A 72,089-nucleotide genomic window follows, 5' to 3' on the forward strand; every position below is an offset into this window, starting at 1 on the left:
TTAAAAGAGCTAATATGGCTCACAACGTTGTCTACAACGCATGAACCTTGTTGCAAATACAGCGTTTGTTGGTCCACGGTGAGGCATTTTGCCCGCCAGATATCGGATTAGGGACCTTTGTTTCTTTTGTCTCCTTGTGTACACCCCGTCCCTCTGTTTAACACTAGGGTAACTCCCTCCTCTTTCGATCTCAAAGCTCAAGTCAGACAGAGTCAGAATTCAAGATCGCATGAGGGCATGTCAAAGCCAATACTAAAAACTTCATAATGTACAACACAAAGCACATTTGTGCACCACTGCTTATGGCATTACACACTTAATTTCCAAATGTTTACCAAAATAAACATTTGAGCACCACTCTCTATAACAATACACTACGAGACTGAGAAGTACATTCCACACCGTTCTCTCTCTCTTGCTTTCACATTCACATCCCACACGTTCTGTTCCTGGCAAGGCTGTTCTAGTCTGTGAAAACACTCCCACTCTGAAGCTTTAAGGAGACACGAAATGCAAGTACAAATTGAATCAAAACACGCAAATTCAATTAAACAATGGTAGTCAAAGGGCATCATGTGGCACAATACATGGCAGTGTCACTGGCACTACAGGAACATGTCATGTGTCATTTGGAGGTGAGGAGTGCTTCAGTGAGGAGGATGACCACAATGTCATTAGGGAGGATAGGCTACATTGACCGCCCACAGATGGTGAAAGTCAACAGGGTGAAATCAAAAGGAGGACAGTGGCAGAAGATGTCCCTGCCATGTTCATAAGTCCAGGGGATAGCCTAAACGGCCCATGTGGCACAGATGACTGCTACATAACAATTTCTCTATGGAAAGAAGTGCTGTTCACACCTTTTTGCTCTGTTGTGCGTGGTATCTCCTGTGAGGGAGGTGTAGTGGGTGTGGAAGCCAAAGGAGGCACACACACATCAGCGACCGGAGATATGGATCCCGTACCGACAGCAGAGATCTTCTGCACCAACACATGAGGCTGCACAGCAGCGTGGAGGATCTGCTGGTTTTGTAATACAGCAGCACGGTCACGGTGGTCGGCACCCATGGCAGCAAAATGGGAGTCCTGTTTCTGCTCCATGGACTTAAAGACTGTTCTTAGTGCCCCCAGCTGGTTGGCCACTTCATTGGTGCCACTTTGGCAGGGCATTTGTTCATGCCTCTGCCTCATGACAACAGCGAAGTCAGCCAGGAACTGCTGGAGGCCATGGAGCGGAGAGTAGGTGCCTCAATTGGGAGTGAAGTGTGATACAGCAACAAATGATGGACAGAATGCCGAGTAAATCAAACATTCACCCCAGTCAACAGATCTGGGTTAAATTCATTGTTCTTTTGCTCATTAGTCCACCCCAGTTTGGACCCAGCCATATGCAAATCAGTCATGACCCAGGTCCTCATGGGAACAGTCCAGCTCAAACTGTCAAGCCGGGTCCTCACTGGACCGGAAACAAGCATTCTAGGAATGGTGTCGGGGTTTCAATCGGGAGTGAGGCACCCACGGCCTCCCTATGGGCTGACTGACTGCCACACTCTCTATCCTCACCCACACCTGTTCAGGAAGGGACACCTTCCTGCAAAAAAAAAACAATCAGTAATGGTGTTTTGTTCTTTAGAAGTGTGCTGCAAAATGCAACAAACATAGAAAAAGCAAAAATTAGGAGAAATAAAAATAGTTCTCCTCCTTGTGGCAATCTAACGTCTGCTTTTGCATGGCATCAATTTTTGGCACTGCCCCAGATTTACAAGGATCTGTCATGTCAAGAAGCAATGGCTGTTGCAGTGGAATGCCCACAGCAACACCCATTGCACGTCCCTTCGACACAGAAAACTGTGTGAAAGGGTACTATATTTACAATGTGGCACTAACTTTGAGAAAATGCCTCTCAGTTCCTCATTGATGTGAAGGACACATGTTACGCAAGGGTATGGATTGCAATTCACACTGTATTCCCTATCAGATAAGTGGATCACAGCATTGTTCTCACTACCACTGTGTGCCTACTAAGAGTGGATGGACCTGTAATACTAGTCTGATTACGATCACTGAGTTTCAACCCATTTCATCACGATCAGAGCTGGTTATCTGCAGGGTGTCACATATCGTTTTAATCGGATCCACGTACTTGTATGTGTATGTGCCTACTCTGGCTGTTGCAATTTTGGTCCTGGCAGCCAATTTACTGCCAAGCCGTGATGGGGAACCCTGATCATATATTGACTCTCATTTGACACATGCATTACTATATCCAATGGACTAACATGGCAGGCTATTATAGAGTGATATGTGTCAGACAGCACCCCAGATTGTAGTAGTGCTAATAATGGTGACATGTATCTACCAAGAGGCATATTTGCATAGAAAAGGCACAACTCGGTGGTGTAAGAAATTTACCAGCGCCACCCTGCATAATTTCAGAAATTAAGGGATGGGCCATATTTAGAAGTATACAGCACACCCCATGTGTTTCCCCTTGCACTGCCACTGTATAAAGAACAGCTGATCGCCAGCACTGACATCCTTGTGCCATTGGTGCTAGGGTGCCTGCGTTGGCTCACAGCTGTCCTTTTTGCACCAGTGCAGGGGTGTGCACAGGGATGGCACATATCCCTGTAAATAAAGCCTAAGCATGCGCAACGATTTGTTGCAGTGACGCGGTGGGGCTTTTCACTGTAAATATAAACCAAAGTCCTCTGGTGCACATCACCTGCATTCACCCCGACCCCTAGTCATATTTAGTAGATAATAGGAGTTTATGTGGTCCCTACCATGGCAGCTGACAACTGTGGGCTCTGAGCCTGCATGCCAGGAAAGCTGCGCACAATGTACTTTAATCTAGCCAACTAAGGACGTGAATCTTAAAAAAATATATCCCTATGTGTATGTACCACCCACTGCCCACATATACCCCACCCCTCAGATGCATTGTTTCTCCTCTGAGATACCAATTTTATGCTATGGATTTGCAGATTATATTAATGTGCATTGCACCAGGGAAGACAGATGGCCGTATTTCATAGACATGTGGTGCAGCATACCGCCACAAACCGCCTTGCTTCGTCAAGGTGTGTAACTAGGAAATTGCAGCTTTGGGCTGTGATGACGAAAATACAATGCAAGCCGTGCTTTTCTCTATGCTGGTGCAGATTCATCCGGCTGGCACCAACGCAGGTACCCTTGCATCATGGTGCAAGGGTGCCTGCTTTAGCGGACATCTGCTGTTTGTGCAATGGCGCAGGCAGAAAGTACAGGAATGCACCATATTTTGTAGATATGGTGCATTTCTGCACTTTTCTTTTGACGTAGGGTGGCACAGCTAGAAGGCTTGTGGCCTACCCTAAGCCAACATATTATCAAAATGCCCATGAGCCTTCCATTGATGTCATGCTTTATAATAGATGATCCAGCATACTGCCGTTTAGCCTGCAGACACTGCTGCAGTGCGCTGGGACATAGCTGTCTGCACTGCATGAAATTACGTAGTTTCCCACATTGCCCCTTGTTGCTGTTGTAGTTCATCATAGCCAGCACTCTTCTGCCCTGCCACTCCAACCACAAACTACTCGCAGACGACAGCACACACCTGCTCCGTCAAGGGATCCAACTCCTACTGGGACACTTGACTACCACCTCCGGTCTGCAATGTTGCCTTGAGTTTGGTTGCCAATTTTGCCTTTGTCTTGTGCTTACAATCATGCCAGAGCTTCTTACAGTCAGTCACTGCCCTTTCGACGTCTGCAACACTATTCACATTGTCCACTATGGTCTGCCATGTGATCTTTTTCATCCCAAATAACACTTTGGAGCTAATGAAGAGCTGCTGTTGCTGCTCCGTCACCTCCATGATCAAAATGTGATTTTCCTCCTCACTAAACCTGCACTTTCTCTTCCTTCTCCCGTGAGACTCTGGCTGGAAATCCTGAATGGTAGTGGGGTTACTGGTGTTGTTGTCCAGGCATGTGCTCACTTCTGGCTGCTCCACTGCTGCTTTCAGTTTAGTGTAACTTTTTCACGTATTAGCGTTTTTCTATTTTTTTTTCCAACCAGGTGCACAAAAGTGACTCTAGAACATCTAGCATCTAGTTTTCTGGCCGCTAATTGGCCATCACTTTTCTGCATTAGCGTGCTTTTTTTACCAACTCGGTGCATACATCAGCATCAGTTTTTCAGACACTGGCCTCTTCCTAAAGCCCTGGAGCTGCATATCATAAATATGACACTAATATGGCTTTAGGAACTGTCATATCGTGGAAGTAAAATTCTTGACCCCTCGCTGGCAAAACAGGGGAGAACCATTTCTTGTAAATATACCCCAAGTTTCTAAGAAATGAGAATGGCACAATCATTGTCTGGTAGCCTGAAGCCTGAGGTTTCAAAAAAGTAAAGAAATGTCTGAAAGACTATGGCTGAAAATCCATCAATTTCCATTGATGAGAGCTTCAGCTTACCTGGTCAATAGTGAATTTGTTCTACACTTCTAACACACACTAACAACCTGTAAAACGTGCCTGTTTTGACAACATTATATAATTGAAATTGGCTTTTTTGTTTTTAACAAATGAAAGGAATTTTGTGGTTCCTATTTCTTCAAATCTTGGTGATTTTTCAAACCACTTGTCACCAAGAGTCTTTAGTTCTCCAATAATCCAGACAGGTAAACCAACATTCAAAGAGAACACCAGCTCTGGAAAAAGCTTTCTTTTTTTAAATAAAAAACATCTCCTACAGCCCTCAAATTGGTAGTTTAAACAACTTGTTCAGAAAAACAGCAATCCCAAAAATAAAAATATCGAGAAACAAGAATGCTGTGAAAAAAGTAGCAAAAAGAAAATCCATTCTCCAAAACACAATTCCTAACAAAAAATTCAATAGTAATCTATCCTTGTTGTAAATCAGCAATACCAGAAAAGAAAGTCCCCAAGAAAAAGTATGTTAAAAAAAAAAAAATCTATTTCCCAAAACAAAATGCCCAGAAAAGAATCTTGTAGCAATCCATTCACGAATCATGGGTTCTCCAGCAACAATGTGTTTTTTTAACCTGACAATTTACTAAAGTGTTTAAAAACCCAACGCCAAAATCTAAAAATTTTGCTTTTCTTTCAAATAGGTTTTGAAAAAGTAATAACCAATTTTCATTCAACTTTTTTAAACCTACTTTCAAATAAAGCCAACCGTCCCAATGTGGGCATACAAACACAGCCTGCATGGGGATGTTAAAGGGGTAAAATCAGCAAACAAAAACGAATGTATGTCGTTACAACGCACACTTTTACAACGCATGCACTTACAACGCATTTTTTACAACGCAAAATCCATTACAACGCATTCCATTACATAGCATGACACTACAACGCATTTTTAAAAACTACCTTTACAACGCATTCCATTACAACGCATACAACCTTTACAACGCATACCATTACAACGCATAATATTAAATTGCATTTAAGGTAAGTATTAGATAGTATAGGGGTAAAAATTACTTTTCTAACTCCAGGGGGTGCAACAGTAGGGTAAGTGTTGGATAGTATAGGGGTAAAAATTACTATTCTAACTCCAGGGAGTGCAACACCAGAGAAAGTGTTGGATAGTATAGGGGTAAAAATTACTATTCTAACTCCAGGGGGTGCAACAGTAGGGTAAGTGTTGGATAGTATAGGGGTAAAAATTACTATTCTAACTCCAGGGGGTGCAACAGTAGAGAAAGTGTTGGATAGTATAGGGGTAAAAATTACTATTCTAACTCCAGGGGGTGCAACAGTAGGGAAAATGTTGGATAGTATAGGGGTAAAAATTACTATTCTAACTCCAGGGAGTGCAACAGTAGGGTAAGTGTTGGATAGTATAGGGGTAAAAAATACTATTCTAACTCCAGGGGGTGCAACAGTAGGGAAAGTGTTGGATAGTATAGGGGTAAAAATTACTATTCTAACTCCAGGGGGTGCAACAGTAGGGTAAGTGTTGGATAGTATAGGGGTAAAAATTACTATTCTAACTCCAGGGGGTGCAACAGTAGGGTAAGTGTTGGATAGTATAGGGGTAAAAATTACTATTCTAACTCCAGGGGGTGCAACAGTAGGGTAAGTGTTGGATAGTGTAGTGTAATATTATGCGTTGTAATGGTATGCGTTGTAAAGGTAGTATGCGTTGTAATGGAATGCGTTGTAAAGGTAGTTTTTAAAAATGCGTTGTAGTGTCATGCTATGTAATGGAATGCGTTGTAATGGATTTTGCGTTGTAAAAAATGCGTTGTAAAGGTTGTTCCCCAAATTACACAAATGGCCCGAGTCCAGTGTTCAAATGTTATTTGTTATTCGATACAGGTATTATAATGGTGCGAGGCACGTTTTTATACACTAATTTTTATTTCATTTTGCACCTTTGCAATGATTTTACAAATACATACATTATTTCATTCATTCATTCAAGTCCTTGTGCCCGTGCACAGCACTTCTTGGATTTCAGTTTCATCTAAATAAAACGTTTGGTCTGGTACCTATTCATGGGACCTCTGAGTAGCGCTTGTGCTTGTCCATGATACCCTCTTGCCAGTTCCCGAAGACTTCCTTTGTGGGAGGGCTTAGCCTCTGGCAGTTGTAGGGTATGCCTATTTCTGTGGGTTCTTCGAGGTTGAATTTTAAAGGGTTTTTATACAATTTTTTATCTACCGTGTTAATGATTGATTACTTATGACATGTTACAACAGGTAGCTATTTCGGCATGTAACAGACGCCGGCTGTTACAAACCATTTGCCACAGCATGGGGTCCCCAATGCATGGACCTACCATATTTTTGTGGTCGAAGCAGATCCAGCACACTGCTTCAAGGTGTTTTATTCCTAGGTTTCTTTTCCTGCAGTTGATGCAAATGATAATTTTTTTCATGCTTACACGGTAGCTTCTCCTCCAGCAGCAGATCGTCCTTACGCGATGATTGACGTTACGTTGACGTCCTGGGAGCAAACTATTTGGTTTATTGGTACTCTTCCTCACCCTGTCTCTTTTGTTTGAATAGGCCCCTTAAGTATGGATGGGGCTGCTCGGTCAGTTTTGGTGGGTTTCCGACCACATCTGAACTATCTAAATGTTACTGTGGTTGAGCTTCATTTGCTATATGCACAAGTGAATCAACTCTATAAACGGGTCATACAATTTGATTCTTGTTCTTTCTTAGTGACTCCAGCTGGAGCTGCGCCTCTGGCTCCTGTGTATGGTCGAGGCTTTGTGATCAGTCCCGTCATGTTTAACTCTGTAATGGACAAACGTCCTCAGAATTGGGAAGACCTGCTCTTTTGAGAATCTCAAAAAATTGAAAGCTTGATGCTGTTTTTCCACATTCAAGTCCTGTAGAGAAACACAGAATCCTTACTATGTGTGGTTAGACGCAAGAGACCTCCGCAATCCAAATTGGGGAAGGCTCACGGAAGAATTCTTCCAACACAAACAATCGAGAAGCCTGAAAACGTACCTGGACATCCAGATCCCCAGCGATAGGTCATTATATATCCAATTTAGACTTGGTTTACTCCCAGTTCACGAATTTACTGCAAAGTGGCGTCCCCCCCATCAGACCATTGAGGAATGCCCCTCTTGCGGGACCTCAAAAGAAAGTATTGCACACCTCACTTTCGTTTGCCCCGCCTATGCTAGTGCTAGGACCAGCTGGCTTATACCAATCTGCAAACAACTAGGTACTCTTGACCATCGAGTTGCCTTCCGTATATTGAGAACCGACCCAAGAACTATTTATGTTTGTGGTATTGCTAAGTTTTTGGGCCGAGCTTGGCCAATTAGGCATAGGGCTATCCGCAGGGCGACTCACAATTGACCTAGGAAGTCTAATAGTATGTATATAGGACAGTTGTATTTTATATCCCGTTTTTTATCATGTTTAATCTTATACTCTGTATCATGCAAATGAAATTGTGTTTATACACAGGAAATAGCTTTGTTTTTTAAAAACCAGATTGTATTTTACCGTCCTACCTGGAATGTAATATTTCTCTTTTGCAGCAATGTTATTGGTGGGGAGGTTTATACCAACAAACATGTAAATACGTTCTTGCCTGTGACATTTGTCAACAGATTAAACCTTATACTGTTTTGTGTCTGCCACATACTCAACTTTTCACTTTTGTTAAGATTTCAGCAGTCCAGATTGCTGATGGCATTGTTAGGGACAAAGTGCTATTAGATGTATATGGTCCTACAGAGACACTACAAATTCCATATGCCTTTTGTGTTTCTTTTGGAGATGTTGTTTTACCTGGAATGCATTTGAGGTAAAAGGGGTGCAGGGGTGGGGAGGGAGGGTTGGGTGTTAGTTTGTAGAGGGTGAGAGGGGTTCAGGGTAAATTATAAGGGGTGGGGATTTGTGTTAGTTTTTAGGGGGTAGAGGGGTTCGTATTAGTTTTTAGGGATGGGGAGGTCATGATTATTTTTGGGGTTGGGAGGGGTCTGTGTTAGTTTTTAGGGGGTGGGAGGGGTTTGAGTTAGTTTTAAGGGATGGAGGTTTGTATTAGTTGTTAGGGGTTGAGCGATCATGATCTTTTTTCGGGGGTGGGTGGGGTTTGTTTATTTTTTTAGGGATGGGAGGGGTTGTAGTTAGTTTCAAGGCCGTGGGGGTTTCTGTTAGTTTTTAGGGGCTGGGGGGTTCCTTATAGTTTTTAGGGGTGTGAGGGGTTTGAGTTAGATTTTAGGGGATAGGAGGGGTTAGTGTTAGTTTTTAGGGGGTGGGAGGGGTTAGTATTAGTTATTAGGAGGTTGGGGGTTCATGGAAGTTTTTAGGATGTGGGAGGTGGGGGTATGGGATAGATTTTAGGGAGTGGGAGGGTTTCAGAGTAGATTTTAGGGGGTGGTTTACAATGCATTCCTTCATCACAAAAATTGGTGGTAAAAGAGTTTGCGGTAAAACAATTATTGTTGAGACACAGTCTTAGTACAACCCGCTTGGTTGAGGGTGTCATTGTTGAGGAACTCATTGTTTCACCATACAACCATTATGGACATCTTCACAAAACCAGTACACAAAGACCCTCTTTCAATCACACACAATGGGAACATTGCCCTACACCATCTAAAAGAAGTTCCATTACACAGAAATTCACATATTTTACTGGTTACAATCTATATCACCCAGCATCATATTATTTCAAATCGACTATTCCCACAATGAACAAATGTATGAAGGGTTAAGATTTTTAGCAAGACACTGTTGACTTATAGTCTATTTGGGGCACAAATGTTTGGCAAGGGAGTGACTCCTTGGAACGTGCTTGTTTAATACCATCTCAAATAATATTTTTAAATCAGACAGTTCAACAAGATACCAGTTTCGGTTTAGGCACTGCTGCAAGTTTGAATACTCCATCTATTCCATCTCTGGCTCAATATGAGTCATGCAAGATACATTCCAATTATACTATTGATGAATTAACTTGTTTGATACAAAACGACACATGTGATTCTTCTCTGATCAATCCGGAGGGTTGGCTGTTATGGCCTACACACAACAATGCTTGTCATTTATGTTTTATGAATGCTGGCAACTGGTTTAGCCAAAATTGACCTGATCCTCGTTACACCCACTTACATACAGTTGCCACTTATTTGGTTAGTCAATTGTGTCAACTGTGGTTGGAATATTCCACACTAGCGTCTGTGGAACACCATCTTTTCCTTTTGCAAGGTGACATTGATCTTTCAGATTTTCTTTTAGGTCCAAAATCCTCTCACACTAAACGTTTTGCTTATGCAGCCTATAATGATCACAAATGGAAGCATCACTAAGCTTACGCCAAACTGATCAGGATAATTTGGACAAAGTTCTTGCTGTAGTTGATAACAGCATAAACATGCTGCCTTCTTGTATATATACCTTAGACAATATTGTGTCATCTGTTATTGATATTGTTCAGAATGGAGTATCTACTTTGTATAATCGTCTAAAGCAGTTTCTTTCTATTATGAAATTGGTTGGACCTTAAAGACACTTAAGGATGAGTGCATTGGGATTACCTTAATACTTCCGCACTATTTTTACCATTTAATTTGAGAGATAAATTCAAAAAATACCTATGAAAGATGCAACTTACACTATGTTACACATTGAGAAAGTAAAACAGTTACAATTGCTGAAACAGAAATATATTCAGTGGTGTGGTTAATAAATTGTGTTATTTCATTGCCCATCTCACTTTTCCAGTTTACAGCTTCCACGAAACATTATCCTGCAGGTAGACACAAACTACTTGGGTATAGTTTCATACATGAATAGTGGTCCTTACCATTCACTTTCCATTGTCTGCGTGCAGAGAAGGAAGTTTTCCTTACAGAGGAGGATTGTGTTTCTACAGTCCCTTGTGTGTAAGAAAGTAAAAATGCACTGCACCTGCAACGTTTCAGCACCTAATTTGGCTTGTATTTTAAAAGGAACACTGGTCCTGCTATTCTTCCAACTCTCACTTTGCTTTCTAATGGAAGTTATCTATCTAACAATCAGAACTGCTGTGCTTTACAGGCAAGCATCCAGTACATATTAACAGTTTCACAACGAGTTACTTGTTACAGCAATGTCCTGTTCCCCCCCACACGGAAGTGTAAATAGTTTACTGTGGTCTTCCATTCCGACTTTGAAAAGAGATTTCAATTAACTAAGCAGTCTCAAAGGGCTGTTGTTTCAACAAGAAGGCACTATCACGTCAGCTCATGAGACCTTCAATTCGCAGGTGGCATTCAATGTTTGCTAAAGACAAAAATACCCTTACACTTTGGGTAAATAATTCACAAAATGTTTAATGCGTCTGATATAACAGGCCTAGCACACTTTTTTTAAGTTGTGGGATCCGGCCTAGTCACATCATTTCAGACTATATTTGGAGTAATACCTGCTTTTATTCATTCTATTTTTCCAGCATATTCGAAGGGTTTCCCTTGCTCCACCTGCTTTGTAGTGTATTGGTACTTTTATTGCTGTTCCACAATGGATGGATCAGTGGTACTACCCAGTCAGGTGCAGTTGCCGCTGTACTGTGATCGGATGCGGCAGCTTTTTGGTGTAATGCCATTGCAAGCTCTTGACATCGGCTATTTGCTGACATTCTGTTATACCTACTTCACCTGCGTGCAACATGTGTTCAATTGCATCCAATGCCCTTTCCAATGAGCCCTGGCTGTCTGTCCATCCACTACGTCACCCGCTGCCCTGGATTATGAACAGTTGATGGGTTTATTGATGTCCCATAGGTAGGGCTGTTCCATGGGTATGCGTCTTGTGTACGATCCTTCATTGGGGCCGGCAGCCGAAGCGAGCCCCCTGAGCAATATATCAGATGCAGGCTGTGCAACTACAGTGCAGAATCGTTGATACACCTAATATGTTGCTGCCCAGCCCTACTGCCACACCGATGCAAATTGCTAAAACCAATGTTTTTAAGGCATAGGCTCAGAAAATACGTAGATGCAGTGGCCTTGCTCCAGTCCTACCCAGAAACCTTGAATCATGCTTAATTAGGCAAATTCATGAGCATGACACGAAGGATCCTAATTGAAAACAGCACAGATGAAAAATGTGCTGTCACAAATGTTGATACTCCTGTTGTTACAGAAGGGGACAAACGGTGACACTCCACCTCCAGAAAAAGGTCTATGTGGTCCCCACAAGACCAGCAACGCACTAAGTGATTTTCTTTGTCAAGCACATATAAGGGCCTCAGACAATTTTTTAACGTCATTTTAACCCAAGTATTTTAGGGCTAAACCCATATTACACAAATGGTCCGAGACCAGTGTTCAAATGTTATTTTTTATTTGATACAGGTATTATAATTGTGTGAGACACGTTTTTAAACAGTAATTTTGATTTCATTTTGCAGCTTTGCAATGATTTTACGTAAATATGCAAATACATACATTAATTCATTCATTCATTCGAGTCCCTGTGCCAGTGCACAGTACTTCTTGGATTTCAGTTTCATCGAAATGAAACATTTGGTCTGGTATTTATTCATGGGATTGATGAGTAGTGCTTGTGCTTGTCCATGATTCCCTCTCGCCGGTTCCCGAAGACTTCCTTGGTGGGAGGGCTTAGCCTCCGGCAGTTGTAGGATAAACCTATTTCTGTGGGTTATTCAAGGTTGAATTTTAAAAGGTTTTTATACAATTTTTTAGCTACAGTTTTAATTATTGGTTACTTATGAGAAGGCATACAGGTCGCTATTTCGGCACATAACATGCGGCGGCGGTTTGCCACAGCATGGGATCCCCAATGCATTGACCTACCATATTTTCGTGGCCGAAGCAGATCCAGCGTACCGCTTCAAGGTGTTTTATTCCTGGGTTACTTTTCCTGCAGTTGATGCAAATGATAATTTTTTTCATGCTTAAAAGGTAGCTGCTCCTCCAGCAGCGTGTCATCCATATGCGATGATTGACGTTCTGTTGACGTCCTGGGCATACATTATCTGGCTTGGTGGTGCCCTTCCTCACCCTGTCTCTTTTGTTCATATGGGCCCCTTAAGTATTGATGGGCCTGCTTGACCAGTTTTGACTGGTTTCACACCACATCCGAATTATCTAAATGTTACTGTGGTTGAGCATCATTTGCTATATGCACAAGTAATTCAACTATATAGACGGGTCATACAATTTGTGTCTCATGCTTTCCTAGCAGCTCCAGCTGGAGCTGCGCCTCCAGCACATGTTCATGGCGGAGGCCTTGTGATCAGTCACTTCATGATTAACTCTGTGATGGGCAAACGTCGTCAGAATCGGGAAGACCTGTCTTTTTAGGTAGCTCAGAAAACTGAACAGCTTGATGCTGTTTTTCCACACACTAGTCCTATAGAGAAATATAGAATGCTTACTATTCATATGCCAAGTGGCCTGATTCTTCCTTTAGCGGACTGCAACACCTGGGGGACGTTGTTTGCCTCAGTGCATTTGTCGGTAAACAAAGGGGAAATTAAACCATTCTCCTTTTAACAACCTGCTTTCAAGTGGTGTTAATTTTTGATGCGTAAGCCTGTCTCAAATGATATGGTTTTTGCATCAAATAGCATGACTGGTTGCATGGGAACGCCCATGTATCACCCATATAATGCTCCCTTGATGCTAAGTAACACAGAGCAGCACTTCGCACTGCTTATGTTACTTTCAGGCAACTTTCCATCTCAAAACAAGTTTTGCACTGGAAAGAAAATACCCAGAGCTTCATGAGACCACCCTGGTCTAGTTGGCCAGCAACACTTTTGTGATGCAAACATGGCACAAAAAGTTTGTAAATCTGGCCTACAGTCTTGGAGAACCTAGACTGTTCCAGTGCAAATTGCTGGTCTACTTTTGCAAGCATGCTTCCTTCAAATTCAGTCATTCTTATTCTAAAGTTTGTACTGGCATTCCTCACTTGCATGCGACAAACCACATGTAAATAAGGCCCAACACTATTGGATATTTCTTCTCTTTCTCTTCATTGGGAATTTCCACCTCTGGGTGACGATGCCTGTCATCATTGCAATTTTGGTAGTGATGGGTATAATCTGCTTAGGTGTGTACTGTACTTAATCACAGGAAATTCTATTGGCAATAAATTACCTGGCAAATGGTTGTTTCGTGTCCAGAATTATAGGAAGCACCTGGCCCCCAAATGCTGGCCGAATAGTTCAAGGAGGTCTTGTGAAGCTCAGGGGATACAAAACAGCAGCAGCACCCACTTTAAAAACTAAAGCGTAAGCACGGATGGGCTGAAATAGATAATTTACATTTTAATGAAGTGAATGAACTCCAAGTTGTCACGCTTATTCTGAACTATTTTCTACTCATGATAAATAAACATATTTTGGAGATAAAAACAACATCACATGAATATTTTATAAATATTCCCTTAGACATATTTAAATTTGGAAATCGGTGACGAAAGCAGTTTGACTTCACAATTAGCAAATATTTTCATCCAGAAGCATCGAAATTGAGGACTCTAATGGTGGCCCCGGTGTTTTCGAAAGCCAGGCAGTCCCTCTAAACCACTTAAGAGACAGGCATCAATTGAGATGCTCATCCAATCAAACAAGGAGAACATCAAATGGTAGGTGTTAGACCTGGCTTGTCCAGTGGGTTTATACCCAGACTTATTGCTTTTTGGTCTTCTGTTTCTGACCTGTTTTTTTGGTTTTATGACTTTGGGCACTTTACCACTGCTGATCAGTGCTTAAGTGCATATGCTCTTACTGTAAATTGATATGATGGATTAGTGTTCCCATTATTGGTTATTTGGTTTACTACTAAGTCCCTAGTACAGTGCACTGTATGTGCCCAGGGCCTGTAAATCAATTGCTGCTAGTGGGCCTGCAGCACTGAGTGTGGTACACACACAAGCAGCCTTTCAAAGGCAGCTCAGACCTACCACTGCAGTGTCTGTTCGCAGTTTGGTACTGCCATGTTGACATGTCAGGTGCACCCACTTGCCAGGCCCTAACCTTCCCTTTTCTTACATGTGAGTCACCCCTAAGGTAGGCCCAAGTTACCCCTGTGGACAGGGTGCAGTGTATGGTAAAGGTAGGATATGTATTGAGATGTGTGACATGTCCTGATAGTGAAATACAGCACATTGTCTTTTTCACTATTGAAAGGCATCTGTCCCATAGGATAGAATGGGAGTTTATTTATAATATCTTTTAAATATAACTTCCCATTGGGAAAAGATGGAGCTTAGTATGCCTGAACTCAGAACATAAAAATGCATCTTTTAATAAACAGGGGGCCCGATTCACAGAACAAACTTAAGACTAAATCCTAAACTTAGTACCATTCTGGTATTCACAGAATGCACCTAGTACTTCTGGTATTCACAGAATGAACTTACTACTTTTGCTATTCACAGAATGAACTTAGTACTTTTGCTATTCACAGAATGGATTTACGACTCCTAAACTTACGTCCGCACTCGGGCCGGAAATTCCGGCCCGGAGGCGGAGTTTCCGGCCCGGAGGCGGGGCTTCCGGGCCGGAGGCGGGGCTTCCGGGCCGGAGGCGGAGCTTCCGGCCCGGAGGTGGAGATTTCAGCCATAGCTAAATCGGCCGGAATCCCCACCTCCGGCCCGGAAGCTCCGCCTCCGGCCCGGAAGCCCCGCCTCCGGCCCGGAAGCCCCGCCTCCGGCCCGGAAACTCCGCCTCCGGGCCGGAATTTCCGGCCCGAGTGCGGACGTAAGTTTAGGAGTCGTAAATCCATTCTGTGAATAGGAAAAGTACTAAGTTCATTCTGTGAATAGCAAAAGTAGTAAGTTCATTCTGTGAATACCAGAAGTACTAAGTGCATTCTGTGAATACCAGAATGGTACTAAGTTTAGGATTGAGTCTTAAGTTTGTTCTGTGAATCGGGCCCAGGATTTTTATATTGTGTGTTTGAAAATACCACTTTTAGAAAGTGGGTATTTTCTTGCTTAGCCATCCTGTGTGCCTCTGCTAATTTGTGGATTGACTGTCTGGCTTTTGAATGACAGTGGCTGGGCCACTGGGGGGGGGGGGGTTGACGTGAGTCCTGCCTTTCCTGATTGAGTCAGGGCTAGGCTAAATAGACCTGGGCTGCATTCAGAGTAGTGGGCAAGGTTTGCACTAGCACCGGAATAGGCCTGGTCTGCATTTAGAGTGGTGGGCAGAGACTTCCCTTGCAACTGAATAGGCCCTGTCGGCCTTGGACAATGCTGTCTCCACCACCTGCTGGGAAGCTGGACCAGAGAGGACAGAACTGGTTTTGTCTGAGCACAGAGCCACTCTGCACCAAGAGAACAAAATAATTTGCTGTATAAATATAGGGGCCCAGACCCCAGTATTTAAGATTACTGCTGAGCAAAGGAACCTGCCAGGAAGAAGAAACGGGAAAGCTGGAGGAGGAGTATTGCCCCTGTGCTGTGTACTGTTGGGGTCAGCCTTCGGTGGTTGCTTCTTTCTTGGGCAGTGAAAGGACTGGACTGTGCTTTCATCATCCTGCTTTTAGAGTTTTCTCCACAGGCTTGAAGTAGAGCATCCTCCTGTTTTTGAAGTCTCAAGGATATGAAGACTTCACCCCCAGCTCCCCTGAATTTCCTTGCTGGGAGTTCTGACCTGCCAGGAGGTGCCTGCTGCTGTTCTGGGCCTCTGGAGGTTGTTCCTGCTTTTGGGAGCTGGGAAAGCAATGCAATGATGAGAAGCACGATGCACCCGCACCTGTTTCCAACACATCACCAAAGAAACCAACGCACTGCCTGCCGACGGCTCAAGAAATCGCTGCATGCCACATCGAGATTAAAGCATCAATTTGGACACAGGCCCGGCTGAGTGGCTGCAAGACCAAATGCATCATGGGACCACGGCTGCAAGAACTGACACAACCCGATCCTCATGCATCGCATCTGGGCACCACACCTGAAAGAACGCTGGGGCCGCAGTAAGAAACCGATGCAGCACCTACCCACACAGTAAGAAACCGACTCATCATCTCCCCTTCAGTAAGGAACCGATGCCTCACTGCCCTCCATGGCTGTAAGGCACTGATGCATCACATCCCCTGAAGTAAGGAACCGACGCATCACCTTCCCTGGGCATAAGGGACTGACGCATCACCTTCCCTGCAACAGTTTTTGTTTGTGCGCGTGTCAGAACCAAGGTATTTTGTGTGGAAGTGTTGAATCTATAGTTTGCTTTGAAGCGAACTGTCTTTACTTTTTGAAAGTCATATTTGTATCACTTTATTGTGGATTTTTGTCATTTGGTCTTTTTTGGTTTAAACTGTTGTGGTGTCCATTTGAAGTGTTTTCACTGTATTACTGCATGCATGCACAAATGCTTTAAACACTGCCTGTGAGATAAGCCTGTCTGCTCATGCCAAGCTACCAAGGGGGTGAGCAGGGGTTATTTTAGAAGTGTATCCCCCTTACCCTGCCTTGGAGAAGTGTCCCTACTTAGACAACGGTGCAAATTATTGCTAAATAGAGACCCTCATTTCTAACAATAGGCATTAGGAAAGCACAACATTGTCCAGTGGTACAGATGTACAGATGTGCTACGATCACTGACAACCAAGTCACGCACTTCAAATTAAATATGTATTGTTCCTAATCTCCCCTTGGTGTTGCACAACATTGTTTGCGCCACAGTTCACACGCCTTAAAAGATGTATCATGCTGCTCAAGAACACGGGGTCAAGATCTTCACTGAGAGAAAATTAGGTCTAAAAGGGTAGCCTTTTGAGGTTGGTCAAATAGCAATAAATTGGATAATGAACAGATATGTTATTTATTGCACTTGGGAACTTCAGAAGTTCAGGAACAAGTAATAAGTACATAGGAAAGGATTCTTGCTATTACTATTATTATTATTATTAATATTATTATTATAAATAACATCAAAGTGGGCAAAGAGAATGGAGCGAGGAGCTCACTCAACTCACTGTGACAGAGTGGAAAGCTGCACTTAAGCAGTCTCATTCATGTTTTATGTGCCTGGGGCCTCATTTACAATGAACTGGCATAGGGCAGCACCGCAAGTCTTTTTGCTGCTCTGACCTACGCCAATTGGATAGGACAGGAGGGCACCATATTTACAAACCACTGTGAATTCCTGTACTTTCTGTCTCTGCTGGTGCACAATTTAGTGCCTAGCGCCAATGTAGGCACCCTTGCACCATAATGCAAGTGTGTCTGCATTGTTGGCAGGATTGCTTTTCTGCAGGAAGGGACACTTTCTTGCACAAAAACAATCCATGGAGACTTTTTTCCTCTTTCTATGTGTGCTACAGAATGCAGAACACATTTTCTTCAGCACAAATTAAAAGAGAAGAAAACGAGGAGAAATATAGATAATTCTACTCATTACGCCTCCTCTGGGGAAGCATAGACTTTTGACACATTGCCTGGTTTACAGATCCTTGTAAATTAGGGAAAATGTCAAAATCCATAGGTGTTGCGTGAGAAAACCCACGGCCACGCCAATGTAACGCGCCCCTGATGCAGTGTGAGGCAACTCAGCAACTTGCACAGCCTTTCACTATATTCATGAGGTCACAAAAAGCCACACAAAGTGGTTTTGCATGGCCTCGCAGTTATGGGTCTGCACCACCAGAGCATCATAAAAAGTGACACACCAAGGCTCAAGGGGCGTGTAAATAGGCCCTCTAGTGTTCATGTGCATTTGCAGATACTGTTTGACTCCTTTAACTTTTCATGACATTTTGCTGTTCCTAATTCTAAATTCATAGGCATATAATTTCCAACTAAAAATCACCTGCAGCCACAGCTGCTTCTTAATAGGAAGAACTGTGGCACATAATGGACACTTTCCTTTGCATCTATGTTAAAAAACGATTGTGTTTACAGCGCATGGGTTGCAATCTGGATAATTCTGAGGCATAGTGCTGTGTGTTTCTGAGGTGTGCTGTCCCCAGTGAATGCAGTAGCTCATAGGACCAGGCATAGCTGTCAATAGAGTAGCAGGTGCAATGGCTCCAGGGGCTAGTGCCTTGGAAGCCCACTTTGGCCCAATTAGTAAATTGTTTTAAACTATAAAACCAGGGTCTAAGGCTCCCCCACACAGGGCCGCATCATGAACACATTTTGCCCAGTATAAAGGCGTAGCACTGATCTGTGACAGGTCTATTAAATGAAACACAAGAGGTTTGTGTTCATCAATGGTCTGGCATCTTGCTGAAGGTCACACAAAATGGTTCAGCATTGAACGGAGCAGCAGACTTTCATTTTCTATGCTGATGAACAACCACTTGATCTCCTCTAGTTAACATAACATCTTTTGCATGCTGGCACATGTCTGCATAGGCATTCATTTTCGTCTTACAATCCAAGTCTTTCATGCAGGTTTCTTCCTCATTATTTGATCTTCTGTTGGCCTATTGAGGTAACTTGGTCATCATGGCTCTCTTGAATATCAAGGTTGCAGGCCTTTCACCTGTGGTCGAGTGAGGGATCAAACAGTAAGCCTGAAGGAGTCAAATTTATGACAATTTTAAGGTGTAGCTTTTCTAGTGCAACGTGCTGAACAGCTTTCTTAAGATTACTCATGAAACATTCGACAAGGTTATTAGCCTGTGGCCAAAGAGTTGTGCTCTTCTAATGCTTTCCATTAAGATGCCTGAGAATGTCTCTGAATTCTTGACTGTTGAAAAGTGGGCTGTTGTTCGATTTTAAGATCGTAGGAATACCCCATATTTCAAAGATGCTGTCACATTGACAACTCTTGAATGGAAGATGAGAGATCTCCTTTCAAGGGAAAACTGGAGTATTCATCAACGAACATCATCAGGTGATGTCCTTTGTCAAGCTGACTGAAGAAGTTAACTGCAATTCATTGCCATGCATGCTTTGGCAACTTTGACATGTTTAAGTTGTGTTGAGTGGTTTTTGAAGACAAGCGATTGCATAGATGACAGGCCTTCAATTCTCTTTCAACTCTCTCTTCTAGATTTAGAATCCAGACTCAGTCTCAGAGAGCGTGTTTGGTGGCAACAATTCCACAATGTCCTTCATGGGCCACTTCAATTATGACAATTCTCAAACCTTTTAAAATGATACCTTCCTGAGTAATGGACAGTTCATATATGACATTTTTAAACTTTTGGAATTCACTGTAACTGATAAGAGGTCAAGAGTGATGGTCCTAAGACTGATGTGTAAAAATGTCTTTCAGTATTAGCATGCCAGAATCTTTTTCAATTTGTTCAACGAAATGGTAGTTGGGGTGCTTGATTTCACTACGAAAATTATGTAGGCTTCAGCCGTTTTAGAGTAGGTGCCAAGGCATTGTAGAGGCACTCATGAGAATAGTCACCAGGGTTCTGATCTTTTCCTGGACAATGCACGATGGTGTAGTTGTATTCTTGCAATCGCATTTTTGCCTTTGGATTGACAAAGATAGTCTACAATGCTTGATGATCAGTTACAAGCGTGAAGGGCATCCTATACAAGAATACGTGGAAATGTTCACAAGCCCACACCACTGCTAAGCTTTCTTTCTCAGGTTGTGAACAAGCACGCTTGGTTTGGGGCAAACTTCAACTTGCCCTAATATGTCTTCAAGAATTTAAGTGTCCACTGTGCTGTGCAAGGATGGTGCCTATCACGACAGGGCTAACGCCAACAACAACCTCAGTATGAAGCTTGGGATCAAAGTAAGCCATTTCAGTAGAGTTTTTAATAGATTGTTTTATTTTCCGGGAACTTTTCTTGCAATCACTTGGCCAAAGAAAAAAACATTCTTCTTTATCAAGTCTCCTAATGGCACACTCACAGTGGCAAAGTCTTGTATGTATCTAGAGCAATAGCTGGCCATGCCAAGGAATAAACGTAAAATGGAAACATCTGTCAGACGACTGACAGTCAACAGCACTTGCACTTTAGCTGGATCGGGTGTCATGACCCCATTAGAAAAAATATGGCCAAAGAATTTTAACTTTGTCTTATGCAACTCACATTTCTCTGTGTTCAAAGTTAAACCAGCATCAGCAAGCAAATGACACACTTGCATAGGAACTTTGTTGTGCTCTTTTTGGGTTGCTCTAAAAAAATGTCATCACTATAATTGAATGCAAAAAGAACTGTTCATGGACAGAATGCAGAACAATGTCATACATTCACACCAGTACAGAGATCTGGGCCTAAATCCATCGTTTTTTGCTCACCATGCCATTGCAGTTTGGACCCAGCCATATGCAAATCAGTCTTGGCCCTGTGCCCCATGGGAACAGTCCAGCCCAAACTGCCAGGCCAGGTCCTCCCGTCCCACTCGGGGTGACAAATGCAAAAAGAACTGTTGATGGACAGCAGTGTGCATCACTATAATTGAAAGCATTCATGACAAGCTGTATGATACATCGAATAACACCTTGAAATATCAGCTGATGAGACACCAAAATGTAGTCTTTTGTAATGGAACAAACCAACATGTATAGAAAAGCTTGCAATGTACCGCCAATTTTCATTGAGTTCCAACGGATGATATAATTTATGCAGACCAAGGAGAGAACATACCTTCACACCATTCATTTTGTTATTAATGTCGGCAATGTGCGGACCTGGATGTCGTTCTCTTTCATTTGCTTTATTCTCTTGAGTAAGGATTCAAGCTCTTTTTCAAATGCGTTCTGTGAGTGAAAAGCGATTTGTCTGTGTATTTGAGCAATGGGACAGACGTCCCATTAATGTGCAATTGGACTTTGACAGTCTTGAGTTTTCCCAATGAATGAAACAACAAAGAGAATCAACGTACTATTTCCTGTTGAGCATTCATGTCATAGTTCACAGATGTCAGTCCCATATCAGTGGCTGTGCTAAAGTGGAGTAAACAGGCGCTTGATGCCCTGCATTGAAGTACATGAAAGGTTGCCCATACTTTTGTAATCTTGTGTTTCATCATTGCTACAAATGAGCCTTGACTTTTTATTGGGATCAATGCAGACCATGTATACACGTTAATAGTCAATGGCATAAGTTTGGGCACTGGAGAACGTTCAATTATATTTCTCCTCAGGCATAACATTTATTGACACACTACTTTCAATAATGAACTATATAGAACACTGTGTGATTTTAGTGTGATTTGCAGACAGTGTTTGAATGACTTTTGTGCTTTGTCAGGTCGACTTTTCTTGGACCATTATTTTTCCTCACAGGTGGCCGGTCCAACATGCACATGTTTCTCTGAGATAAATATCGACATGGCACAACCATCTTCTTCACTTTCACTTCACATTGAAACTAAAAAACTCTTTGACAAATATTTAGATGTTGATCAACTTTGTTTATTGTCGATTTGAGTCAGCTCATGTGGTAGCTTGGCCTTATGGGCATGTGTCAAACATAGCTTCTGGAACGTTTGGGCAGCCATTTTGTATTCATGCTGTGACACAAATACTTTTATCTTCGTATTACAAACTGTTACAAAATGGGTCTCTTTTCCATAGCCTTTGGTGGGACATTTACCTTTGTATGGAAATGAAAATCCACACCTAAAGCACAACTTCTGTTTTTGTGGACAATTTGCTCGGCATCTTTTGGTCTTGTGCTTTGTCTTACTTTTCACATTTATGACTGATTCACTCTGGGGACTTCCAGGCTCCATTGCAGCAGCTTCCCAATCAGCACGCTCCCCAGCTTTGGCAGCAATAGGAAGAGTTTCTCTCAGCAATCGTCATCTGAACAAATCTGACAAGCATCTGACAATTTCTCTGCTGCATATAGCTTCCTCATCATTAAATTCACTGAACTTACGATGTTTGATGAGCGTATCCAATCTCTCAATTTGTTGATACTCTCACCAGCTTCCTGTCCTTCTTGGCTGAAGATGTACCTTTCATAATTTACAATCAGCTTTGGAATGAACTTGAGATTCAAGGCTGCTGTGACTTGACTGTTTGTACTTTTGTCAACTTACGGCATTTTCTTTATGACTTCTTTTAAGCCTTCACCTCTCTTTGTGGCCTTCCCAATAAGTTTTCAGACAACAATGTGTAAAAGTCTTAGAGAAGCTGTCATTATCTTCAATTCTTTACATGGAACTGCAGCTTCACTTTGACTCCACATTTCAAATGTTGATTCAGCACTTTGACAGAGGCATACGTGGCACAAATAAGCAGTTTTCTGGACCACAACAAACTCCCCGGGAGAGCACTGCTGATCATTAGGTTACTTATCCCCATCTCATCTCCAGTTGCAGTGTCCTTCCCTGCCCGGGTACTCACAAAAGACTACTCCACACACGGAGCTTAGTTAAATACGTCTCTATTCCTCTGCATGTAATCACAAACTCAACATTCTAAACCTGCATTCATTTCACTACGCTCTAATGCTTATGTCACAGTTCCCCAGACTCCATCAGGAGCCAGAAGTGTTCCATCATTACAAACTCACATGATACTACACCGAGGTACAGAGAGAGCAACATGTATCCCCCACTGCAGGCAGCTCCTGCCAAAGACAGCAGGCAGGTAGGTGAGCACTGCAGCGGCACAACAATGTGCTCCTCCAGCTTTCTTGGGGAATGATCAAAATAAATGCTTTATAAAAATCAGGCAGTGAGTGGAAGAAGCATCCTCTGTTGGTCTTTCATCAGGTGGGTATGCTTTCCAATGGACCAAGAACTGAAGTTGCTTCCTAGAAAATTTGGAATAACAAATTTCCTAGACCTCGTAACCAGAAATGTCATTTACCAAAACAGGAGAGGGTCAAGAAAAAAGATTGTGAAAAGGATCCAAACTATATGCTTTCAGTTGAGAAGCGTGAAATACCAGATGAATTCTCCAATTCAACGGCAATTCCTGCTTGAAGGCCACAATATGAACATTTTTGAAAGGACCATAGAGTCTTGGATTCAATTTTTCTGGAAAAGACGATCAGGCAAACATTTAGAGGGTAACCAAACTTTATCCCCAATTTTGTAGGCACGAGAAGGGACACGATGAAAATCAGCAAAATGGTTCATTCTCTTGGAGTCATGGAAATTAAGAAGATTCTTGCATCTAAAAGCCTGAAGCTGCCGGACAAAACTGGTTGCAGCACAAACAAGATCAGAAGACTGAATGCCAGATAGGAAGGAACGAGGGTGAAGGCAGTGGAGACAAAACAAGGCGACTTGTGAGTGATGCTATGAACAAAGTTATTGTAGGAAAATTCATCTAATGCAAGGGATGAAGACCAGTCATTCTGAGTGGAATTGCAAAAACATTATAGATATTGTTCTAGACCTTGATAAAGACGCTCAGTCTAACCATTAGCTTGAGGATGGAACCCTGAAGGCAAGGCAACCTCAATCTGAAGAGATTTTCAAAAACCTTTTCAAAAACAGTAGATATACTTGGGCCCATGATTAGAAACAATGAGCTGACTTAACCTATGTAAATGAAAAATCTTGTGTAAAACTAATTGAATCTGACCTTGGGCAAAATGTAGTCTTTTCAAGGCTATGAAATGAGCTGTCTTAGAAAAAGAGTTGAAGGTTACCATGATAAGTTTGTTCCCTTCAGGATATCCAGAAGGTCTAGTGTGAGAAGTCTTGACCTAGGCACACACTGGAGAGGAGGTCACATACATTTTAGTATCTGCTCGAGCAGTGGGCCACCATAAAGAATGTAGTAGGAATTCTAGCATGTATATGATTCCATGGTGCCCAGAAACAGGAAAGTCATGACACGTTCTAAATACCTCAATTCTGAGATTTTCTGATGGAACAAAGCCCTGACTTTAAAGAAAATATTCCCACACTTCTGATCCCTTCCATTTAGCAAATTCCATTCTGTTTCTGAAATCTTGGAATATCCAGCTTGAATACTTTCTAAGAAAGATTGTATAGCTCCAACTATCTTTTGAGAAAGAAAAATATTTTGGTCAGGGCCAGCTCTAGTACTAGTGGTGCCCTGTGCGACAATGTTTGTTGGCGCCCCCCCCATGACCACCTTGCCTCGGATTCCCTCACTACCACCATTTGACAATGCCCCCCAAGTCTCCATGACCACTGTCTCTAAGATTCAATTCGTTTTACAGCACCCCTCATACCAGTTTAGGGTCTCAGAACACTTTACATCACACATATGTTGCACGGAGACAATCATGCGTGTGTAACTCAGTGTATAGCAAATGTTACCTAACACAGAGGACTAAAATATGTAGGAGTCACATTTCATCCATATCATTTAAATGTCCTTGGTCTGGAAAAGCACAAATACAAAATTTTAAAGGTAACATCATTGTTAGGGGTTTTCTTTAATAATAAGAATTTCTACCCAAATGAAACCTTTTTGCAATATTAGGAGAAGGAAAGACTGGGCAAAAAACATTTAGCTATAATATATTTCTTGCAGTTTGCATGAGTTCTTTGATGGCAGTTAATAGCTCACTGCTCTATATTAGGATTTTAACTTTTAAACTGCAAGCAACAAAAGAATCTTGCTGACAAAAGCGATAACCCCTTTACCTATTGATAGTGTATGCAGAATGGGACACATTTTTTGCAGCAGGCATATTGACCTTCTTTGCTATGATGAGTTAAAACTTTCACCAGACAAAGCTCTGTTTTCTCTCCAGGAACAACATTAATCACTGGAGTTATCGTGACATTTTTAATGATGCTTGAAAATTGCTGGGACAAGGAACGTGACATCTGGAGCTTTTCAAACAATAAACATGGTGCCGCCACCCCAATTCAGCGCCCGGTGCGGTGGCACAGATCGCACCGCCCTAGAGCCGGCCCTGATTTTGGTCACAGGTGAGTGAAGACTCTGGATACCTTCAGGAGAAACCATCTGCAAGGACATTCTGTGAGCCTGGAATATGGGTGGTAATAAAATCATATTGATTAAAGAAGAACACCTATTGTGCTTGACGGTTATTTCTACAAGGCACGTTTTTGAGAGATTTAAATTTCTGATGATCTGTTCCTATTTCAAAAAGTCCTAGAGCCCTCATCAGAAGATGTCTCCATTCAGAGTATGCTAGTTTCATAGCTAGAAGTTCTCTCGCTCAGACTGAATAGTTCCTTTCTTCGGCTGATAAAATGGTAGACAAGTAAAAACTGGGGAGTTCTAACCCATCATTCTCCTGGACCTGTAATAGAACAGCACCAGTAGCCCTATCAGAGGCATCTGTCTCAAAAACAAATCTCTGGACAGGATCAGGATGACTTAAAACAGGCGCTTAAGTGAAAGCTGACTTAAGTTTGTTAAAAACTTCATCAGCATGAGAGTCCCAATGAAAACCTCGACTGAGTATTTATTTCTTATGAACTCGATTAATAATGCTGGTTAAATGTTCAAAGTCGATAACAACATTTTGATAGAACTTGGCAAACATGGGAAATCATTATGTTTCTTTAACATAAGAAGGAAACGACCCTCTCAAAATAGCTGCTACTTTCCTGGGGTCTATTGAAAACCCCTGGTTGCTTAATTAAACACCCAACTACCCCACTTCAGATTGATCAATTCACACTTCTCCAACTTACAATAGAGTTGATTCTGCTGCAACCTCTTCACGACTTGATAAACATGAGAAAGGTGTTCCTTAGGATCTATTGAAAAAGTCTGAATGTTGGAATATCACTGGGCATAACTTGATATTTATAGTGGCCTAGAAGGGTTCTAAACACAGACTTCCACTCATTCACTTTCTTAACATGTAAAAGGTGATAGGTGCCATGAAGTTCCAATTTGCTGAAAATATGGGATCCTCTGACAGACCCCAAAGTGTCCTTGATCAGGGGTAGGGATTAACGATCTTTGATGGTTACCTTGTTCAGTCCCCTATAGTCTCCACATGGCCTCAACTCATTGTACTTCTTCGGGTACAACCAACATCAAGTCACCAGCAGGTGATGTAGATTTAGTTATGAGGCCATTGCGAAGATTTTCCTGCAGATATTGTCTGAGAACCTATTTTTCTGATATAGAAAGAGAATATATTCTTCTGAAAGGGATAGTTTCCCTCAGTTCAATGAGAATGCTACAATGAAATTCTCTGTATGGAGGTATATTTAGTTCTTTGGGTTTCACTAGGAGCTCTATATAGAGATAGTACTGACCAGGAATACCTTGGATGGAATGTATTGTTCCTGAGTGTAGGTGTATATTTTATTTAATTTCATTAAGTGCCCAATATTCAGATAGCAATGATGATGGCATAGCTAGAAGGTAAAAAGCCTGTGTGAGTTTCCTAACTTATATAAGGGTTATGATGGGTTAACCAAGGGATTATTAATAAAATTATTATATATATTTTTTTTTTGCATATTTATATAGCGCGAACTCGACCCTAAGGTATTGGAGCACTTTACATAGCACCGTATTTACATTACACATTCAGGCACGGGGAGATTAAGTGATTTGCCCAGAATCACAGGATGTGGATGCGACCTCGAGGCTCGAACTCTGGTTTCCAGTACCAAAGTCGGCAGCGTAGCCGAAGGACCACATCCTCTCCCCAATAATTGTATGATTGTCTGATGAAATGAGATCAAAAGACATGAAGTCCTGATGAGCTCCGAACCTCAGCGTAAAGGCACTTGTCATTTTTATAATGGGTCCAGAGGCTGATGGTGTACCATCATGGTGTGAAATTGCTCAGAAAACTCCTTGACAACACATGGTGGGGTTTTCTCCTAGTCCCAGGATTCATCCTGGTATAACTCACTAGCTCTGTAGTCCAGTAAAGTATATGCGCAGATCAGATCTCCCTCAGGTAAACCAATCTGAACAGGTAAGAGAAAGAGAGTAACAGGAATCTTCTGAAAAAACGATGAAAGGGACTTGATAAAACCTTGTCCTCTATCTTTCACAAGGGACAGAGTCTGGCATTTTCAGAAGACCTCTACGGTCAAAGCGGGCAGGTTCAAAATAAACGTTTAGAAGATCCACAGTGCATACAAAGTTCATCCTTTTGGCAATGGGCTTTTTCCAACTCTGATAGAGAACCGAGGGTGGTACCATTCTACATTGGTTCAGGAACGACTTCCGTTCTAAAAGGTGGCATCAAGGAACTTACTCCAATAGGGCTTATTCACCCCTTTGTTTCTCTGATTTGCATTCATGTAGGTAGAGTTCCATCATTAAACCAGGTCCACTAACCCTGAGAGAGTAATCGGGTGAGAGGAGTGTACACGTTCGTCCTTGATTTCCACTTTCAAGCCTCTACAAAAAAGGGTCATTAAGATTTTCTACACAAGTGGTGCCTGGTGCAAGCAGGAGAAAATAGGTAACCTAGGCCAAAACATCCTTTCTATCTGGCGCTCAAACATTCTCTTGAAAGAGACTATAAAGGTGGCATCATTTGAGATGCTGGAATCTTCTGTGACCATTAAATGGTTTCCCATGCGTGTGCTGGTCCCAACAGGGTGCTGATCCTGGTATCCAACCTTGTTCTGATCTTGAGAAAATTGGGCTGGATGAAAAACAAGGGAAACTTTTAATGAGCCCAAATACTCTCTCATCTTATTTGGATCCCCAGAAAAGCATGGAGTAGGTGAAAAGTCAATCAATCAATCAATCATTGGTATTTATAGAGCGCGCTACTCACCCGGAGGGTCTCAAGGCTCTGGGGGGGGGGAGGGGTGCTGCTACAACTCGAAGAGCCAGGTCTTGAGTAATCTCCTGAACGTGAGATGGTCCTTGGTCAGTCGAAGGTGGGTGGGGAGGGAGCTCTATGTCTTGGCAGCCAGGTAGGAGAAGGATCTTCCTCCTGTGGTGGTTCTGCGGATCCGTGGGATAGTGCCGAGGGCGAGGCTGGCGGATCGGAGCTGGCGGGTGGGTGTGTAGAACGTGAGGCGGTCATTGAGGTAGGTGGGGCCCGTGTCGTGGAGGCCCTTGTGTGCGTGGGTGAGGAGTCTGAATGTGATTCTCTTGCTGACCGGGAGCCAGGTGGGCGGAGATGTGGCTGTGACGAGGGATGTCCAGGATGAGACGTGCTGAAGCGTTCTGTATGTGTTGCAGTTTCTTCTGTAGTTTGGCTGTGGATCCCGCGTAGAGGGCGTTCCCGTAGTCCAAACGGCTGGTGACGAGGGCCTGGGTGACCGTCTTCTTGGTTTTAGTGGGGATCCATCGGAAGATCTTGCGGAGCATGCGCAGGGTGTTAAAACAGGAGGACGTGACGGCGTTGACTTGCTTGGTCATCGTGAGGGAGGAGTCCAGGATGAAGCCCAGGTTGCGTGCGTGGTCTGTAGGCTTGGGGGCGGTGCCCAGTTCCAGGGGCCACCAGGAGTCATCCCATGTGGAGGGGGATGATCCGAGGATGAGGACTTCCGTCTTGTCCGAGTTCAGTTTCAGGCGGCTGAGTTTCATCGATTCCGCAACTTCTTTTATTCCTTCTTGGAGGTTAGCTCTGGCGGTGGCGGGGTCGTTGGTGAGGGAGAGGATCAGTTGGGTGTCGTCAGCGTAGGAGATGATGTTAAGGTTGTGTTGGCGTGCGATGGCTGCGAGGGGGCTCATGTAGACGTTGAAGAGGGTGGGGCTGAGTGAGGACCCTTGCGGGACGCCACAGATGATCTTGGTGGGCGATGATTGGAAGGGGGAGAGGCGGACTCTCTGTGTTCTGTCTGAGAGGAAGGAGGTGATCCAGTCTAGAGCTCCCTCTCGAATTCCGGCGTTGTGGAGGTGAGTGGTTAGGTTGCGGTGGCAGACTGTATTGAATGCGGCCGAGAGGTCGAGGAGGATGAGGGCGGCAGTTTCCCCGTTGTCAAGCAGGGCCCTGATGTCGTCGGTGGCCGCGATGAGGGCGGTTTTGGTGCTGTGGTTCGCTCGGAAGCCAGACTGTGAAGGGTCGAGGGAGCCGTTGGTTTTGAGGAATGCAGTCAGCTGTTTGTTGACGGTCTTCTCAATGACTTTCACGGGGAAGGGGAGGAGCGAGATGGGGCGAAAGTTCTTGAAGTCGGTGGGGTCTGCGGTGGGTTTCTTCAGGAGGTTAAAAGTCCATTGGAACCTCAGAGGCTTTAATGGTAAGATCTTTTCATAGAGCAAGATTTGCATCATGCATATGTTGAAGCTCTTGCGTTCATTGTTAGATCATCTGTACCAGGACTTGGTCCACCTGGACTGTCCGCACTTGATCCACCTCCCCAGCACTAGGATCACAAATTTGGCATCACAAACTATCACAGCTGTGACACTTTGCTGAATTTCTCAAGCCACTACTGGATCCTGACTTCAATGTATTTACTGTCTTCGAACCTGATTTAGATATTGGCGGACAGTGTAGTCCTTCAAAATGGTGACAGATATCCCGTCTGCCGAACTATAAATCCTATGGGATTTATATTTCAGTTGACTGGATATCCATCACCATTGTGATCGAGTAACCCATCCACCAAGATATAAATCAGGCCCTTAGTCTTCCGGCAGTAAGGGCAACCCCTACCAGTGCCATGTTGCAGCAGACACTGGACAGTGCCTAGGCAGAAAGTGCCTCCCAGAAGTAGCCCCAAAAGAGGAGGAAAAAGTCCAAAAGCAAACAACCTCCACAATGGTAGTGAGACTCCAGCCACAGATTGAAGGTCAGACTATGCAATCAGGTGGAGGAAAATGTCAACATCAAGTTGCTGATCGCGAGCGTGGAAAATAAACCTCCCGGCGAGATTCTCAAAGCGGGAAGGTCAGGTTTCTCATTGCGAGTGGTCGCGTATGCTCGCAACCGCTCGCGATGAGAAACTACCAGTCCACGTTGAGAAAGCTGCCGCTCGAGTACAAATCTACTCGAGCGGCAGAAAATGACCGCTTGCACTGTGCAAGATGTGGTTTTCAATGATTACACAGTGGGGACATGCATCCGGCACTGTGCAATCATTGCGAACAGCATTTTGCACAGTGCACTACGCAGTTTGCGTAGCTACGCGTAGCTTGCGTAGTGCAAAGTGCACTTCGCATAGCTACGTGTAGCGCTACTACTCAAACTACGCCCAGGGTTAGTTTAGGCATCTCGCCTGTGGAATAACCTGCCATTTTCCCTTCGCTATATACTTAACTTAGGCTGTGAAGGAGCGAGCTTACCACATACGACAGCCTTGTGAGCACCACGCCACTTTCTTAGGTTAACAGTTGAATTTAATAAATTGATAACAATATTGTTGGTTATTCAAGACATTTGAAGCTGTCAGTCAACTTGTAAAGGAAGTTATATCACTTTTTAATACAAAATTATTTTTCTTTTCAATGTAAATCTTTTATTCAATGTTAAGGACAGGTTAAAAAAAAACCAACCATAATGATAACTAAGGATATAAACAGATACATTAAGTAAGAGCAGGCATAACAATATGTATTACTGAGACTTGGGGGGTGAATATGATATACATCTGATTGTAATGCCATGAATACTAATATTTTATCAGTAATTTATAATGCTAAGAATGTTAAATCGGATAAACTAGTGTATAACAATAGGAATGTAGGGGAAAATATAAGTTATTGGAAAAAAAAAATAGGAAGAAAGATGGAAAGAAGGAGGAAAGAATGATGAGAGAAACAAAGCATACAATATAGAATGTGAACTTAGTTCGTTAAAAAAAGGAAATAATAATACATACCCATTGACACTTTTTGCTGTTGATTGGGCCCATGAGCAATGGTTAGTTCTCTGCCTAGTTTCAGCTGACAGCTGCTTGTGTTCAAAATGGGTTCCTCTTATTTAGTACGCCCAGACTTTTTTTCCTTTTTGATACCCAGGTTTTGGACTTTTTACTGTGGGTGAGTCTCACTACTTGTCTCACCCATGGTAATCACATGGTAAATGGACAGCATGTGTTTACCCTCAGAACCCGCCTTTTAAGTTAAGGCCTCTGTGATGCAGCTAGAGTAAGGGGCCCTTTGCTGCATGTATGTGAATACCATAGTTTGCAGCCCTGTAACTGTGCACAGGTATTCTGGTGAAGAGAGGAATCTGCAAGGTTAGATGTTGATCTGGGATAGGTCCTGTGAATATTAATGGGCACTCATAGTTAAAGTCAGTAGGATTTATTGTTTTATCGGCAATGGCACTGTTTTATACACAGTGGGTGGGTCTGCTTTAGAGTGCAGTTTTGCTTCCCTTAGGCCTACAAAGTCCAGAAAGGTATCAAACTGGGATGAAACATGTATGACAAGTTTGAATATGCAAGTCTGAAGCACCTACATGTACACCTCATGGGCCATCCAAAGTTTTCATATTTCTCTGACTCAGTTCAGAATCAGATTTCAGGCCTTTTGTCACCCTGCTGGGTCCAGTTAATTACTCTGCTCTCCAACAGAGGGAACAAATGCCACCCCACACAAAAGGAGTAATTGACAGTGCTTTCCTCATTTCCTAAGGAGGAAGGGATGGGGAAGACAATCTGCAACCGGTAATTAGCTGTCACTCTTTACCATGGTTGGGATAGCCCAGGCCCAATGAAAAAGGAAGGAAGTCCCAAAAACTGGAACCAAAACAGGACGGGCTTCCCTTTTACGTTTTGGTCTGAAAGTCCCTGGTAGTAATGTTAGCAAGGGGTGGAGTTGAGGCCCCAGAGGAGATGTGAACAGCAAACTCTTGACTGTGCCATGTTGAAGTATCCCAGCATGCTGTGCAGGAGGATTGGAACAGGGGTTGAGTTAGATCTGGAACCATAGGATTTGCCAGTTCTGCCTGGCTCCACCCCATTTAAAAACTCTTCACAAGAGAGCGCAAGAGAGTTGGACATAGAACTGAGCAACAGCAGCAGCACTACTGAGAACTAGAAGTACAAGTTCCCTGATGAACTAAGGACTCTGCTCACAGCTGACCCCAGATCAAGTTGGTCTCCAGGTCCAGTGAGGCTGGATCTCGCACACCCTCCTAAGGAACAGTGGGGAGGAAGATCTGGACTTATGTTCCCCAGCAGGTCGAGAGGAGCATCAGAGACAAAGACCAGGAGAAAAGCTGAGGCAGGAAGCCCATGGAAACTGCTACCTGCAAAGTGTGCTGGTTTTGATGCCAGGAGGCCTGCTGAAAATGTTCTTGGTGGCTAGAGTTTCCCATCAAGAGGAAGATGAGTACAGGATCATCGAAATCAACCCAAAATATCCTGCATAATGGCCTTTTTAAGCTGCATGACTTTTGACCCCTGAAAAAGGAGCGTGTAGTGCTCGACCACCAGTAAAGAAAATTACACCCAGGATGGGCCAGTGCCTGGGGGTTGGCGCAAGTTCATAGATTTTTCATGAATTCAGGAGGGGGCATGCTTTGGGCCCTCTTCCCAGAGCTACTGGAAGCCCATAGACCCCACACCCAGGCCATCATAATTTGTTAAGGAGCATGAGACCCTATTCCCAGGCCCTCGATGAGAAGGATGAGGGAGTACCGTTGCGCCCCCAACCAAAAAAGGTAAAGGGCATGAGACCCCATCCCTGAGCCCCGGACACAGTGTGGAGGAAGTGCCATCACACCCCTTCAATGGTGATGGGCACTCCCCTGATCCCCATGTCAGTGTCTGGGGGGAGCGAAGTGGCCACCGCAAGCCAAGTGACCTACCCACATCGAGTGGGCGGGGGAAAAAACTGCTGACTCCCATGCCGGAGAGGACAGTGCCTGTTGCCTGGAGAGCCTGCTGGGCTCCACGCACAGCTCCAGCGAACTGGAGAATGGGGGTGCTCTGGTAGCACCGGGCACCACTTTATAGAAGAGAAAGAAAAAAAAGACATGCAGCACAATGCAATGTACATAGACAATGTGCTGCTCCTCGAGGGACAGCCCCATAATGCCCTGCAGGGCTTCGCAGCATCTTTTATTTTTGGTGCCTCTTTTCGGCTTTGTGGTGCCCCATGAGAGCTGGTCACCACCAACACTGTTTTGGAGGCTGTAGGAGGCACAACAGCCTCCCCCCCAGTGAATTACAAACGTGACCCTAGGTTAGATGGGTCAGTAAATGTAAGACCCTACAGGATTGTCACTATCACTTTTAAAGCATTCCTAAAGCTGGATTATTTGACCTAGTAGTGCATTGCTCTCTAGAGGTTGGCTTTATGGCTGCTTTTTGTGTGGCCTGAAGGTGTCTAAAAAGAGTCACACGTCTTATATTGATTTACAATGCTTTATTCCCAATATATGGCTGACAGATGTTTGTGATAAACATTGACATGCTTTATTGGTATTACTGATTGCATATAAACATGGTTACTGATTTAGGTGACATAATGGTGTTTTTTTTTAAATGTGGATTTTTTCGTCTTTTAATGTGGTGAAACTTGGACAAAGAAAGATCACTGATTGGAATATCAGTCATTGAGAGTTGTTGTTGCATGCCAGGGAATGGTGCTTACCAGCCCACATCACCTCCCCAGAATAGGCAATAATCTGCCCGTCTTCGTTCCCTGAGAGTCAAGTGCCAAGTGCTACAATGCGTGCTTGTTTCCAGTAAGAGGAAGTTGTGGACCTATTAATTGTGCACGCCACCCATCCTGCACAACTAATAACCGATGTTCTTAATATGTCTGTGTGTGAGTGGGTGTGTGGGTGTGTGCTGGTGTGTGTGTGCGTGCGGTTGATCATAAACAGCATTCTAATTGGTCAAAACTGTGTTCATTATACAAGCAGAATCTACAAACACAGTCTTTTTTTTATAACATCAGCGATGCCATGCATGACAATATGTTTCTTATTCCCAGTATTTCATAACCACAAGAGGTGCATTTTTAATTTAAAGGGGCACAGGCCATATTTATTTTGCTCATAACCCTACATATGGTTTTATTAGCTTCCCCTGAAGTTCCCTAATTGCGGCAGGTAGCAGCAAAGATGATGGATTTACAGAAAGCTTTAATGATGATGCTTCGCTTCAAGCCTCATTGAGCGCGCACCACGCATTTCAAAATAAACAATGAGCAACTTAGCGTCGGGTGTTGTTCTTGAGAGGTATATGAAAGTGTCTCTGGAGGAGGGCGCTAGGCAGGCACAGTGTGCTCCGGTGTTGAAGGTAATGATCCAATCAATAAGATGGAGAACAAGAGCCTGAGTGGCATATGGCACCGGTGATGACTCATCATCACTTGACAATAAATAAACTCCTGTCCCTCACACTTGAGATGTACAGACTCCAATCATTAAACCACCGGGCAGACCCTTAAGGGGCTACTGCAGGTTCCATAAATAGAATTCAACAGCCGTGAGGAGAGTGCCCTCTCTTCGCCTTTCAGCTGCACAATTTCGAATTATCTGCCTGGTGGTGGTGTGTGTGTGTGTGCCTGCGTGCGTGCGTGCGCGCACACGCGTGCGTGTCTGTACCTGCTCTAGTTGCGTATTCCGTTTTATTGATTGGCAACCGATTATTTGTTAAAAGTAGTTGCTTCAAGTCGCCCCATTTCTTTTTAAACGACGCGATAATTGAGATTTCCTGTTTATTAAGCAAATCAAAAGAACATTCCTAAATCGTACGTCTTAAATTGACAAACAAATGTTTAAAAAGGGCACTGGGGACATCCTGTGCCTACATTATTGACAACAAGGGAGATAGTGCCTGTATTGTATGTCTCAAAGGAACGAAACTAAGGGGCATATTATAATATGAAATTATCGCCGCTTTTGCGTCCGTTTTCGGGCGAAAAGCGGCGATAATTTCATCGCCTTATCAGCAAAGACACGCTATCGCGTGTCTTGCTGACTTAGCGCCCGTTTGCAGCACGCTTCTGATCGCATCGCTAATGAAATTCAAAGGAGGCGTGCCTGACAAGACTCCCTTGGGAAAATATCTCAAAGGCAGCTTCGCGATATTAACAAGGGAGTGTAGCGATTTTTAAAATCACGTTAAGTATGCCTTAACGCAGGAATTTAACGTCTGTTAAATTCCTGACTAAGGCTTACTTAACATGGGGGGTGGATTGTGTGGCTAAGACCACAGGCCCTATCATCTAGGATATCGCCGTTTTCCACCATGGAAAACGGCGATATCCCAACTATCTCTGGAATTTTTATCTCCTCAGCGATGCGCGCTGTTAATAACGCGCAAACCGGGCGATAAATTCCAGAGATAGCCGGCGATAAATATGCAAGCGCTAAGCGCGCTTTGCGATATTTATCGCCGGCCCTTGTTAATATGCCCCCAACATTTTCATAGCTCTAATGCGACAGAAGATATTTTTTCAGCATACAGATAACTATTCAACCCCGCTGATATTACCGGGACTACATCAATAAGGTTTAATTAAAAAAAGGGGGATTTAAAGAAGATAAAAATGGTTCCATTCTGTGGCTGCTTCGTTGATGGCATTTTGTATTTGTGGAGCTGGGAGAAATAATGTAAAAGTAAATTAAAACTCCTAGTGAACGTCCCAGCAGATGGAAATGTGCCTGAGGAAAGGCGCTAAACACGCTACCCAACTTAGGGGCATATTATCAAGGACGGAGTTAAAAATTATCGCCGGTTTAGCGGCAGAAAACTGCCGCTAAACCGGCGATAATGGGCTTGATAATATGCTCTATGGAATTCCCATAGAAACCCATGTTCTGGTGTGAACATGGGCTTCTATGGGAATTCTCCAGGGCATATTATCAAGCCCATTATCGACAGTTTAGCGGCAGTTTTCTGCCGCTAAACCGGCAATAATTTTAATGCCGTCCTTGATAATATGCCCCCTGGGGGCATATTATCAAGCCAGGCCATAAAATTATCGCCGCGTTAGCGTCAGAAAACTGCTGCTAAAACGGCGATAATGGGCTTGATAATATGCTCTATGGAATTCCAATTGAAGCCCAAGTTAGATGTGAAGGACATCTAACCTGGGCTTCAATTAGAATTCCATAGAGCAAATTATCAAGCCCATTATCACTGTTTTAGCGGCAGTTTTCTGCCGCTAAAGCGGCGATAATTTTATCACCTGGCTTGGTAATATGCTCCTAAGGGGCATGTAATCAAGCCAGGCGATAGAGCTAAAGCGGCGATAATGTTATCGCCTGATTGATAATATGCCCCCAAAGAAGTGTAGCCTTTCATAGGTGAAGTGCTAGCAATATATATTGTAGCCATGGCATTAGCTCAGCAGGTGTGCTACTTACCTTGAAATAAGTTGGTAGATAAATATATCATTTGCTCTTGGTTTGAAAGAAACTAAGGACAAGCAGTGATTTCGGGAGCATAAAACACATTACATCTAGTTCCAGGCTCCTGAAAGCAGAATTTTCCAAAGTTTACCAACTCATTCCTTTTTTTAAACATCACAATCTTCCCTAAGTGAAAAGTTTGTCAAAGGTTTAAAAATAAATGGAAGAACGCCTAAGCTCCACTTTCCAGTAGAAAGAGACTGTTCTCACTACATCTCAGGCCTGAAAGTGGTAGTGGGTGGATAACAGCTGTTCATCAACCATGTTGTGCAATTCCCACCACAAGAAGAACTGTCCTAGAAACAGGGCGACTTCTGACAGCAGGGAATCGCCAGTGTGCAGTTGCCAAGGTATGGCTTTCCAGCTACTCTTTCTTTGGGCAAAAACTAGCCGAGAGGACTGTTCTGTAAGTTAAATTCCCTAGTGATTGAAAACGAAGGCGGGACACGGACTCGGGCACGCAGCAGAGTATGGCGGTCGTGCCGGTCCCCCGTGTGTGGACGAGGGGCGGGGTGGGCGGCACGCAGGAAGTGACGCATGCAGACCCACCCAAGCCTAGATTGGGATTGTTCCAGAGGGGTTGACACGGAAGCGCAAACAAGTGCTTCCGGGTCATTTTGGGCAAATCAGCAGGGACGTAATGACTTTAAAAGGGGGCTGTGGAGCGGCGGAGCGGCCTTTCAAGTGCTGACAACTACCAGCATGAATTAAGCACTGTATTCTAGGATTCGAAGCACTTGCACCAGCGCCGAGTCAGGAGTGATTTTTAGAAAGCACACATTATATATGTGATCAGGATCCAGCCAGTTTAACTCTGGCATAAATCTCCGGTCAGCTCCTGTCTTGAAAGTTTCGGGGTGATTCGTCAAGTGAGGGCAGAGAAAAAAGGGGGGTCCCGAAACAAGTTTTCTATATGTTAATTTCCATAGGAAGTTTTTGTCGCAGCTACAGCCTGACCTGCTAAACGAAATTACATCAAATTTGGAAAAGAGGTAGCTCTTTGTCCAGAGTGCACTCTTTGCTTTAAATGGCGTCAATCCTTTCTGTAGTTCCTGAGCAATTCCAAAATAAAAAAATATATATAATTGGTGACGGCGGTGGCTCTGCGAACCCTCCAGAGCATGAGCTTGATTCTGATTGGCTGCCAACACTTCAAACCAAGAAGTGTTGGCAACCATCTTGTGACTCAGTAGAACTGAGTCACAAGAAAAAAGGACAAAAAACACGAAAAGGGGGTAGGGAAGAAACCCCCTAACCCCCTAGGCCTGCTCAGGAGGTCCCACATGGTCCAAAAAAGCACCATCCCAGGGCATGATTAATATTATGCGGGGGGCACGTGGCCCCTGGGACCTCCACCTCCCCGGAGCTTATAAAACTCTGCGTGGGGTGCTCCTGCATTTGTATAATATGGGTTAGAGGCCTCAGAGGCCCCCCAAGCCCTGGGGACCACCACCTCCCGGGGATGTACAACATTAAAAGTAGTGTGGGTGAGGGCTTCTGCCCCTCCCCCACACTGCCCCAGGGCCACCACCTCCGAGGGGCTTTGAGTAAATAAAATATGGGGGTCCGTATTGGTCCCCCCGCCCTGGGGACCACCACCTTCCTGGGGCTTTTAATCAGTTGGAAGGGGACGGCATGGAGCCCTCCTTGGCCTTGGGACCACCACTCCCCAGGGCTGGCTCCAGCAATGTCCCGGGGTGCCCACCCAGGGACATTGCAGTCTGTTATGACAGGACAGGAGCACTACTCCCGCCCTGTCATAGCAAACACTGCTTTGCTTCATGGAAGCGAGAGCTGTAAACTTGCTCTCGTTTCCACGAAGCAAAGCAGAATTGCTTTTGGACAAAGGGAGCTGCATGTTAGCAGCTCCCTTTGTCCAAAAGCAATGCCGGATCCCGCCGGAGGCGGCGAGCCGGCAAGGACCTTGGGGGCATTAGGGCTCCCCCCACGGTTCCCAACGTGAGGGCATGCCCCGAGGGGTTGGGGTCCTCGGGGCGAAAAAATACCCAGAGGGGGGGCAAGTGGAGTTTTTTTTGTAAATGGCTGGGCCTCGGGATGGGGTCCCCGGGGCAAAGTTCGAGTAATGACACTGGGGGGCATTTTTTTTCTCTCGTGTCTGGAGTCACGAACCCATCGTGGCTCTGAGCGCGGCCCCCCTTGTAATGTCTCAATGGGTTCGCCAATCCCCCCAAAAAATAAAAATAGTGTGTATGTTTTAAAAAAAATTAAGATTTACTGTTGGTTTACAAAAGAGCTCTTGTTTTCATTCTGACTTTGTTGCAGCTGCATGTAAGTGTGGACACACAGCTTAATGTTGTTGAGAAACACTCAGTTTCCTTCATCTGTGAAGTGAATCCATCACTTCTGTAGATGTCATCCATATCAAAACATACATTGTTGTTAAAGATGGAGTCCATCCTATGGTCTCTGAGGTAAGCAGAAACAGCTTTATTGACATTTTTTCTAGCTTTCTCAAAATGTGGACAGAATTGATTTGACCACTTCCATTTCTCTCTTTGCCATATATAACAGAATGCAAAGACAGTTTGAGGCAAAAGCAACATAAATTCTGCAAAGGTATCTTTCATTAGCATTCCAGACCTACCCCAGTCAATGTGTCTAGGTCATTGCCACCACAGTGAACAATCCTGAGGTCAGGGGGTTGGATATGCAAAAAGGTTATAACAAAAGGCAACAGTTGGTGCCACTTTAATTCTCTCTGTGCACTCCATTTAATATCCGCATTTTGCAAACCTAGGTTTTTGTCAATCCCTCTGTGTTCAGCAAACCTTTTGCACCAGAAAACATAGGTGTGCCCTACAATCCACACTGTGAGCATCTTGAAGGGATGTCTGGAAGGAATGAAAAGATGTATGTAGCTGAGGTAGTCAGTTGGTAGAATGAGAGGTATCTAAAATGGGGGAGAAGATGTTTTTGAAAAAGTTGATAAGTTATTGTTCATCAACATTGTGCACTCAAAAATAGGATGCATGTTAGTTTGCTGAGGAATCATGTTGCTGATTGGTTATTAGAAATTGTTTGAAAGTTACAGTAGATAGGATAAGGTAACATTTTGCAAAAGTCAACCAAACCTGGTGTTTGCATTTGGAAGCTTGTGTGCTGAACTGGAAACTAATGTGAACTTGTGATCTGCCAGTACAGTTGAATGGTTCATAAACTGTTACTATGGAAACTGGGATTAAGCAGAATGGGGGAAATCTTGAAACTTAACTGTGGATTTAAAATGTGAAATAGAAACTTAAATATAAGTGATATGTTACTAAATTAAGAGTTTCCAAGTCAGTATGTGCAGATGTAGTGTGTTGTTAAACAACTATACTAATATTATTAGAAATAGGTTTTTGAACTCCAGTAAGAGTTTGCGGCTCCATCATGATGCTACACTGCAGCACTGAGGTGGAGTCATGACGCCAGAAAATTACAGAACCAGTTTGGGCATTATTTGAAGACAGTTAGAAAGGGTTAATATGTCTAACCATTGGAAATGTGTTTCACAATTTGAAATAATGTAGGAAGCAATGTGATTGGTTACTTACATTTATCTGTATGTATAAAGAGAGGGGGAGTTTGCAATTACTGGTTTCACTTTGCTGAGAGTACTGCATCATTTATTGTGTGGAAAATAAAATCTTTTAAGAGTCTCTCATATTTGATACTATGCAATACTATTTCAAAGGTGAGTAAAACAATTTTAATATGTGTTTATGTATTATGCAGCACTGCTTTTTTCTTTGTAGTGATATTTTTTGATAAAAAAAAAATACATTTCAAAGTGTGGAAATTGTAAGAGAAAATGTACAGATGTCTATTGTACTTCGTTTAATTGTAATGAAATGATAACTGAAATAGTTTGTGCATAGTGACATGTGTACATTGGCAGATGGATTAGTGATTATGGTAGTTTGTATGAGTGTGTAGAAAGATGCAGATGTATTACGCCACATATAAGTCCATTATGGTCTGGTAGAGGTATATCTCTACTTGCACAGGTATTCTGACATGTGTTATGTGTATGAAGATGGTAGAGGTATGAAAAACTGGTATCCATCCATTTGTATGTTTCTTTTATATATGATGTCACTAGGAAAATGTACGGACATATGCATGCATGCTTTCTGGAATAAGGTGAGAATTTCAACAGACACATTGAAAAAGTTGCTGCTTTGAATTTGGCTGGGTCCAACACTCTCAGTAGTTGCTGAATAGTGAAGCTGCAGCATATAAGTGTAGTTTAAACATGTTGGTAGCTGGATTAGTGATTAGGTTAGCTTGTATTGGTCTATGGAAATGTGCAATTTAAGTATGACACATACTTTTAGGTGTCTCTTGGGAAGTCTCTTTGGGAAGTGCAGTCTGTCAAGTTTAAGGGACTTTTTAGTCTTTTGAATGAGGTATGTGTCTGCTTGCACATGTATTCTCACACTTGTTATGCCTAAAAAGATGGTAGAGGTATAAAACTCTGGTATACATGTATCTGTATGTTTCTCTTATATATGATGCCACTAGGAGAAGGTACAGACACATGCATGCTTGCTTTCTGGATTATTGTGAGAATGATATCTCTAGACTCAAGCACTAGCTATGCACTGATGTAAAGAGGCACACATCACTCTTTGAGTCATGAATTCAGATGGGCGCTCCTATTCAGTTATGCAATCAAGGAGGCACTACCTATACACACTTCTAATCACTCAGCCATTAACCATAGATTTGTGCAATCACCCAGGCACTACTATTCCACTCAAACATTCACTCAGGCACTACACATGCACTCATCTATTCACGCAGCCACTACTGATGCACTCATACAATGGCCCAAGTATTACCCTTACACTCATATTTTCTCCCCGGTATTTCCCATACACTCATAGAATCACCCAGTTATTACCGCTGCATTCATAGAATCACTCAGTCAGTACCCATGCACTTTCCATTCTTTCATTCAGTACCCATACACACATGCCTTAAACCATGCATTAGCCTTGCACTCATAGTTTCTCTAAGGTATTTCCCATGCACTGATCTAATCACCCAGGCAGTGCTCCTGCTCTCATGGAATCACCCAGGCACTACGCTTGCACTGAGCTATTCACTACACACCCATTCATACATTCTCTCAGGCACTACCCACTACCCATCTATTTGCATGTTTCTTTTATATATGATGCCACTAGGAAAAGGTACAGACATATTCATGCATGTTTTCTGGAATATGGTGAGACTTTTAACAGACACATTGAAAAGGTTGCTGCTTTGTATTTGGCTAGGCCCAACACTATCAGATATAACACAAAAGTGAGGTGTAACACATGTTGATAGAAGGATTAGTGATTAGGCTCCCTCGTATTAGTGTATACAAATGTACACGTAGAGACGCATGTTTCCATGTTTTCTAGAATATAGTGAGGCTTATAACCATAACATTGCAAAGATTAGTTCTCTTGCCTCTTTCTGCTTTTCTCTTGCCTCTATCTGCTGTTCTCTTGCCTCTTTCTGTATTTCTGTTGTTTCTTTCTACACGTCTCTAGCTTTTTTCTGCAGTACTCTTGCCTGTTTCTGGACCTCTGTTTGTTCTTTCTGCACCTCTCTTGCCTATTTCTGTACCCCTCTTGCCCGTTTCTACACCCCAAAAAAACCAAAAGGGGAAGTGAAGAGGTTCTGCTCATAGGAGCAGTGGAGGTGGATACGTCCTCTTCAAGTCAATAGGTACTAAACATAGAGATCCACCCTCAGATAGTTCTAGAGTCGTGTCTTCCCTGACGAAGCGTGCTTCCTACAGTGGTGAGAAAAACACACAGTTTTGTTTAAATACCCCTCACACACCAAAAGAGCCCTTGGTGTCATGCTTCATCATAGGGGTCTTCGCGCCCCGCTATGGGATGGGGTGTGCTGAGACCTACAACTACGCGGGATCACTAGTTCAACGGAGCAGCGGGATGGCTTGATGCAGTGAGGCAATGTCCTGGGAGTAAGTGTGACTACTGACACCCGTCCCACCCGTTTAAAAGGCTCATGGGGCATTGTTACCCTAGGGAACAAATCAAAAAGTAGTATACCAATTTAGGTATTTTATACTGTGCATGACTATTTAGCATGCTCATTACGTAGTAATTACTACATATACATACACTACTTTTCATACACCTTATAGCCATCGCTCCTTAATATATGGTGAGTGTAGATGGGATCATCTTGGTCCTGAAGAAGAAGCCAGGGGAGGGCTTTGAAACATGTAGACAGACATAGGAGGGTTAGCTCATTACAGGCAGTAAACCTCCCACCTTATTATCCCACTTTTAATAATACCAGCTCAAAGGAACATTAAAGTTTTTTAGTCCAAAGAGCCAGGTATCTTTTAATTCACTCTCTCATTCACTCCTGACCCTTCCACTCACGCTCCTACATGAGACATAGTTTTGTCTTTTCATAAATAGTGCTCCTGCGTAGTCGTAGGTCGCAGCACACCACGTCCTGTAGCAGGAAGACCCCTATGATGAACCATGACACCAAGGGCCCTTTTGGTGTGTAAGGGGTATTTTAACAAAACTGTGTGTTTTTCCCACCACTGTAGGAAACATACTTAGTCAAGGAAGACACGACTCTAGAATTATCTGAGGGTGGATCTCTATGTTTAGTACCTGTTTCTACACCCCTTCAGCATCTTCTTGCACCCCTCTTTCTGTACCGCTCTTGCCTATCACAGCACCCTATTCCCTCTCCTTGCACCTCTCTTCCTCTTTCTTCATCTCTTTTGCCTCTTTCTGCACCTCTGTTGCTTCTTTCTGCATTTCTTACATTTTTCAGTAGCTAGGTTCCTGTTTGTGTATTTCATTTAGCTGATTCTAAACCTTTTGTCTGTCTCTTTCTTTCTCTGTGAGCCCCTTTTCTTCTCTCTCTGCAGTTGTCTTGCTTTTTTTTACACTTTTGTCTTTTTATTACTAATAAATGCTATAGCAATGTAATTAAAATGATTTGCTTGTTATTTTCAATATTAAGATGCTATTCATTTTAAATTGTAAATTGGTGTAACAAACTAATCAAACTATTCCATGTTTTTTAGAAAAATATTTTGATTGCATTATAAATTGAAGATGGCAAGAAAACAGGAAAAGAGAAGAGAACAAATAAAACTGAAGTACTTAAAGAAAACAAAAAAGAGTGGGCAAGAAAAAGACCAACATGTTATTGAGGATAAAGTCTCTTGTGTTTAGAGAACTAAACAATTTGTTAAAATTTGTAGAGAGATTAAAGCAAATTAAAAGAAAAACAACATTCTTACAACACAGCAGAAGCAAGTAAAGAGATGCAATGGAAAAAAAAACATTCACTTTGGGGAAAAGAACTTATGCCACAAATAGACAGAAAAACTTTAAAGACATACGTGTACGTTTGTTCCGAAATAGAGTAATTAAAAATGTATTAAAAGATTGTAAAAAGTATAAAAGATGATCAGCAGCGTATAAGAAGAAGCAACACATTGAAAGTATAGTAGATACTGCTTTTGAATTGAAACAAAAATTATTTCTATTGGTATTGAAGAGAATGAAAACACTGAATTAAACAATGCACTTCTTGAAGGATAAAAGCAAAAGAAAAAGACTGGTTAATATAAGTAACTTTTGTATAACTTTTACTGGTAAATGGAAGCATACTTCTAGTACTGAGTCATTCTTAATGAAGAATGCTATTTTCAACAAAAAATATTAGTTCATGCTGTTGATACTTATGGTCGATGCTATGAGATGAAAGAAGGTTGTCCAATTGTAAAAGAAAAGATGGTTCCTAGGAATGTAGAAGAAGAAATAGCTGAAGAAGTTCAAAGAAGGCGCACACAAGCTCCAGTATATAAGTGGGATTGCAGTAGTATTTGCAGTATTCTACAGGAATCTATTGATATATTACGATTTTTTTAATGACAAAATGCAAAAAAAGTCTTAAACAGATGTTACATGGACTAGATCCATGTAGAGTAAGAAAATATACTAAATTGCTTGGCCATTCTCCGGCTTGTCTTTCAAGAAAAGTGTGTAAAAGTAAATTTCATCATTCAAGAATGTTAGCAGTATACCACTCAGAAATGCGAAAGTTAGTAAGGAGACTCTACCATGTAACTAGTCCTGCATTATGTTTAAGTGAAATGAACAAAGCTCTTTTGCACGGTTCAGTATCAGATGTTAAAAAAGTTGTGATGAAATACAGTTTTGTTTTTTTGGTTCAGAAGAGGAGTGTAGAGTATGTGAGAGCTTGAAAACTGTAGGTGTTTAAGAACAGCTGGAAGATATTAGTATTGACAAGTTTGCTGAAGAAATTAGTTTAAGATAGTTTTATCTGTAAAACCAATCTATGTTTGTATTTGTTGTCGACGTACTTACTATAGAAGTCAAACTAGGAGTGTTGATGTATATTGAAAAAGTGAAAAAGAAAACAATGATAAGTGGCAGCAATTTGGTGCTTATTTGAAATTAAATGAAAATAAGATTTCTAAAGCACGCTAATACCCATGGTTGTCTAGGAGCTGAAGCTCCATGAGGGGAGTAAACCTGGCAATGGCCCCGGACGGTGGCAAAATACTGAGTAAAGGGGGATGTGTTTGATCTAATTATTGAAAAGCAAGGTTTTTAGTGCTTTTCAAAAAAAGAGCAGATTACCTGAGGTTTTTAGGGTAAGTGGCATGGTATTCCAGAGTTTAGCAGTGGTGACTGCAAAACTCTTTCCTCCCCAGGTGGTCCTCCTGAACTTGGGGACGGCCAGTTTTGCATGGGAGGCCGATCTTAAGTTTCTGGTCGGGATATAACGATGGAAGAGTTGCCTAATGGAGGCTGGACCTTTGGAGTGGAGAGCTTGAAAGGCTAAGCAAAACATAACCCTTTTCTTAACTGGGAGCCAGTGAAGTGATGGAAGAAACTTGGATACCGACTGATATTTTGGGATCCCTAACCACAGCCTGGCCGCCGCGTTCAGGACCAATTGTGTTTTGTCTAAAGCTTTTTGTGGGCCTTCAGGAAGAGCCCATTGCAATAGTCAATTTTGGAAAAGACTAGGGGTGTAATCACAGCTTTCCGCAGGTTCAAAGCGATGCAAGGGAAGATCCTCCTTAGTGATATGAAGATGAAAAAACAGGATGAGGTAATAGCATTAGCATGTCTCACAAAGAACGTTTTCTATCGATCTGAATGTCCAGATTTTTTCACCTTTAACACCGGAGTGGGTATTGAACCCAGTTCCTGAGGCCATGGATTATTGCCAAACAATAGCACCTCCATTTCGTCGGAGTTCAGCTTCAAACAGTTGGTGGACATCCATTTTCCAATCTGCAACATGCAGTTGTGGAAACAGCTAGCTGTGTTGTCGATGTTTTCCATGACTGACACCATGATCTGGGTGTCGTCAACATAGGAGACAACTGAAAAGCCAAGGCTTTTGTTTAATAGGGCCAGAGGTGTAAGGTACAGATTAAAAAGAGTGGGGCTCAATGAAGACCCTTGTGATACCCCACAGGGAAGGATGAAAGGAGTGCATCTGTGGCCATTACATTCCACGAACTGTGTTCTATCAGAGAGGAAAGAGCTGAGGAGGCTAAGTGCAGTATCTCTTACCCCTATCTCTAGCAGCCGGTTGATCAACAATTGATGGTTTATGGTGTCGAACCCTGTCGACAGATCAAGTTGAATCAAGGCAGTTTTCCCACCTAGGTCTAAGGTTGCTCTGACATACTCTGAGGCTGTAATCAGAGGAGTGTCCATACTATGTTGACCTCTAAAGCCAAACTGAGAGGAATCCAGTAGATCGTGTTCCTGGTTATGGAGATTTTCGTGTTCATGGTTTTCACTATCAGTTTGGCAGGAAAGGGGAGTCGAGATATTGGCCTATGGTTGTTAGGGCTGTCCGTGTCCAAGTTAGCCATTTTTAAAAGAGGGAGAATTGACGCGACTTTCCAGTTTTTGGGGAAGTAGCCTGATCAAAGCATGAGATTAAAAATTCCTAGGAGGTGGCCAGGAACTATGTTAGATCGCAGTTGGTGAACTCTGGGCGAGCAAGGGTCCAATTGTGAACCTGACTTGATTTGCCTGAACAGATTAGTAACTTGATCTAGCTTAAGGGCAGAAAAAGCATGGAAAGTGTGGTTATTGGATTGGGAAAGTATTATCACATCGGGCTTTAGAAAAGCTTTTCCTCCTTTGGGATCATTTACCCCGGCTGTCTGTGGGATGTCAGAAGTACTTAGTCCCCCAGAGTCAGCACTTGTGGTTAAGAATTGAAGATCACTTCAACCTTGGTTTTAAAGAAAGAGGCTAGATTGTTGCAAAAGGAGGCATCTATATTCAGGTTACTGGCTGAGGAAGGAGTACTGAGCTTGACCACAATTGAGAATAACTCCTTGGGAGTGTTGAGGGCTGAGTAAATCTTATTTATATAAAAAATGGATTTAGTTTTGGTCAGGAGTTTTTTGTACTGTTGCAGTTTCTCTTTATACGTGACGTTGTCCTCCCTGCCGTCGTTTAGTCTCCATTTTCTTCTAGCCTTCCACATAGTTGTTTGGCCAATCTAAGCTCTTCATTGAACCAGCGTTCAGATGGAGAGGTTCTCTTATTGTTTCCTCGTTTAGCTGGAGCTAAGCTATCAATAGAGTCGCTGATCCATTTGTGGTAATCCACCGTCGCTTGATCCAGGTTAGGCGCTATTTTTTCTATTTCTATTTCTAGATTTGGTGAAGCGCAACAGCTACCCCGGCAAAGGGGTGTCCCGGCGCTAAGAACAGATGCACAGATTGAGGGGAGAGGGGGAAAAGGGGAGACTAGGGAGCGGGGAAGAGATGAGTCTTAATTGCTTTGCGGAATGCTGGGAGAGAGTCGATGGAACGAATACTGAGGGGGAGATCGTTCCACAATTTGGGGCCAAGAACGCTGAAGGAACGGCCTCCAGTTCGGCAGAGCCGGGTCCTAGGGATAGTCAGGAGGAGTTGGTTGGAAGAACGCAAATCACGGCCAGGAACGTAAGGTTGGACAAGGTTACGAAGCAGCGGGGGATTTCTTAGTTTAACGATCTTAAAGATCGTAACTAAGGCCTTGAATTGAATTCGACGGTCCACGGGCAGCCAGTGGAGTTTGCGAATAGTAGCTCTGGCTGAACATCTGCGTGGAAGGCCGATCAGCATTCTGGCTGCCGCATTTTGGATACGTTGGAACCTAGCAGTTTCCGCTTTGTTAGCTCCCAAAAGGAGGACGTTAGCGTAGTCCAGGCGCGATAGAATGGTGGCCTGGACGATAAGCTGGCGGGCCTTAGAATCGAAGAGCCCGAGTATGGGCCTGAGGTTCCTTAGAAGGCCTATGCAGGTGGCTGCCACCTTTTTAGTGTGGGTCTGGTAGCCAAGGTTGGCATCCACCCAGACTCCCAGATTTTTGACGCATTTTTTGGGGAGTGGGGTGGCGCCTAGGGATGACGCCCACCAGTGCTCGTTCCATAGGCTGGTGTTACGGCCTAGGAGGAGCACCTCGGTTTTACCGGCGTTGAGTTGGAGGTAATTGTCCGTCATCCAACGGGCCACAGCAGTCATACCCTCTTTAAACTTGGATGCCACGGGGGACGGGCTTTCCGAAAGGGTGACAACCAACTGGGTGTCGTCGGCGTATGAGACCAGCGTGAGCCCCCACTCTCTAGCCACGTCTGAGACAATGGAGTCTTTCAGGGCCCTAGAAAACGTGCCATCTGAAATTAAGTGCCAAGGCCGATAACTCATCCTGGTTGTGCACTTGGGCTCTTTCAGATTGTGATCACCTGAGTTGAGATAGAACATTACCGTCACGTGATCAGACCATGTTAGTGGTAAAGACTGGGGGTCCATAAAAAGTGGACTGTCCAAAAAAATGTTATCTATGGTATGACCTGCGGACTGCGTGGGATCGTGGACTAGTTGTGATAGCTCGAGAAGAGAGAGGGAGGTAGTAAGGACTATGGTATCTGGATCCTCCATATTCTCAAGGTGAAAATTCAAATCACCAAGAATAGTGAAATCGGAGGCATTAGCTTTTATTTCCAAAAGGGATTTATCCATCTCAAGGAAGGCTTTTCTAGGGCCAGGGGATAGATCCATTTAAGGAGTAGTGACTGTTAAGGTTGATTTTAAAGCTCAGGGCTTCGCATCCAGGGGGTCTACTCTGACCTTAAAGTCAACTTTAGAGATGATTGCTAGTCCACCGCCTCTATTCCCAATGAGGTCTAATCTGGTTACTGTGTAACCGGGGAGGGGTGGCAGAGACCACGTCTGGGCCAGATGCGGCATCAGCCCATGCCTCTGTTATGAAAGCTAAGTCAATAGTCACACTATCTATGAGGTCAGCCATTTCCATCGCATGTTTGCTGAGAGACTGGGCCTTTAACAACCTGCAATACAATCTTCCTGTCGTGCGTTTTTTTTGCGGGATGCCTGTGACATGTTTAAGGGGTTTTGTTGTTAAAAGCCTAAGCCTTAAGGAACAGTCTGGGCAAGACAAGCAGAGAGAAGTATCCCCAAGGGATGGGGGGCAGAACAATACTGTATCAGTGTTCCAGAAGAGTAATTCTTCTCTGCTGTAGTTTCGACCATTGTGGTGCTGAGAAACAGTCCAGTTGATTTGTAAGCATTCGCGGGGGCCAAAACTGGCAGGGGGGCTAACGCTTGTTCAGTAGTTGCTGAGAAATGTAAACATTTCTCAGATATCTATATATCTCAAGTCTGCAATCTGATTGGCTGCCAACAGTTTCAACCAGGAAGCGTTGGCAGCCATCTTGTGACTCAGTTGAACCAAGTCACAAGAAAAAAGGTTAAAAATCAAGAAGAGGGGGTAGGGTAGAAACCCCCTGGCCCCCTAGGCCTGCAAAGGGGGTCCCAGAGGGACCCCCAGGGCCACACATATTTTTTTTTACGGGGCATTCACGTTGGGTCTGCAAATCCTGCCAATTTTTTTTTTTAATGGTGCGTGGTCTTCCGTGCTTAATTTTATTTACACCCTCAAGTGGGCCAGGTCCCTGGGGCAATTGCAGGTGAGATGTGGGTACTCACGAGGGTCCCCCCAAGCCCTGGGTACCGCCACCTCCCCGGGCCTTATAGAAGTTATGCAGCCCCCTCAGCCTGTCACGTCCCAGGGGCTTTATTTCTAATTATAGGGCATGGGGGGGGCTCCTGCCCCCCACGCAGCTTTGGGGACCGCCACATCCACCTCCACAGCACTCTGTTTGTAATATGCAGGTGGACTTGCGACTTCCCTGGGGCTACAGAGAAGATGGGAGAGGGACTTGGCGGCCACCCTCCAGGAGCCCTTCCTGGTTTTGGGGACCGCCACCCCCCGGACCATCCCCAGCAATGTCCCAGGGTGCCCACTCCTAGAGCATTGTCGTTTGCTTTGGCATGGCGTGAAACCCATCAGTGGTATCTTTTATTAATTACCAGTTGGCTTCCAAAGTTGTAATACTGTGCCTGGACTGGTAAATAGCTTTTGTAATTTTTCATCTCAGCATGGATGGTACTGTGCTATACCTGGGCTTAAATGCTTCTGTAAAAATGACAAAAGGCTTTGGCCCTTTCTAGCTCTACAGGATGATACTGTGGTAAGCCTATGCTTAAAACTGTGCTAGAAAAACAGACATTTGAGGCAAGCATATGTCACTGATCTTGTGAAGTGCTCCCTATAAAGGAGCTGCTCTCCATCTAATCTTGGAAACAACCCAGTGTTCCTTGCTTCCTGTTTTGCATATTTTATTCGGCACTCTTAGCCCAAAAGGGTGTTGTCTTGACTTGTACTGATTGCTCCCTTGTGCAAGGCAACAGCCCCGTTCAAGCAAAAGTAATGGTAGGAGTGATGGTAAACCTCCAGATGGGGCCATTTCTGATTCTGTCTCTCTATTATAGAACGCAACATTCCATTGCACACTCACTGGCTAGAAAGGAGACTCTCACTTAAACCCACTGCCCCCTCACCATGTTCATTTGATATTATTTGATATTTGATATTGGTAAATAAAGATTTTGATATTATGGAATTTTAGCATATTTGTGGCTACACAAGCACTATGCCATGTGTCATGTGGACACTTGGGCTTGTCAGACACTCTCTCATAGCATAGGAGCCAGTCATCCTTTGATCCCTGTATGTCCCTTCCAGTATGTGCATGCTTGTTAGCTACGTTGTCTGATGTCTGTCTTACATTGCACAATCATATGCCTGGTGTAGTTCTTTGGCTTGCTTGGTATTCCACTCAGCAGGGAAAGATGTGTGTGACTATCCTTTATGGCAACACAATGATTGGGAAAATCAAAGGCCCCTCCAACTTCACTCTCCATGCGGTGACAGCACTAATATCTAGCCCTTTATACCACCCCTGTTTTGATCATGCTACTAGTTCTGCAGGGGCTCTACGAGGTCCAAAATTTAACTCAATTGTTCCACAAGCTGTAAAAGCAGCTGCCGTGGCTGAAACAGGCGGGGAAGGGGCTTAAACTGTGTTGCACCCATGCATTCTTCTGCTGCTTCTAATCAACTCCCCTGAGGGCACATGGAGACCATCAGAGCAAGTTCACACCATGGAGGGGACGGTGAGGACATTAGAAAAGGAGTGAGAAGCATAAGTTCTAGAATTGACTGATATACAAGAATCATCCCCCAGAACAAAAAGATGGGAAAATAAGAGATAAAATGGAGAGAAATGGTGTGCTTGCATAATGATGAGAAGTGTCAATAAAAAATAGCATTAAGGAAATGATAGCAAGGGAAAAGAGAAGATAATGTAGATAGATGTGTATTCCAGCCTTGTTGAAGAGCTGCATATTTCAGCTGAAAGTTTTGTAGTCATTATTTTTTTGATAAATGTTATATGTTTTGTTATGTTATAGTAGAGTTATTTTTTTTGCCATTAAGGTGGCTTTACAGTATGTAGTAAAAAGTTACCTTCTGTATTTTTCTTTAAACTTTCTTTATTGTTCTGCTTATGTATATTTGTTGTATACTTTGTTGTGAGGATTTTTTTACGGCCACCAATTCACTGGGAAAGTGATAAGCACTTAAGGGGTAGCTCATCAGCCTCTTAGACTGAAATTATCTGCATGAACTTCAAAGGTTTGAGGGGTTAACACAAATTAATGGGCAAGTTAAAGGTTAGAATTGAATCCACAATTTGCCCACAAATTTTGGGGTTGTTTACCACAAGCTCAGGACTTCAAAATTGCATTGCAAGAAGGAGCTTCATTGACATCAGTGATAATGCTCGTCTTCAACAGCTTTGATTCCTATTGTATGTAAGGGGATGAGTGATAAAGAGTTTCTTAAATCAAGTAATCACTGCATTCCTTCTTCATTAAACTACACTTCTTCCATCTTTGTTTACGAGTTTGTAATACAATACAATAAAGCGGGGATGTCCAACTTTTTCTGAATCGAGACTTACTTCTGACAATGAAATTCACAGTAAGCATATAAAGGCCAAGTAACTTATGCATTGTTACCAGACACTCCCCCCGCCCAGCTTCATTGATTTTAAACCTAATGTCCAGAGAGCCCGATTCTATAGTTTGAATAAAATACTGTGACTAGGGGTACTATGATAGGGCTGCCATGTGCGTCAACGAATGCATGGCCTGTGGGGATGTATGAACATGTGTGTATGGATAACTGAGAGTCTGTGGTATGTACTTGCGGCACAGAATGTATCTTTTGCTACATGTGGAACCGTTACATGTACAACACAAACAAACAGCGTTTGTTTTTTAAATGGGAGAAATTTACTGAAGTGCACAAAAATATTCCTCCAGAATGTTTGTAATTAGAAACATCTTTCTGCACGTGATAGAACAAATTTCTCCCATTAATAAAAAAAATCTGTATTTTTCTATGATATATGTGACAGTGTACCTACCAGCCACGGGGCTCAAGATGCCTTCTTTGTGTAAAAGCAACTTGAATTGGGAGAGAATTCTACTGAAGAGTTGCTTTTATGTTCAAATGCTTTACATAAAATGTATCATTTGAATTTTCTCCCATGTCAATGTGCCTTTACAAACAGCAGGCATATTACTTCCAGTACCTTAAGACATGATGCCATATTTATAACAGGAAAATAGTCATTTGTTTAAATGTGAGTAATTTAAAGTGAAAAAAAAATGCTTCATAAACATTATGACTTAATTGGCTTAATTAACAATAGAGAAAAACATGAAAGCAAGGTTTTACAGAAATATGTTTCTTCACTTAAAATTTCTCCCATTTTCAGTTATAATTATGGCAATGTGTCTACAAGCCACTGGGAGCAAGATGTCTACTGTTTATAAATGTAACACTTTGAAAAGGGAGAGAATTAAAATGAAGAGTTGACTTAATCATTAGGTTAACTCATTTCCTCATATTTAAAAGCATTCAGAAATATCATTTTGTTCTTATGCACTGCTCATTTTCAGGCTCTGCTATCTGCAGCCTGATAATAATGTAAAATAAACATAGCCTTTTCTTATCTTTAAAAGGAAAATGTAACACTTGTTTATTTGGGTTCTTATTTAAAAATGAACTCAAGGCTGGGAGCTACTATGAAGGTCTCTGCAAGCAACTGGTAGATCACAATCGACTGGTTGGAGACACCAGCACAAAAGCATCTCAACACTAATCATTCTCAGGCATTCTTTGCTCTGGATTTGACACATTTATACAATTCATTGCTTTAAAGTGCGATCAGTTATGTTAATCTGGTTAATGCAGAGTCTTTAGACAAGAAATAAATAAAGGAAATACATTTCAGCAAAATTACATCTCTGTCAAATCAATGTCAATCGCAAGTCAAACTAAAGTGTATGGTAGCGAACCTATCACATATGTACTGCCTGTATTTAAATTCTTCTTTGAAAATCTATATATCCTTTAGGACCACTGTGTTAAATTAAGCAGAAAACCGTATTCATCCTATATAAATGCATCGGCCTCTGCATTATGAGAAGAGTTTGGAAAAAATAGAAATACGAATAATAATTATTGATAAAAATGAACGTTATTATTAAATATACCTTTCAATCACAGGTGCACCCACTAACTTCATTTTCCTTAATTGTGATGATGACTTGAAACCTGAAATAACAAATGCATGTTTTAGTGGGAAATAAATAAACTAATAATGTGATTTTGTAGCATGAATTCTTAGTCAATCTCGGAATGTCCTTCAGACAAGGAATACAATTTAACAAAAGTTTTTGAAAAAATGCACTAGAAATCGACCTGTGGTACACAACGTTCTGTTGCACCTCAAGCCATTAGTGTGTTTTGGGTGACAATATACTATTATAGGAAAACCAAGGCGTGGTATTCCTCCCTCATTTTACCTTCACTGCCTTATTTTCCTGCACTTGATTTTGTTGGCTTAAGGATTACTTGCATTTACCACTGATGACCTGTGCAAAAACACTTGTGCTAACTTTCTAAAAAATTGTAACATTTGCCAAAATCTAATTGGCATAGTTCATTTACATGCAAGTCCCTAGTCAATGGTACTACCCACACCCATGACCTGTACATTAAGGGCCCGATTCTGATGTGGGTTGGAAAAGCTTCCCGACCGAATCGGTTGGGAAATAGTTTCCAACCCACTTGGATCGGGAGAGTCCGACCAGCGGAGTATGATGCATCCGGATGCTTCCAGATACATTTTGGTAGGACTCTCATTGACTTCAATGGGAGCATATGTTCCTAACCGCATCATAATTGGGCCCTCGGTTGGGAAAACACGTTCCCGATCCGATTTGGAAGGAGCAAATGCCATTAGGAGGCCTTCCTAACTGCATCAGAATCAGGCCCTAGGTGGGAATGCTTTCCTAACCACATCAGAATCAGGCCTTAATTGGTACTAGTGGCCAGCAGCCCTCTTGGTACTACCCACTAAAATGGCATTGTAAAACATATCTCAGGACCACCGCAGCTTGTAGTGCAGTTTTAGGCCACCATTTCAACCTTGCAAAATAAACCTATTGACATGCCTAAACTTTCCTTTTTAATACGTTTAAGTCACCCTTAAAGTTGTCCCAAAGAGCTCAAAAGGTCAGGGTGCATGTTATTTAACAATTTGGACATGTGTGTTTACGTTTTACATATCCTGGCAGTGAAAAGCTCCTAAAGTTGTTTTTCAGTGTTGATAGGCCCATCTCGCCCATAGACTAACACTGGGTTGTCTTATTACACTTAATAAGTGCTAACTTCAGATTGGAAGCAGGTAGAGATATGCTGTTTACACTCAAAGGAATTGCAACTTTAAACAATCTTAAATGAAGTTGGATTTAAAGTTGCAATTTGTAAATTCCGCTTTTAAAAAGGTTTCATTGTTTTGTCCAAACCAACTGTGTCTTCCTGCTTGTGTCCTGGGTTAAAAGATTTGCTGGTGCAGTTTGTGTATTGCTTCCAGACAGTGAAATAAAGGAAGTTTAGGCTTGAGAGGAGAGGATCCATTTCAAAGGGCTTTACCTACAGTCCATGGAAAGGAACCTGACACCAGGCCTGCCTGGCCTTTATCAACTTTGACTCTACAGAGTTAGGACCAAGGGAAGAGGGAAGAGGAAGAACTCACCGCAAGAAGTTTTTGGGGTAGGTCAGATAATTCCCTCGCACAAAGGCTTGCACCATCTTCTGGAAGGACTGCCTTGCTGTCTTAAGGAGGAAGATTGGACCATCTGGACTTGATCCCAGGCTACCCAGAGTGAATGCAAGGGTGAGTTGACTGACCACCTAATTGGGCTATAGGGATAAAACAAGCTTACAGTCCTCACTGCAACTGCCCAGCAACAACTGGGCCTGCCTGGACATGTCTGAGCCCTGTTGCTGGCCTTGCTGGAGCGAGTCCTGATCCCCAAGCGGTGCCTTCTAGGCCTTGGACCCTTGGCCAACATCAGTGAGAGCTCTTCTTGAAGAAAAGGTGAAAACACTGAAGTGTGGGCTCCTTGTGACAGAGAAGTGACTTCTTTGCACCAAGAATAGACCATGTGTGATGGCAATGAACGGGAAGCCTCAGCAGGACCTGCTCTGCTCAACAATAGTGACCTTTCTTGATGACTGGCAGTGTGAGGCATGCACTTTGTACTAACACTGACTGTCTGAAACAATCAATCAATGCGAAGCTCCAGCAACAACCGATTTTTCACACTGCAGTAACCACCCTCCGCGATGCTCGACCTGCTCTTCGCACTATATTCCTCCTCCTCGCTGCCTCCTCCAACACGAACAGAACTCTGTTTGCAGGACTTGTAAATGTAACTCTTCAGCAGGATTAACCTGTTCCCTGTATACGACCTGTGTTAAATTGCAGTCAGCCTGAATGTTTAGCTTTCCCCCTGTCTTGCGCAACAGATAACTGCGAGTGGTACTTTCTGCTTGTTGGTGCTATTTCCCTAGGGGCTTTATGGTTCCACTGGTTGTTTTAGTGTCATTTTATTTTAAAAATATATTTTATTTCTCTTATTTGGTTTGGGGTATTTCTTTAGTTGTGTTTTCATTGTATTACAGTTTGTGTGCTACATAAGTACTTTACACAGTAAGTTAAGTCAAGTTAAGCCTGACTGATTTTGTGCCAAGCTGCAGGAGGACTAAGCACAGGTAAATTTAGTGTCTTTTGTGGTTCGAACTGACAAGGATTGTGTTTATTATTTTCATGGGGATCCTACTCCTCTCAACTAATAAACCAATTTCTTACTAGAGAAAACTACACCTGAGGCTAATTTGCATATTTCATTATTTTCATCTGAGCTTTCAATGCAAGCACTGAGTAGCCAAGCTAGCAATATGGTCTTCCCTAACACAATGGTTCACATAAGCTTGGAATTAATCAGTAGTGAGAGCTCTTCCAGCTCGAATTACTTTTTGTTAATCCTGTTCAATGCCTCTTATCCTCTTACCCTGGGGCTGGTTTTCCCATTTGTATAATCCCCTTTTATTCTGTACTTCTATTTTTAGAGCAGGAAAGCATAGAGTCTTAATTTTGGAGATGCATACACCTGATTTACGTGCACACATTGAATATCTACCCCAAAATATCAATATGATATTATATTGAGGACATAATATTGAGAAAAAAAATATAAACAAATAAGTGAGTCTTGATTCCCTATATGTAACTCTACATATAAATATCTACGTGGTACATATATCTTTTTCTCAAACTTGTAATTTTGAGTTTTACACAGAATAAATTGCCATAACATATGGCAATACAGATAGTTGTTCCTCCTGTATACAGCTGTCATAAAGCTATTTCCGTGTACAGAGTATTACGGTTGTTACGGAACATAATTATCTCACGTATCTGTATACTGATTACCAGAACAGTACGGACAACATATTCTTCTTAAACTAATCCCTCCCGTGTACCCCTAACCCTCCCCCCGCCTCCCCAAAGCCCAGCCCCTTTGCCAAATAGTCATTCCTGCTACCACTAATGGGGAGCGTGTAGGGAAGCCTAAGAAAAAAATAACAACTGTGTAAAAACAAAACACAAAAGGGAAAGGAAAAGAAATAAAAATTAATACATTTAAAAAAGACAATCTGCTGGGCTTATGCAACCCAATCAAAGTGTGACCATGGGTGACGAGACATTGCGGAACAAGGACTATGATAGGCTCTGTTGTGTGGCGGTACTCTGTTTAGAATTGGAACAGGTGGAGTGCTCTAACCCTGGGGGAACATGTAGTCATCGGTAGGCAATTGGACAAATAATTGACGAAAGGGACCCTAAGCGTACTCGAAGTTTTTAAAAGCGTCTCTGTAAATGTCACACATGCGTTCCATGGTCAGTGCTCTCCAGAGACACGCCTGCCATTGCGTTATGGCCGGGGCCTCCTTCCTCTTCCAGGCTGTGGCCAAGCTGTTTTGGCTGTGACTAGACAAAACCACATAATGGCCTGATCAACTGTAGTTTTATATTTCAGATCCGGTTCCCTAAGGCCCAGGAGTACAAATTCTGGGTATGGGGTACCCTAATATGTCTTTGAAATGGGCGAGAATTTAATTCCAAAAGGGAAAAATTACTGGACAGTCCAACAAATGTGACAAAAATTGCAGAGGATACCGCAACCCCTCCAGCATAAGTCTGTTGTATTGGGGAAGATCTACCTGAGTTTGGTGGGGTAAAGGTAGAGTACTTCATAATGTGCCTCTCTTTGTGTCAGTGAGTGATTGTGGCGCCGAATGTCCCTCCGTAAAGCCTTCCATTGAACTTCCGCAATATGTTGACTGAATGTTCTTTCCCCAAAGTCAAGGTAGCGGGGACGAGGAGATGATAGGGTGTGTAATAATAGTGCGTAGAGAAAGGAGATAGCCCCTTTCATCGTACCCACTCCCTTTAAATATCGTTCTAGTGTTGTAAGGTCTCTTGTCGCTCTCTCTCTGATCTCAGGTTGCAAGGCCCAGTGGCGTAGTTGGAGATAGTGAAAGTATTCTGACTTGAGCAGATTAAAAGTTTGTCCCTTGATATTCTGTCCTCGATATTTTTGTAACAGAATATTCTGGGTGTCGATATTCAGCAGTACTATCCCTGATTTTGCACCACCACGCTTGACAGCCAGTAGTAGTGCTGGGGCAATTTTCAGAGAAGGTGTGCTTGCAGTTGGTGACATCATCCAAATAGCGTAAGAGCTACTGAGCAAGTGAGCACAGCAAGGTACTTCTGCCTTTCCAGGGTGCCAAAGCAGGATTTTTGGACTCTGAAAAGTGATATTTCCTAGATTTTCAAAATGATGTTTGTGCCCCTTAAAAATAGTTTGTGCTCTGTTGAGATTTTCTATGACCCTTCACCCAAACCTCACTGTATTATGTGCTTCTTAACAAGGAACCTGAAATGCACATCTGATTGATGGGATAATGTCTTCCATGGGTGCACTGCTTTCCTGGTTCCACTGGGTTACCGCATTTAGTCATGTCTTTAATTATATTGCTATCTATAACCACCATATACTCCTTCAATTTTCCTCTACCAGTAATTCATCAGGGAGCAGGTACAGGAAATTTCAAGGAGTACATGGTGACTATGGATAAAAATGTCATAAAGAACGTGACTAAATTTGGAGGTACCAGGAAAGTGTATTTCAGATTATTGATAATTTTCACTCAATGATCAGAGAGTAATACCCAAGATAGCACCTTAAAATCAAAAACATTTTGTCTAAATTACAGAAATAATTTAGCAATCACACACCAAGACGATAAGGAGTGTTGTGGTATCAATATTTGTCTCATCACTGTACAAGAAAGGAGAACTAAAGCAGCTAGTTACTGGAAGGTCATGAGAGTATGAGATTGGACAAGCTAGTCCACTGTTCAGCCAGAGCAGGTATCTCTGGTTTGGGTGCTATCTGTCTGGTATTGTAGTGTGAAGACCAGCATTTATAAAAAAACATTTTTCATTTGTACATGTGCCATACCCTCGTTTTGTTCAATTATTCAGCTACTACCCTTGCAGAACTGGCCAAGTGCTTCTGCTCTCTCCTGAAAACATAGTAGAATTTGCCTGTCACCAGTTGGCATATTTAGTTTACATTAATGTCCCTAGTAAAGACTCAATACCTGTGCCCAGGTCCTGTGAAGTAAATGCTACTAGTGGGTCTCCTATTGGTGAGTGATTCAGTTCAGGACTGTGGACGCTGGAATCAAAATACAGTATCAACAGTATATGCCTCCCAGACCATGGAATCGAGTTTTGTTTGCAAATAAGAATCTACATAAGTCTTCCTCAAGTCAAGAAAGCTTTATTCGACGATTGTCATAAAAGCATATTTATACATGTTAGAATATAAAAACATTTTAAGATATTTAAGATATGATAAGTCTTCCTATTCGGGTTCAAGTGATGAACTTTTTTCCTTGTGTTAATTTTTCAATAAAGTATGACGCTCCGTACTCGTTTTTCAAATTAACTATTTCGATAAACACTCTTGTGCTGGGGGTTTGCCTAATTTGATCTTTATCTTTTTTTTTTAGATTTTATATACTTATTTTCAAATATACATGGGGTATTTACATACTGCACCGTGACAATGGTGAACCCCTTGCAAATCCAGGTTGTTTTGTGATAGCTAATTTTGATCCCTCCACAATACATTTTAGGCCCTTCCCTGTCGTGAGCACTTGGTCCACCCACCCAAGTGAGGTGGCATTTTTATTGGGAGACCTGGGGGAACACCAGGGCCTGATTCTGATGCAGTTAGGAAAGCATTCCCAACCAGGGCCTGATTCTGAAGCGGTTAGGAAGGCCTCCTAACGGCATTTGCTCCTTCCAAATCGGATCGGGAACGTGATTTCCCGACCGAGGGCCCAATTATGATGCGGTTAGGAACATATGCTCCCATTGAAGTCAATGGGAGTCAGTCCAACCAAATCGTATCTGGAAGCATCCGGATGCATCATACTCCGCCGGTCGGACTCTCACGATCCAAGTGGGTCGGAAACTATTTCCCAACCGATTCGATCGGGAAGCTTTTCCAACTCGATTCAGAATCGGGCCCTCTGTGGTAGGAAATTTGTACCAGCCCGGTAATCCCACAACTTTCCCACACAGAAATGTGCGGATAATTTAAATCCTTCTTGATAAATTTGTCGTTTGCAGGGGATTCTGGGTAAGAAAACATTTGGGAATCTACACAAGCCCTACCTCCCTGAACTCTCCTGCGTGTTTAGCTTTCAGAAATATCTGGATTTGGCAGGATTTACTAGATGGCCACTGAGCCTGGGACCAAAAACGCAGGTGACCCCCTTGAAAAACCAGGTTGTGATCAATAATTTTGATGCCTGCACAATATGTTTTGTACCTTTCCCTGTCACGGGTACTTGGCCTGCCCACTAAGTGAGGTAGCATTTCTATTGGGAGGCTTGTGGTAGTGCTTGGTGTTAGACATTTTTTGCAGGCCTGGTGATCCTGCAACTTTCCCACACAGTGTGTCCCTAGATGACCACCGAGCCCAGGACCAAAAACACAGGTGACCGCCTTGCAAATCACAGACGTTTTGGGATCGATAATTTTGATTCCTTCACAAAACGCTTTGGGCTCTTCCCTGTCACTGGCACTTGATCCACCTACACAAATGAGGTAGAATTTTATTGGGAGACCTGGGGAAACAATAAGAGGTAGCACATTTATGCTGGCCCAGTGATCCCACAACTTTCCCACATAGAAATTTAAGGAAAATGTGAATGTTCTTGCTAAATCTGAGCTTTTTAGGGGATTATGGGTAAGAAAACATTGGGGAATCTACACAAGCCATACCTTCCTGGACTCCCCCAGGTGTCTAGCTTTTGCAAATGTCTAGGTTTGATAGGTTTCCCTTGATGGCCACCGAGCCCGGGACCAAAAACCCAGGTTACCCCCTTGCAAAACCAGGTTGTTTTGTGATAGCTAATCTTGATGTCTCCAGAATTCCTTTTGAGTTGTGTCCTCTCATGGGCACTATGCCTACCCACACGAGTACGGTACTATTTCTATCAGGAGATGTGGGGGAATGCTGGGTGAGAAGAATTTATGGCTCCCCTCAGATTCTAGGGCTTTCATCTTAAAAATGTGAGGAAAATGTGCTTTTTGGTCAATCTTTGCACTTTGCAAGAGATTATGGGTACCAGAACCTGGTGAGAGCCACACAAGTCACCCCATTCTGGATTCCCCTGAGTGCCTAGTTTTCAATAATATAAATGTGTGTAAGGTTTCCCTAGGTGACACCTGGGCTATGGCCCAAAATCAACAGCTAGGCACATTGCAAAAAAAGGTTAAGTTTTCAGTGAAAAAATTAGATGTGTCTACATTGAGTTTTGGGCCGCTTACTGTGAGGGGCACTAAGCCTACTCACACAAGTGAGGTACTATTTTTATCAAGAGACTTGGGGAAATGATGGATGGGTGGAAGTTAATGGCTCTCTACAGATTTAAGAGCTTTTATTATGAAATGTGATTACAATTCGTTTTTTAGACAATCTTTGATGTTTGCAAGGTATTGTGGGTGACAGAACTTAGCTGGAGCCACACACATTACCCCATCCTGGCTTCACCTGGGTATCTAGTTTTCATAAATGTACAGGTTTGCTAGGATTCCATAGGTGCCGGCTGAGCTAGGGTCCAAAATCTACAGCTCTCTAAATTGCAAAAAAATGGTCAGTTTTCTGTGGAAAAATGCGATGTGCCCACATTGTGTTTTAGGGCATTTCCTGTCGCGGGCACTAGGCCTGCCCACACAAGTGAGGTACTATTTTTATCAGGAGACTTGGAAGAATTCTAGTTAGAAGTAAGTTTGTGGATCTTCTCAGACTCCAGAGCTTTCCAACACAGAAATGTGATGAAAATGTGTTTTGTAGACAATTTTTCTGGGATTCTGGGTAACAGAGCCTGGTGAGATTCATGCCCATCCCGAATTCCCTTTGGTGTCTAGTTTTAAAGAATTTACAGGTTTTACAATTTTTCTCTAGCTGCTGGCTGAGCTTAGGGACCAAAATCTACGGCTAGGCACATTGCAAGAAAAAGGGTCAGTTTTCAGTGCAGAAATATGATGTGTCCACATTGTGTTTTGGGACATTTCTTGTCGGGAGCACCATACCTACCAAAGAAGTGTGGTGCCATTTTTATTGGGATACTTAAGGGAACACCGAATAGTAGAGCAAGTGTTATTGCCAATTGTCTTTCTATGTATTTCTGCCTTCCAAATATAAGACATTGTGTAAAAAATAAGTCATTTTTAAAAATGTCCTCGAATTCACATGACTGTATGATTACCCACAAATTCAGAAATGTGCAAATAACCAGTGCTGCTAAACTCCATAGCATGTTACAATTTCAGAAATGCATAGGTTTCCTTGATATGCATTTTTCAGTTTTTATATTTTGCAAAATGAATTGCTGTGTCCCCAGCACACAATGAAAAACCATTGCAAGGTGCAGCTCAGTTATTGGCTCTGGGTTCCTCGGGTTCTTGGTGAACCTACAAGTCACATATATTCCCACAACTGGAGGGATTCAGCGGGCATATCAGTATATTACTTTAAAAAATCTGGAATATATAGAAGTTACAGGTGAAATGGTAGGCACAGATGGCTGTTTTTTCAACTCAATTTCAATATTTTTTTTATTTCAGATGTTACTTTCTATAGGAAAACCTTGAAGAAGCTACACTACTGACATCCTTGCTGAATTCAGAATTGTGTCTACTTTTTAGAAATGGGGTCCATTTTTGGTTTCGCACCCATTCCTGCCACCAACTCGACAAAAGTTGAAAGCTGAAAAAATAGGAAAAATAGGATATGTCTCAGTAAAATGTCAAAACTGTGTAGAAAGATTTGGTTTTCTTACAAAAGTCTGCCTGTTCCTGACAGCTGGGAAGATAGTGATTTTAGCACCACAAAACCTTTATTTAAACCATTTGCAGGGAAATAAACGGATACTTTCACCGCATTACTTTTTCCCATTTTTCATCAAAAATCCGAAATGTAGCTGTATTTTGGCTAATTTCTTGTTTCCCTCCAGGGTATCCACAAATCCTGGATACCTTTAGAATCCCCATGATGTTGAAAAAAGGGGCAGAAAATTTGGTTTGGATACCTTGTGTGGACAAAACATTATAGGGTCCTAAACACGAACAACCCCAAATAGACACAAAAACGCTGGCATGGGGAGGACTGGTGCGAAGGGGTTAACTGCCATGTCGACCTAGCAAAATGAACCTGTTGATAGACCCAATCATTCCTTTTTAATTTATATGTCACCCCTAGGGTGGGTCTTGGACAGCCAAGAGGGCAGGGTGCAGTGCATTTAAAACATTGCACATGTACATTTACGTTTTACATGCCTGGTTGTGAAAAACTCTTAAATTTGTTTTCCACTACTGCATGGCCTTCAGCCTCTCTCCGGATCACATGACTGGGTGTAGCTGACAGTTGGGCTTTGTGTATTCCTCCTACTCAGCCATCACAATATGGAGTTTAGTTATGCCTGAATGGGAAATCACTGGTAGGATGAGAAGAAGGAGCTGGGCACAGTCCAAGTTACACTTGAATAGGCTGTGCCATACCTTCACACAAATGTCTGCATATCTGCTGTAGTTACTCTAGAGCCAGGTCAAGTAAGATAGGGCACCTGTGCACCTAAAAGGAATGCCTCTAGAACTTCTCCCCTCTTCAAAGTTATAACTGGACCCCAGAAACCAACTCTTTAATACACTTTCTGTGAATACTCTGCCAGAAAGATGGACTATTGTGCTGCTGAAAATACTTGCCACTCTGCTGGACTGCTGCTCTGAAGGACTGTTGCCCTGCTGTGCTGACCTGCTTCCCTCCTTCCTGGGTGATAATGACTGGACCTGCAACTGTTGAACCCAGGACCTCAAAGTGACTCTAGACTAGAGCCTTAGGGACAGAAGGCTCCAACAACCTAGAATCCAGAACCTCTTGACTCTGACATTTGTGAGTCCTGCCCTCCCAATGGTACCACCCCAAACCTAGACCCTTGGAAGTGGGCCTGAAGGTGCTCTGCCAAGTCTAGCCATGGTACCCTTCAGAAGAGATGTGATGCAACGCAATGCCCAACAAAGCCTCGCCGCACATCCCTGCACAATCTCGCCACACAGGCGGCAGCCCACCGGAACTGATGCAAAGTGACGTAATTCCACACAAAGCCTCACAGCATACCTTCAGCAGAACCAACTCCGAATGACACAAAGTCTCACGAAGCAACGTTGCGCAGATCGCAAATTAGGATTTAAGGTACTTTGTCCAGTGGGTCTAACTGGGTCCCTGGTGCCTGCCCATGCTACATCGCAGTCAGCCTGAACTTGTGACTTTATCTCAGTCTGCCACAGCTAGGTAACACAGTTGGCCCTTTATGCTTTTTCATGCTGCATTTACTGACATCTTTAACATTGCATTTAAACGGTTCTACTGACTGGATTCATATCATTTTGGTCTTGTTTTATTTAATGAAAATAAATCCAGTGTTCTAGTGTAGCAGTTTTTGTGTGATGTAATTCACATTATTACTGTTTAAAGCGTTGCTCAAATACTTTACACATTGCCTCTAAGTTAAGCCAGACTGCTCTGTGCCAAGCTACATGAGGGTTGAGCATAGGTTAATTTAGGGTTGGCTTGTGCTTCACCCTGACAAGAATTGCGGTTGCTGCTTCAGCAGGGGTCACTTCAGCAGGGGTCACACCTCAGTCAACCAACAACCCGATTGCTCACATTAGAGGTCAGCGGTGAGGATTAAGACTTGTGTTTGTGCAGTGCAATACAGTGATTATATGTATGCTACCATCCCATATCTGGGACCGATTAAAGTTTAACATTTTCCAGTATTGGCCTTTTGTTTTTTTCAAATCCACCCCTAGTCTACTTGACTGATGGTGTCTGTGGCTTCACATATAAAGACTGAATTTGAGCGCCTCAATCTGGAAAGCTACACTGTGGTGGAGCTCAAGGAATTTTGCAAGGAGAGAAGACTTCCCTCCTATTAGAAATGGGATCTCTAGTTGACAGATGTGTGCGCCCTGTCCAAGTAGGGACTACCACTCCAGTCAGGGTTGGTCACTCAGACATTAAAAGATAACCTAGCTCACCCTCATGTAGTTTGGCAAAGAGAAGTCAGGCTTATCTAATAAGGCAATGTGTAAAGTATTTGTTACACACACACACACTTCCGTCCACACACACAGTAACACAAAAAAACACAAAAAACATCTACACCTGGTTTACATAACCATACAATAATTTAATAAATAAATCTAGACCAAAATGACAAAAACCCAATGAGTTGAAGTTGAGTTATGAAATTTTAAAGACTAAAAAGAGTTCTAGTGCTTAGAACTAAGCGTCTGGGGGTCATCTTGCCGCCCTGGACCGGGGCAAAGTCAACAGTTCTAGCCGACCAAGATTGAGCACAGGCTAGGAACATGAGCCATACAGGCTTGGTAAACATAGTACATTGATCCTGGTCACAACAGCGAGATGCGGGGTGCAGACAAACGATGCATTGATGTCAAGCCTGCAGTGGAGGTGATGAGTCGATTTTCTTCACACAGTGGCTGCAATGTGTTGGGTTGGTTAAGCGAAGCACAGATTCTGAGTGTGCTGGGCTAATCCATGCAGGAGGGGCAATATGTCAATCTTCTCCATGCAGTGGCAGCCATGCATAGGTTCTGAAGCGAGGGTTATGGATGCAATGCAAGGATTCCAAGTGCGATGTGCCAATTCTACTCCCACTACAGGGTCACTGGAGCCGGTTGTGCTACACACAGGCTGGAAATGCTTTGAATTTTCTGGTGCAAGTATCTGGGTCCACTTTCAGTGAACAGGCACAAGAGCAGGGGTAGAGACTTTGATAGCCCTGAGTCTCAAGCAACAGGAGGCAAGTCAACAAGCTCTTGGAGATCTTAGGTTCAAGACAGAGTACAACTCTTCTCAGCAAGGTCAGAGAGCAGCAGCTAGCAGGGCAGCACAAGATAGAAGCCGGCCTTCCATGCCAGCAGTCCAGCAAAGTATCAGTCCTTTATGCTGCACGGCATTTCTTCTAACAGAGTCCAGTTGTAGGTCCACAAGGGTCTGATTTGGTCGAGTCAGAGTCCCAATATTTATACCCAGCTGTGACTTTGAAGTGAGGGTGACTTCCAAGAAGGGTCTTTGAAGTACACAGATGCCCTTTCTTCCCATTGCTGGCTCCATACTATAAGTAGTTGATAATCAGCCCTTTTTTGGGGGACAAGGCACTGCCTATTCAGGTGTAAGCGTCAGCCCATCCCTCCCTTCCTGCCCAGGAAGGATCATCAGAATGCATTGTGGTACTTAGAAACACCTAACCTTCCTGTGTTGGTGACTGTCTATAAGGAATGCACAACGTGAGTCTGTCACCCACCCCAGACATATATTGGAGGCAGACTGCAGGCCCACAGAGATGTAAGAGCCGAGAAATGTTCACTTTCTAAAAGTGACGTTGCTAACAGAGTAAAGGTGAATCCAACTTTACCAGTAACGAGGATCTCTCATTACTATTCCAAAGATATAAAACATGACACAGCTACTCCTTTCTAATCAGGAATTACATCTTTAAAGTGTTAACCTATAAGAGGAATAGTCCTTACAGTAGTGAAAAATGAATTTAGTTTTTTTTCACTATCAGGACAAGCAAAACTTAAACGTACATGTCCTAATTTTTTCTTAGCATCACCCTGCCCTGTGGGCATACCCAGGGCCTACCTTAGGGTTGACTTATGTTTAATAAAAGGGGATTTTAATGCTTGGCAAAGGGTTTTAAATGCCAAGTTGAACTGGCAGTAACACTTCACCCACAGGCTCTGCACTGGCAAGCTTGAAACATGTTAACAGGGCTAAAGGTGTGGGTGGCACAATCAGTGCTGCAGATCTACTACTAGCATTTAATTTATAGGCCCTGGGTATATGGAATACCACTTTACAATAACTTACAAGTAAATTAAGTATACCTTAATGTTGTAAACCAATTATACTATGTTTATAGGAGAGAGCACATGCATTTTAGTGCTTGACAGCAGTGGTAAAGTCTTCAGAGTCCTAAAGCCAACAAAAGGTATACAGCAAAAAGAGGAAGAAGGCAAAAAGTTTATGGTGACCCTTCAGAGAGGGAATTTTTCCAACACCATCAAAAAGAGCACCAGGAAGGCAGAGCTCCAAAAGGCTTTCAGAGAATAGGCAGAGGCCCACTAGTTGCCAGTTGCCACAGAGGACCTGGATGGAGATGATGATGTGGAGGGCTTGAATACCAGCCCTGAGATGCTGCCATCAGCGGAGCAGGATGACTTGACTCCCAAGTAGGAACTCCCTACCAGAGCAGAGAACAGAGTGTCCTCTCAAGGCCTGTCCCCAGAGTAGCCGACAGACAGGAAGACAGAGAGTGAGTTTAGGCTGAAGATGGCCCAGCTGAAACTGGCCATGGAGGAAAAGATACTGGCAATAGAGGAGAAGAGACTGTCCATGGAGGCAGACAAAAGGAAAATGACTCATGATAGGAGTCTTAGCGAGCTGGACATAAGGCTGGGCAAGCAGAGTCCAGCAAACTTGGTAGCAGCATACCCACAGTGTCCTCTGGAGTCAAGAGGGTCCACATTCACAATGGGCTGGTGTCTGGCTTTGTTGTGGAGGCAACATTGAAAAGTGATTTGAAGCTGAAGAGGTGGCTTTACAGATGCATAGGATCCCTGAGGAAGATTGGGGGGCTAGCCTCTGGAAGCACATCACTAGTGAAGGGAGGGGTGTACTACAGGCACTAGATAAGGGGACAGGATGAGGTATCCCCTATGAAGGATACCCTAGTCGGAAAGTATGCACTTACCCCTTAGAAGTGTGGGCAGAAGTTTAGGGACAGTCAGATGATGCCCCAGCAGTCCTGGGTGGATTGGGTTGACTTTTTTGCAAGGGACTGGTTGGTGGGAAGAAGGGTAGTGAAGTAAATGATTATCAGGTGCTGTACAATATGATTGCAAGAGAGAACATGTTCAGTCTTTGTTTGCAGATATGTGCCAACACCTTGTCAACAGTAAGCTCACTGACCCCAGTTAGCTTGCTAAGGAGGCAGACTGCTGGTTCAGCACCAGGGCCAATAAGACGGTATTAGGGGAGATCACCAAAAAAGTGAGCAGGGTCCCCAACACAAGTAAGAGGGGGGACATAAGCATAAAAAACTGGAGTTATCTAAAGCTCCCCAAACTAGCTCTAAGAGTTAGGACTCCCAATCCCCTCTAAACATAAGAAGATAGTAGGTCATCAGGGAAGGCACCCCCTAAGTGCTATGAGGCTCAACACGTTGGGCACTATAAGGGGGGATGTCAAGTGTACCGAGCAGGCACAACCCCCCCACTGGTTGGCACACACTGGGGTTGGTTAGTGTAGCGCTTGGAGAGCAGATTGACCCAAATAGTGTGGAGGGCAGCCTGGAGGTTACCCTAATGTCCCTGGGTTACAGAGAAGTGGTGCAGACAACTCACATGCCTAGTAACAATAGGAACTAACTGCAGTGAGCTTTGCTACCCCTTCTAGAGAGGAGGTCAAAATACTGATGAAGTCATCAAAGTCTGGCTCGCCGTGTGATCCATGTCCATCTAGGCTGACTAGCTTAGCAGCTGAAACTATTGAGACCATTCTTACAGATATTTTCCATCAGATGTATGTCTCCGTCTTCTTTCCCACTATGTAGAAGAAAGCCTTGGTGCTACCCCTAATCAACAAACCATCTCTTGATCTGCGGAGTGTGAGCAAATATTGTTCGATTCTCACCTCCACCTACCAGCTAAATTAATTGAGAAAGTGCTGAATAGGCAATTGGTCGAACACGTCAGACCAATAACTTGTTGAATGCTACTCAGTTTGGCTTCCGTGCTGAATACAGGACATAGACAGCTCTTATCAAAGCAACTGAGTAGTTAAGGACAACTCTGGACAAAGGAGGAAGAGCCACCCTTGCTCTTCTCGATCTATCAACAGCCTTTGATACAGTCAATCGTGGGCTGGTGATTGATTATCTGAGCAGAATAGTAGTGTCAGGAACAGCCTGAAAATTGCGGAAATATTTCTTTAGTGAATGGGAACAAATTGTCTACCTGTTTGGTTTCACCTCTCCTGCATACTCTCTGCCATGCAGTGTTCCACAGGATAGTCGCTCAGCATCAATACTTTTTAATATATATGTTACCCCTCTGGCTCAGCTTATAAGATTCTACAATTTCTCCGTGACATCATATGCAGCAGACACACAAATAGTTGTGGCTTTAGGCCCAAGGGACTCAGGAAGCGAATCTAGATTAAACGACTGTATGCAGGCAGTCAGTCAGTGGATTTCCAGAAACTGCCTTAAACATAACTCGGCTAATACTGAGGTTTTGATTTTCGGGGACACACCATCATTTTGGTCACCATCATGGGGGCCGTCTGATCTCATCTCACATCCTACTCCTGTCAGGACAGCTACAAATCTGGGTGTTACGTTCAACGACACACTGATCTTCTCTGATCAAGCTAATGCAGTCATGTCAGCTATGTTTTACATGCAGAAACTAGCTGTCCCTGCTTTGGTGATGACAAAGATTGACTATTGCATCATAGTCTTTGGTTCCGCTGACTTGATTTTTCGTCGTTGCTGCACGCGACTAAAGTGGATCCGTTTCTGTGAAAGTTGTAGATGTGTGCTCGATAAGCCGAAGATCCGGAAGTCGGATGATCCGGAAGTCGGAAGCCGAAGCCGAAGCAGAGCGGCGGACTGAGCAGAGCAGTGACAGCCTCCCGGGTGGGCGAGATCAGGCAGGAACGACACAGCTGAGGTGCCGCGGTGAGCTGCAAGGCAAAGCAGCGTGAGCTCCCAACGAGCACCCGGCGACGGGCGGAGGTTCTCTGGAACTGCCGGTGCCGCGGGGGATTTTGCGGCCGCATCTTTCTTGCATCTCTCTCCGAGGGGCCGCCGGAGCCGCAGGGGGGGGCATTTGCCTAGCCGCGTATGTCAACTGACGCGGCGGAGGTTGGTGGAGACGTTTGCCGGACACAGTGGGGTCAGCTAGTGCTGTCGAGTGCCGCTGAGTGTTTGACCGCCGTCTGCCCCTTTTAGAAGCGCTCGAAGCCGTGATACTGGCCCCACGGAGAAGGAGCCACAAAACAGTCGCAAATTGAAGCGGTATCCGCAAGATAACTCCAGCGGCCTGTGCTGAAGATTACTTGCCCACTGCCTGTTCTTGCCTTTCTGAAGTGGCCGGAGTCGCAATTCACTGTTCAACGGGGCAGGAGCCACATAACACTTGCCAACTGGTCACAGCATCTGCCCGTTACTCTCCTAATCTAGAGTCCGGAGTCTAGAGTCCGGTACGTGTTTTTCGTGCTATTCGCAGCCGTGTGCAGGACGAAGAGACGCCTCACAGCCTGTAGCTCCTGGTCGGCGGCTCTCACTCCCCCCCCTCCCACCTCACACCCTCCTATCTGCGCTGGGTCTGGATTTGTCCCAGAGAGGCCCTGATTAGGCCCCGTCTTCAGCTTTAAATCCCCGCTCTCATTAGCCGTCAGCTTGGGGGTAGGCTGTGGCCGTGGCTATGGCGGTTGGCTGATTGGCAGATTGGAACAGCGGTGGAGGACCCGAGGCTGGTCTTAGCCATGACTTGCGGTGCAGGGGGGTGTCAGCCATCTCTTTGCCCCTCTCTGGTTCCCTGGTCCTTTGACCTATTGTCTACCTTTGACCTATTGTCTACCTCCTGATCACACGGCCCGACTGACGACTGCTGAGGTCTTGCACCTCTACACCGCACCCCCACAGACCGGTGAGTGATGATCTTTTGCATCTGTCTGTTACCCCCTCCCTGGAGTTCGGTGTTGATTGTGGGTACTATGGTGATGACTATTGGTGGCTAAAGCCTTCAGACACAGCTCACAGTGTATAGTGCACCTGTTTTACCACTCAGTATTACTGGCATCTGTGATCACAGAAGGGTATAAGCATGCAGCTTATTCCAGCCTATTGCCCACGGAGCGTAGGGGGTGTACTGGCCAGCGGCAAACGGAGTATTCTTTACAGAGACCCAAAAAAAAAAGTACGGAAAAAAGATTAAAAAGAGTAAAAATCCCCAAAAACTAAATCGAGGTTAAATCCTAAAAAAAAAAACAATAAAACATTTTTTTGGGGACAGGCGGAAGTTCGTTTATCTCAACAACCGCAGCTGGTTACTACCAGGCCGGTGCTGCGGTATAAAGTAGAACACCAACTGGAAGATACAATCAGGAGCAAAAAGGCGCTCTCTACAAATATCATGAGATCAGGACGAGAGAGACCCATACTTCCATTAACAAAAAGGAAAAAGAAATTCCAAGGATTATCCGCAAAAAGTAAAATCAGAAGGTGCGGCACAGCCCTTAATTTCGGCAGTATACAGAATGTTTGCAAAATCGACTAGCATACCAAACAAATGTAACTTTTTAACCCCTTCCATGCTCATGACGGAACGGTTCCGTCATGAGCCACGGTTGAGCTGTGCTCATGACGGAACCGTTCCGTCATCGGCCCGCCCGCGCACGAACCCTTCAGCACCGCGGCGGAATTCGCCCAGCGCTGAAGGGGTTAAAAGACACAGGGGACGCAATGTTATCCCATTATGATGAGCAGGAAGGATGGGATTACCGGTTACCATCGCCAATCCCACCGTTTATTCACTCAGGAATTATTAACTTAAACTCAAAGAATGATCAATTTAATACAGAGCCCGTAACCTTTACTGGGCCCCAGCAGGTCCAAGCACAAAAAGAACAAATGGACCAATCATGGGGGTCCATTAAGGACCAGGAACTCCTGATGAACGAGACCTCTCATTACAACGGGACAAAAATTCCACTGAAACTCCCGTCAAACAATTACAACAAAAATCTCGAGAGCAACCTAAGAGCACTGGGGCACAACAACCAATTGAGGTACAGGTAATAATCAACAAGCCCCCCTTAAACCTCTCTCAACACGTGGAACAACATGTGGAAATAAGTGTAATTGTGTAATTGATAACAAAACACAAACATCGA

The sequence above is a fragment of the Triturus cristatus genome, chromosome 4_1 (assembly GCF_964204655.1).
Source record: "Triturus cristatus chromosome 4_1, aTriCri1.1, whole genome shotgun sequence".
NCBI classification, from domain to species: domain Eukaryota; kingdom Metazoa; phylum Chordata; class Amphibia; order Caudata; family Salamandridae; genus Triturus; species Triturus cristatus.